The sequence below is a fragment of the Elgaria multicarinata genome, chromosome 3 (genome assembly GCF_023053635.1).
Source record: "Elgaria multicarinata webbii isolate HBS135686 ecotype San Diego chromosome 3, rElgMul1.1.pri, whole genome shotgun sequence".
Classification (NCBI taxonomy): domain Eukaryota; kingdom Metazoa; phylum Chordata; class Lepidosauria; order Squamata; family Anguidae; genus Elgaria; species Elgaria multicarinata.
The window spans coordinates 35479347-35550611 of NC_086173.1; the positions used below are offsets into that span (position 1 = coordinate 35479347).

At 42.8% G+C, this 71265-nt stretch overlaps 3 protein-coding genes across 3 annotated transcripts; 1 reads left to right on the forward strand and 2 right to left on the reverse strand.

Moving 5' to 3' along the window:
- Positions 1–576: 576 nt before the first annotated feature.
- On the reverse strand, positions 577–18875 carry TRIM25 (tripartite motif containing 25). The gene is made up of 9 exons (XM_063119890.1): positions 18122–18875; positions 15066–15161; positions 12603–12836; positions 11560–11716; positions 10080–10148; positions 8976–9065; positions 8224–8250; positions 6188–6283; positions 577–5119 (listed from the first exon to the last, which is right to left on the reverse strand). The coding sequence occupies exons 1-9, from the start codon at positions 18758–18760 to the stop codon at positions 4590–4592; spliced, it is 1938 nt and encodes a 645-aa protein (XP_062975960.1). The 5' UTR covers positions 18761–18875; the 3' UTR covers positions 577–4589.
- A 6238-nt stretch (positions 18876–25113) lies between these two features.
- On the reverse strand, positions 25114–34956 carry COIL (coilin). The gene is made up of 7 exons (XM_063119898.1): positions 34686–34956; positions 32430–33600; positions 31317–31403; positions 29757–29804; positions 27118–27187; positions 26040–26128; positions 25114–25314 (listed from the first exon to the last, which is right to left on the reverse strand). The coding sequence occupies exons 1-7, from the start codon at positions 34943–34945 to the stop codon at positions 25186–25188; spliced, it is 1854 nt and encodes a 617-aa protein (XP_062975968.1). The 5' UTR covers positions 34946–34956; the 3' UTR covers positions 25114–25185.
- Positions 34957–40659: 5703 nt separating this feature from the next.
- On the forward strand, positions 40660–66157 carry SCPEP1 (serine carboxypeptidase 1). Its single transcript, XM_063119902.1, has 13 exons — positions 40660–40779; positions 46684–46820; positions 47628–47717; positions 48890–49045; positions 50150–50224; positions 51242–51314; positions 52239–52276; positions 52866–52994; positions 54506–54599; positions 57443–57556; positions 60435–60572; positions 63524–63687; positions 65695–66157. Exons 1-13 carry the CDS (start codon positions 40725–40727, stop codon positions 65758–65760), a joined length of 1329 nt encoding a protein of 442 aa, XP_062975972.1. The 5' UTR covers positions 40660–40724; the 3' UTR covers positions 65761–66157.
- Positions 66158–71265: the final 5108 nt, after the last annotated feature.

The following is a 71265-nucleotide window of genomic DNA, read 5'->3' on the forward strand; positions in this document are numbered from 1 at the left end:
AATAATCCGGTCAAGTTTCACTGAAGTACCTGCTGCTTCCAACTGTGGCACTTGTAACATCTCTGGTTCAAAACTGAGGTGTTCAGATGAAGGTTGTTACAAAAAATCACCTCTGAAGAAAAACTAACTAACCATGGCTAGGGTTCAAATCAGTTAGACAAAAAGCTATGCACTACTGTCAGCTCCAAAAAACAAAAATGGTGGCAAAATGATGCAGAAAGGGAAGCAGCGCACAAGTCCAAACCAAGTTCCCTATGGGTAATGTCCACACCAGGCCCTAGTGAGCTCATGGCATTGAAAACATCTGAACCAAAGACTTCCTGTCTCACAGTAGAGTTGTATACTGCAATCCTATACATGTTTTATCCAAATCTCGTTGAGTTCAATGGAATGTTTCCAAGTAAACATTCTCAGAATTGCATCCTTAACCTTGACTTTACCTGAACATATTTACTTTGATGTAAGCCCCACTGGATCCAATTAAGCTTCCTTCCTAGTAAATGTATTTAAGAATTAACATGTCACTCATTTAATTCTGCTCTCCACCCCGCAGAGGCAACAACAACACTCCATGGCAACGATCATAATCAAACTTTATTGAATTGTCACATAACAAGTCTTGATCCACTGCAAGACCAGGCTAGGTAGTCTTGGTTACATCACAACATTACATCCGACATAGTCTTGAGATGGCAACAGGCCAATTACACACTGAATCAAAGCGAGGACAAGAGCTTAGCAAAAGTGGCAAAACCTGCATTTGTTTTTAATCTCTACTTCGTAAAGCAGCCCATGGATCAGTGTTATTCACAACAGGAAGTAGAAACGCTCACTGCATGTTCTGCATATGTAATTTTCAAGATGCCACAGTGAAGCAGCTAGGTGTCGCCATTTGAACTTTTAAACATTTTTCTGCTTAGTGGTTCAACACGAACCTCGATGTGAACTGAAACCATTTTCCAGAAGCTTTGCTTATACGAAGATTGCTTTCAGATCATTTCAGACACTGAAAAAGCTTGGCAGAGACTGTTAATCTACATGCTAGATCACTGTAATAGAGCTTAATATGTATCCATGCAAACACAGCCATGAGGAAAACATTGTTGTTGTTTTTAGTAATGGGTACTTACTGAACCGAAGAACAACTGATTTCAAAGGCAACGCATGAGGGTTGACCCCCTTCCCACCAAAACCAATAGGATACAATATCCTTGACTTTGGCTCAACCATACCCAATAATATTCCACCTCCCATCTTGCCATGAGATTTCATCAATGCTATTCTTGGCTGAGTAGCAAGGCTTGTTTGCAATGTAAAAAGAAATAGGTTATCTTTTAATTATTTCTCTAAAAACATCAATGTTTAGACAATGGACAATATTGTGCCAGGCTAAAGACTAAAGCACTTAAGATAAATCTAGCTTATCTATATAAGGACAGCAAGATTCCCAAGGGATCATGAAGATATTTCAAAATCTTTAAGAGAACCATTCCACTGTAATCATTAAGACTTCAGTTCTGATCAGGAACATACACCGTAATCACAGCACAAAGGCACGTGGATGCCAGCTAAGTCACCATAGTGAACATATCCCAGATCACACAAAATTTGAGTAAGGGAGACTGGATCCACTGTGCTTTGTATCTTGTGGGATTTCTTTTAAGCATATGGCAAAATGCATCTAAATCCCAATTATCATTTGTAATAAGAATGCCTAGAATAGGAAATGAAACTCCATTTGGGGGGAACATAGTCCAAAGAGCATTACTACTAAACTGTAGTAGGCCTTATCAGGAAACAAGACACACACAAAACTTTCTTCATAAAGGGAGAAGTATCCAGATCTTACTACAAATATGCAAGGCTCATTATGGGATAAATCTTACCCTCGAGTTTTTGAATATTAAAGAGGTTTGCTGCATTGGAAAAGAATCTATTAGACCTTCATACGAACAATTCTCACAGATGAAACCAACAAGACCTCAATCATGGCTTACTGTTGTTTGCTTCATGTCAACAGTGCAGCTTACTGTTTTTAACTGTGCTGTTTCAACGTGGCCCTTATTTTTATGTCGCTTTCCTGAATTACCCGTGGAATAATCTTGTGGCTTTTTTTGCAATGACTATTGCATTTTGATAAGCCAAGCACAGCATTTCCCCAAGGTCTTAGTAACGTACGTCTTCAGATTTCAGCAATGTTAAAGTCATTTGGTGCAAAAGCACAGGTAGCTCAAGACACATCAAGAAGGCAAAACTTACATTTTTGTACAGTACTTCTTTCCCAATAGTGTCCTAAGACTGGGCCCTTTGTTCAACCATAGGAAGAAACCTATGGCTTGTTTCTCACTTTAAATACATGAACCAGCTTGTGGTAGTCATGCTTTGCTTTCATCTCAAACTTGCTCCAGAGATCTCTGCTCAAGTTGAAATCACTGACATTCCTCAGTTCATTTCACCTCAACCAGAATATAGGCGCTACCCTACACTTTATAGCATGTGAGATTCCTAAACTGGAGAACTTCTTAAGCCACCACGTTTGGGCCAAGCATCTCTCCAGTTCTGTATGTTCTGGTCCAAGAACAAGAAGACAGCTCTTGTTGTCTACTAGTGTGCAGCATACAAGGTACTCATAAGACCTTAGCAGTGCCTGTCTGCCACTCTTTACCGATTAAGGAAGAACAACTAAGTTCCTTCAGCAACCAGGATGCAGAACTATTAGAACCATGCTGTACCAGGTTCCAGAGAAAAATTAAACCCACAGAAAGGCTAAAAATGTTGTCCAATAAGACTTTAGACTTCCAACTTTCTCAAGTCCTTCCCAGATTGCTACCATTTTTTTTTTAAAAAAAAGGCAATTCACACATTAAGTTTGAAATAGCAGCTGGGAAGTATAGCTTGATTAAACTGGGCACACTGATTGGTTCTTCACACTTCTTGGAAGTCACACAAGTAATCTTTTAAGCATTTGGTTCCACAGCCAAATACTCTCAAAGAACACACTTGGAGAACTGCAGGCAACAAGCGAGAGGGATGGATCCACCTCCCAACTGTGGCTAGTAGAAGGTTCAAGCTACAAGACTGGCCTGAAACTTTCTCAATTCCCACCCGCAGTCTCCTCCGGACACCTAAACAGCTGCAAGTATCACAGTGAAGACTGAAACATCAGGAGGAGAAAGTGAACATCTTCCTCCCAAGCTATCAACCACGTGAAGGAGTTTAAAATAGAGTGGTTAGGATAATAGTGGGTCCTCCCACCCCAGTGACTCCCTTTCAGCAAAGGTCGGTCTGAGAAGCACATCCACACAATGATCTCTTTCCCCTCCTTTGCAGGCTGAAGATTGTTCAAAGCCCTCTATAGCTCCAACTTCTTAAGTCTGCATACAGTCGTGTGAAAAAGAAAGTACACCCTCTTGGAATTGTATGATTTTACATATCAGGACATAATAACAATCATCTGTTCCTTAGCAGGTCTAAAAATTAGGTAAATACAACCTCAGATGAACAACAACACATGACATATTACACCGTGCCATGATTTATTTAACAGAAATAAAACCAAAACGGAGAAGCCATGTGAGAAAAAGTAAGTACTTTTCACTGTCTGTGAAAACTTCCTTTTTCACACGACTGTAGCTTTGATTAACTGAATTGAGCTAAGAAGGGTTTATCATGTGGCACAAGAGGGACTTTTCAACATCTTCAGATACTAAGAAGAACTGCCTTCAAAGCATTTGAAGAAGAAAAAAGGCGGGGTCCTTTGTAACACTGTAAGTTAGAAGAGATTCCAGAATCCAATGTTTTACCTTTTCAGAAGTGTTCTTCTTCCCTCCAGCAGCACTTTCCAAGTGTTACCTGCCCTGCTTTTCAATAGTAAGATCAGCAGTATTTGATACAAGAGCAGAAATTTCCCGCCACCTCCTGTGCGCCTGCAGCTTATGTACTCATTTATCAAAACCAAAAGTCCCTTGCAGTTCACTGCACAAGCATCAAAACAAGTTCTAAAAAACCTGTTTCGAAAACTGATCTGTACAAGTGAGACAGTGCGAGTGTGACTGTGAGACTCCAGATCTGTCCCACACAGATCCCTTGCCTGTGTCCACACCCCAGATGCAAAGAATTGTGAACTGCGCAGCCCACGTGGGAGAGGCAGCAACAAGAGCATAGAAAGCATCATGCATTATGTGCTCTGCTCTTCTGGTTGCGTGCTGAGGCATCCATTGGAGTAGAAGCAAAGGAAGCTTCTACTTGGACATGACCTCACTTGTCCCATCTGCAAGGGGGCTTAGAGTGCACAGTGAGCCAGGTGCACAGTATGCCCGATGGCTGCAGTCCACCATGAATTCCACGGGCAACTCACCCAAAGGACATTTCAATGAGCCTTGTGCAAGAGATTCTTGGTGGACTGTGGTCCTTTAGCCCTGGAAATTATCAAAAAGCAAGCAGGAAGATTCCAAACACGCAACTTGGTTTTGAAATCAACAAGAAAACTATGCACAGAACTAGATTCTAATACTGGCAAGGGAGGGGGGGGGAGGTTGTAAGCATGGGGATGCTTTGCGTGTGAGCAAATGGTCACGTGGCCCATTCCTTCAATTCAATTGGCAGAGGGAGATGGTGGTTCCACTAGAGAACACCCAGAATGCAGGATAAAGGGCTTCCGTGAACTGCGATCGGAATTTGTAGAGCAGGGTGACTTTTTCACTGATGCCAAAGAAAATCAGGAAGCCACCCTCGTAATTCAGCAGGACCCCGATCTTCTTCACCTTGGTGTTGGGCAGGCACTTTTCGATGTCGTTGTGCCAGGCCGAGACTTTGGCGTTGAACCACTCAATGCACCATGAGCAGTCATTGCGCCCCAGGCGGCTTTCCGCTCCCTGCCTGGCCATGCTCCCATAGCAGATGCCAATCCCACAGAAATTGTTGTGCTCCAGTTCCACTTCCCAGTAATGGATGCCCCTCTTGAAACACTGGAAGGCCACCACTTGGGAACAGTAGGTGAAGCGTTGAGGGTGGTGGTGGTAGTTCTGGGGGGTTTCTGACACAGATATTTTGGTGTTTCTCTCTGATAAGATCACTTTCTTATGGGCAGTGTTGAAATCCAGACTGAATCTTGTAGTAACTACGGAGAAATGAATTCATGGGAGAAGTCAGAAGAAGCACACTTTACTTTTAGAGAGAAAGGGCAAGGGAAGGGAGCAGGGAAGAAAGCAACCACCTTGCTCTGGGTCACCTGAGAGCAACAGCCTCCTCAGAACCCTTTTTCATGGATCACATGCCTCCCTAAGCCAATAGGTGGTGAATAACAGCAGTGTACATTAGACTCTAAGCAACAAGTCCTAGCACACTGCAGAAGACATGCCCTAAAGAAAAGATGTTGAAGACCACCACAAAGTGCAGCTCAGCCTAGGAACTGTACATTCCTAGGGATGAAACTACAATCTTTCTCGAATTATAGCCAAAAAAGAAAGCATCTTTCTCCAACCATTGAGCATCAATCATGCTCCCATCTGCATGGCCGCATCCTGTAGGCTTTCTGGATTCATCCAAAGGCCAACCTAGTCCAGTTTTCCACAGTGCCCAGATGCCTATGGAAGCCCACAGCAGAATATGACACAGAATATGACAGAATATGGCACCCTCCCACTCATTATTCCCCAGTAAACTCTGTTTTCAGAGGTGTACCGCCTCCGATCCTAGAGGGAATGTGCATATATACACATAGCCATCATGACTAGTAGCCATTGATAACTTTCTCCCCGATGAAGTTCCCTAGTTCCCTTTGAAAGAAAACCTCAGTTGGTGGTGATTATTACGTCTTGTGATAACTAAGCACTGTGTGAAGAAGCACTTCCTTTTATCTTTCCCAAATCTCTCACCATTCAGCTTCATTGGATGAGCCTAGGTTCTTGTATTATCTAGGAAAACTTCACTCTATCTGTTTTCTCCATGTACGCATAAGAACATAAGAAGAGTCATTCTGGATGAGACCAAGGGTCCATCTAGTCCAGCACTCTGTTCGCACCATGGCCAACCAGCCATCGAGCCAGGGATGAACATATGCCGCTATCATGGCCCCCAACTTTACTCACCGTTTTTCTAAACTAAAAATCCCAAAACGTTTTGTACTCTTTCATCGCAAGGGAGCTGCTTCAGCTCAACTAAAGGTTACAGTCTGCCAGTCACTTACATTGCAAAAGCTCCTCTCTTGATTTAGTTAAAAAGCTTTCAAGAGTCACTGATTGAGTCCTGCTGGAACTTCTTGCTCTCTGGCTGGGACTTTGTGCTGTAGTTAGGGGGAGAAAGGAGGAAAATGCAGTTACGTGGTGTGTGTTTTAACTGCTTAAAAATATTACACTAAACAGGATAACTCAAGTTTCCGCAGAACTTTATACAACTCTACTGCAAAAGTTGCCCAAATAGTATCTTGTAGCCCAACCCTAGCCGTGTTCGTTCAGAGGTAAGTCCCACTGATTTCAACAGGGTTTACCTCCCAAGATTGTGCATCATTTGGCTATTGGGCGTTATAAAAATGTAATAAATAAATAAATCATTCCAGCCAGGAATGGTTGTCAAACTGGAGATCAAGAGACTTTAATCTGGCCTATCCTCGTTATAAATTTCCAAGTCAGTCAACTCCCATCCATTTTTTAATTTTATTTTTTACAGTGGCAACCAGTTTGAAAACTTTGTTGGAAGGCAATATATGAAGTAAATTAAATTAATCCTGCCCCCAAGGGACCTGTCCTAATTTGGTCAATGCCCATGCTAGTTGACATGCATTTCTAATAAGAAATCACAAGGAATTTCTCCAAATGCTCAAGTCTGCCTCATTTGACCACTATCAGGCTCCAATGCTCCCTCTGGTGGCTTGTCCATATGAAATTTCCATTTAGTTTGCAGCAGCCAAATGGAAATAAAACTACTCAATTTCAGCATTTATTGTCACTCCATCCCTTGCCATGAGATGTTCACAGTTTTGAATGTGAGAGTGGGATAAATAGAGAAAGACTAGAATTATATAGGGTTCTACCCTAACCTAAAGCTCCTGCACACTTAACATCTATCACTTAACATGTGTACTGCCTTTTTACGTTACAAAAGGCTTAATGTTCTTCTCTGTGTTTATTCTTGCAAGGAGCTTTCTGAGTAGGTCACTGTTATTCCGATTTTATGGATGAGAAGCAGAGGCCAAGAGACCTTGGCAAAAGGTAGACGGATGATATCCTGGGGATCGTCCCGGGATCATCCCTGTGCATCCACATGACACACAGGGGATCCCGGGAGCAGGGAGGGATGATCCCTCCCTTTCCCCAGGATATCACCCTACCCTTTTTCTTTGGCGGTTTTTCTGCGGTCTCGGGATGATCCCGAGACCATGGAAACTGTGTCCAGGCGTCGCAGTTTGTCCCGGCTCCTCGCGAGTAACCGTGGGGAGCCGGGCACGGAGCTCCTCAGGAGCTCTGTGCCCATCAGGGGTGGGGTGGGGGGAGCGAGGAAATTATTTTTTTAAAAAAACACACACAAAACTTCACCTTCTGCGCATGAGCGCTCGTGCGCTTTCTCTCCGATAAAAATGAAAACAAAATGGCGGACGCAGTGTCACACGCCGTGTGGAAACGAGGGCAACTATCTCGTGATCATGAAATCATGAGATCGTCACCCTTTTACCCACCTCGTCTAGCTGAGGCCCTTGACTAAAGACTCCATTACAGATTTAGGTTTCACAGAAGCCCTGTGCAGGCATTTACTTCTTGAAACAATTAAAATGGCAGGAAGCGAGTGTGCAGAGATATGCGACCTAGTTCCATCCCCTCTGTTGTGTCACCCATTGCCCTCCACATGCTGGAAGGAAACGGTCTCCAGTGGAGAGGAGACCGACGCCTTGCCTGATTTAGAATCCTGCCCGATCAGAACTCTAGAAGGTTGCCCTCCAATGCAGGTAGTTTGAGCATCTTCCTATCAACCTCGCACAATTCTAAATTGTGTGAAGGAATAAAATCATGGGGCTAAAATCACAGATCCAACTGTTTCTGTACCAGACTACAGTGCTATCATTTCTACTATCTTAGCCCCCTACTGTACACACGTTACAGACCAAGAAGTACATTCTGATGAATTTCCTTCTTTCTAATGCGTTCAGAAACTAAAGATAGGGCAGCTGATCCTCAAAATTTTAAGTGATATAATATATTGGTGGCAGATGGGGAGGGGATTGCAACTTACAGCGTTTAGCAGGTCGCCTTCTTTGCTCTGAAAAAAGAAGTAAACAAGATCTGATTTAGTTATTGGGGAACAAGGTGAAACATTTTTTAAAAAAAACGCTACCTCAGCATACTCAGAGGGCTAATTGGGAATAGGATTCACTGAAACCTCTTTATTATGGCTGAAAAGGCACATGACTGCTCTAACTAGCAAAGGGCTTTTGTGCAATTGTATGCAGTGGGGTTGACAGCTAAAAAGCAATATACCAAGACGTATCATTATCAAGATGCTCTGAGACAAATCCTAGATTTATAGGGATGGGATGCACAAACTCTGTGGGAAAGGAAATGCACCTTGCACATGCTCAGAGGTACCCATCTTCATTATTACATTGCATGAAGGGTTGTCAGCTATAATCTCAGGGGATGGAGCCTTCACTAGTAGCAAAAACCTTTCGGAGGTATTTTCTTTCCTCAGACATTAGGATGGACCTTGAAATACCTATGCTTGACCATTAGGAACACAGCAAGATGCCTCATATTAAGTCAGAACATTGGTCCACTGAACTCAATACTGAATACAATGACCAGTAGCAGCTCTCAGGAGGACTTTCAAGCACTACCTGGAGATGAGAAGGACTGAACCTGGTCCATTTTGCATGCAAAGCACGCACTGGGAATCCTCTTGCCTTCTCGTATCTCAAGAGCTCAGCCTACTTTCCCGAGAGAGAACAAAATTGGCATTTATTGCATTAGTCTGCTCTCCGCACTCACTGTGTTCTGCAGCAGCAGCAACAGGCTCCACCTCATCCACAACCTTGTCCTGTGTTGAATTCGATGGCTGATCATCACCCTTTGAAGCATCTTTTGGAAAAAGGGTGACAGAAGAGACACAAACACACACACATAAAGCACATGAAGTTGGATTCTGAAAAAGAATGTGCAATGCAAAGCCCTTGCTTCTTCTGAAACAGCCTCCCCCAACCTGGAACTCTCCTGAGGTTTTGGGCTTCAACTCCCATCAGGTCCAACCAGCATGTCCAATGGTTAGGAATGATGGGAGTTGTAGTCCAGAATATCAGGAAGGCACAAGGTTGGGGGAAGCATGGCTGGATCTTCATCCCTGCCACCTGGCACAGCCTGTGAATGTGGAAGGCGCCGCTTAGCTATCATGGTCACTAGCCACTGATTGAATTTTCATCCTGTAAAGAACTATTCCCCACAACCGGCACCACTAATTATTTGATGTCATGAAACAACATATAATAACTGATAGCCAAAAATACAAATGCATAGCAGTGCCCAGTGTCAGAGAAGAACATCTCCCCCACATCTTTTCTGCAAAAACAATTTTGGCTGCTTCCTAACTTGCTCTAGTTCACAACCAAAGTGGTTTTCTAGGACAACTTGCAATCACCGCAGGCTCATGTCCTCATCTTCTTTTTAAGCTTGCATCTAATTATGGAGAGCGGTTTTCTCCAAGCAGACACCATTCCCCCCCCCTCCGCCCCAATAGTCAGTTCTTACAAGTCGTGGTGAAGATCAAAATGCCAAACATCTACAGTTGGAGAAGGATTCCATCTTTAATGCACTCCGAATAATCTATGAAGAAGGTATTCTTTATTTCCTGTGGTGTGCACAGACCTTATTTCTGGTCAAACAGGATTTGCAAGGTTCCGTAACACTTCCAAAACCCATTAAAAGTTATTTGTCCGGAGACTGCAGGACGAAAAAAAAGTGTGCATCTATACCACAAAACCCACTATACTTCTATCGTGCCATGTTTGGCTTCAGTTTAAGGGAATTAGAAACAGAGATATTTGCCACCATAAAAGGAATCTGGCAAGCAGAGGTCATATGCTTTCCTTTTTTACTTACTTGAGGCAGCATTCTTTTTTCCTGGCTGTGAGGACTGGGTCTGTGGCTTGGATTTCAATTGTATGCTTCCTGAAAAGAAAGTATATGGCATGTAAGGGGTCCAAGGCAAAGCAAGTGATAACCCCATGGGTACATTTGGCCGTGTCATATATGGATCTGCATTTAGCGTACATAACCTTAATTCAACATAGATTACGTCAGTGGTAGCCAGCAAGGAATGCTGAATTTAGGAGTTTAGAGTCATCAACCCATTCCACTGCAAGCTTGTCCTCATGAACAGGTAAGGTCATACATTTTATGGCCTATGGATCAAAAGGCAGCAGTGCTACAGTTTATGTCACATGAAACAAAACAAATCACAGCATGACTTGAAAAAAATAACTGTGTGATGATGTGGAATGAAGGTATCATAAATATAACAGTTTAGACCCAGACTATCTCCTTATCGGTGAACAGAAGGGTTCCTTCTGTTTATGGAGGGAACTAGGATCTAGTGAAGACTCCCCACTGGAGGAAGGAGGTAAGGTTGCAATTGTCCCAAAATTCTTTCTTTGCCCTGCAGCGCCTAGCAGTGGCACCTCCAATACTGTTCCAGAGCAGGAGCTTTCCTAGCGATCAGCTCTGCACAACTCTGGAACCAACCCAATCAATCAATGTATCTCCATCTGGAATAACTGTTGGATCTTTACTTCATTCTATTCTCCAAATTAAGTCCTCTGAATAAAGCTTTATTTATATCATCTAAAGCAGAGGTAGGCAACCTTGTGATGTACTGGAGTGCAACTCCCATAAACAGACCATTGGCCCATCTGACTGGGAGTTGTATCCCAAAACATCTGGGGGAGGGCAGCAGGCTGATTATCCCTGATCTATAGTTCTGGCTTGCACGTTTGCGCTCTCATAAGAAGAGAGTCTGGTGCTGTATTGAACAATCCTGTACCCAAGACCATAAGAAAAGGAGGCTTTTCCCAATGGGTGAATCTAACAATTGCACCTGATGTTTCAAGTTATTTTATTGTACCAGTTCCACATTCATATATTACTGACAAGCTGGTATTCTGGGAGAAGATGTTCTTCAGGATCATGCTGCATCAGTGTGCATGCCATTCATATGCCCATTTTACAGATGGGAGACTGAGATTTGGAGGTCATGACTTTCCCGAAGGGTTTGTGCCAAGATCTCCCAAGCCAACTACTATCTAGAATTCATAGGTTCCAAATCAATGCCTCCTCTGACCTTAGTCATAATACCTTATGACATCCACATGACCCGCCATGCAAAGCTTAGTCAGATATTGGCAAGAAAAACACAGTTCCTTTTACAAGCAATAGCTCAGCAGACCCTGAATCTGTGAATACCCATTCCCTATTTATATATTTTTAACCAAACCTAGTCTTCAAAACTTTAAGACATACAGGAAGTGAAATAAGCAACAAGCACATGCCAAGGGGGTAGGAGTGGGGAGAGAAGAAGAAGCACCTTCTGTTTTCTTCTCTTGACGCTGAGACAAAAAATGTTTCACACTTTCTTTGAGGCCAAAGGCTTTTTGATAAACGGTATGTATCAAGTTTTGGTCCAAATCAATTTTGGGAATGAATATGTCTTTGTAGGGCAATTGCCGCAGTTTCGCTGCATTCTGAAATACAAAAAAAAAAAAAAAAAAAAAAAATCTCATGAAGATTCAAACTCTACCCAGGAAGGAATCCCAATACCTCCCATCCAGCAAGCAAAGGTGCTTCATATATTATGTTGCATGCTAGTAGAGGGCCATGGCTCCCTCTCTCTCTCTAGTTTGTCAGTCACGGAATGTCAAAGCTGTCCTGCCACACTTGCAGCATGGAAGTTGAGAAGTCAATGAGCCCTAGGCTGGCCCTTTCTAAACTAAGAAGACTCCCACTCTAGGACAATGGGAGCACAGTTTGCATAATAAGAAAGCCAAGTCAAGGCTGAGGTCCTAGGCAGTGGTACTAGGAATTAAGCCCAAATGGACCAAATTCTGAAAAACTGGATTAGGATTGGCCATCATGGGCCATTTTACATATGACATTTTCTATAAATGCATCTTCACCTGTGTAGGAAAAAGGATCTCGGATACCAGCATACACCATCATGTTCGAAGATCACATCCTTCCTATTTCAGCAGATGCACTCTTAAAATGGTTGTTGTGAACCCACTCCCAACTGCAGTTTTCCAGTGTACGCAGCAAGGAACAGTGAATAATATTCAGACTTGACTATTTGGGGAGGGGGTTTTGCTCGTGGTGGTGGTGGGAGAACTTCACTACAAAGTGGGCCCACATATGCAGAAACTATTGTGTGTATTCACACTCCTAGTCAATTCAGGCAGAATTACGATCTTCCTTTCCACAAAAGAGTCAACAGTGGACCCCCAGAGCTATTTCCAGCCCATTTTTACTGGTTTGGGATGACTTAATTTGAATAAGACAGAACAATTTCCTGTACAGTGGAGAGAGTCGTGAGGCCGTTTAATTGCTCTGCTCAGAAGTTCAACAGAGTGTTACCTTTAAAAACGTGATGTCATCATCTTCTGTCAACGCCATTTCAATTCGGTCTCTTTCCCCTTGAATTTCATTTTTCTTCTTACCCAGAACTTTATAGACAAAATCATATTTATCTTGGACCCTTTTTTCTTCTGTCAAGACTTTATTTACAGCTTCTTTTTCTTCTTCTTCAATTAAAGCTAACATTTCCAGGAATTCTGACTTCAGCAAGTCCAACTTTCGACTGACTGTTTCCTGAAGAGACAGAAAACTATTTGGAAACCACAGTTTTCTATGGACAACAGAAAATATCTATTGCCACATATTATCTATTGCCACAGCAGTCAACCCATAGTATTATAGATTAATATTATGCCCCGCTTTGGCAACTGGTGAAGAAGGTGAAGTTTAGCCTATTATTTTTCCAGAGCAATTGCTCGCATCTACTTTTGGCTCAAGCATCATTTTAAAGTGGCTTTAAAAAGACACACAGCACAAGGCAAACATCTTCTGTCGGAATGGCCCACGCTTTATTTCAGCCATTTAAAGGTGTCTCCAAAGTGAAATATATTTCATCAAGCAACCTAAATGAACAAAGTGGATTAAGGAATGCTCTCCCCAGTGAGTTCTGCCTGGCACCAACATTGTCATCTTTTCAGTAGCAGGTTAAGACTTTCCTCTCTGCCCAAGCATTTCATGGTATACGAGGGACTCCTTAATTTATTTATTTATTTATTTATTACATTTTTATACTGCCCAATAGCCGAAACTCTCTGGGCGGTTCACAAAAATTAAAACCATCATAAAACAACCAACAAGTTAAAAATACAAATACAAAATACAATATAAAAAGCACAACCAGGATAAAACCACGCAGCACAATTGATATAAGGTTAAAATACAGAGTTAAAACAGTACAATTTAAATTTGAGTTAAAATTAAATGTTAAAATACTGAGTGAATAAAAAGGTCTTCAGCTGGCGACGAAAGGAGTACAGTGTAGGAGCCAGGCGGACCTCTCTGGGGAGCTCATTCCACAACCGGGGTGCCACAGCGGAGAAAGCTAAGATTTAGTTGTCTTACCAGGTTTTGCTATTATTAATTGGTTTTAGCCGTTTTAAATTGTTTAACATTTTTGTATGTTTTTAATCCCTTTTGTAAGGCACCCTTTGAGAAAAAATAATTAACAACAACAACAAACATTACACTGTTGGCAGAAGAAGAATCTATTCTGTAAACACATTTACCAATGGCACCATTACTACCAATTTCCACAGGATGAGCAGAACCCAGTCTTAGGAATTATATTTTGAAAAAACTGCAAGTTGGCCAATTTTGCTACGGTTATGTCCCATTCACTATGCAGCAACATAGTACATTATCAATGGGTTTATGGTAACTAAATGTAATTGTGGGCATTTAGAAACATCTTTTCATTTTAATTAAGCAATATGGAGCTGGGGAACAGGGAGGAACACCAAGCTCTGTCCACAGTAAATGTTCTACTATATGGAATCTGGTCCACACAAGCTTGTGCCAGAATAAATATGTTCGCAAGAGTTTTTTACATAACGTCCAGGACAGCTCACAACCAAGGAGCAAAACGCAAACAAATGAAAATTAACATATACTCCAAACAACAAAAAATAGTTAAAACAGAAGAAAGGATAAAAAAACCAAACACCTATAGCTAAAAAAGCCCAGGCCAAATTAAAAGGTCTTTGCCTCCCTGGAAAAGTTGTATCACAAACGGTATCAAGAACCAAGAAGGCCCTCTCCCCACCCACCTAACTTCAGCGATGACATAAGGTTTGGACAGCCGTGTGCGATAGAAGACCATCTTTTAGGGGAGGGGCTGCAGCTCAGTGGTAGAGCTTCTGCATTTCATATGGAAGGTCTCAGGTTTGATTCCCATCATCTCCAGGAAGGGCTAGGAAAGAATCCTGCCTGAAACCCTGGAGAGCCCAGTCAGTGTTGAAAATACTGTGTTTGTATTTGCATGGACCAATGGTTTGACTCAGTACAAGGCAGCTTCCTATGGTCCCAAGCCCTTTAGAACTGATCTCACAGAATATAAATCATTCTTATGAATGACAAACGCTCCTCTAACAGTGGGCAGTGTCCAGTGCTGCCCAAATGCCAGTGGGACCCACCACCAGCACAACAGGAAGCTAGAGCTTCCTAAAGCAACTAGAAACAGGCTGAAACACTAGTTTACAGAACAGTTCAACGGAGCTTTCAGAAGGAAGCTCCACTGATCTGTCCCATTCAAGAAACGAGCATTTCAGCTCATTTCTGGGGATGCTCTGGGAAGTGCACAGCACTGGATCCTGCTGGCAAAACATAAACTGCGTGCCAAGGCGCTGAAAATGTCCTATCTTGGTTCTCTTTTCAACTTAAGGCAGGCTGCCTGCACGACACCAATCTACTTGAACCTAACCGAAACCAAGCTGTACTTAAAAAACAAACAAACTTCTTTCTTACACTGATTTGTTTTTGCTGCACCCGTACTTGGTCCAAGGATTGCGAAGCCTTCTCATTCAGAGTGTAGAGCTCCGTCAGCCTTTGCTTCAGTTGCGACTATAGGAGAAGAGAAGAGGAAAAGTGTGTACTCTAGAGAATAGATCAGCCATTCCCATCCAGTAAAAGTAACAGATCATTCTTGCCAACGTACAATCTTCAGCCCTCCTTTCTTTGCAAAAGTGAGATCTACGCTCCATTTACAGAGAGCAATTAATGGGTGGCAAAACTTAATTTTCTTTTTTTTGTAACAGGGATATGCTGCTTCCTAAGCAAACAAGTTCTCAACAGCACTCATAATAAAAACTGCCATAGCATATGAATAAATAATTTCGGTCATAATAAATCTATTGACTGAGACCCATAAAATCAAGCCAGGTCCAAATAAATGAGGCTTCCATCATTTGCCAATAGCATCAATGTCTTCTTAAAATAGGAAGGTGTTGATCAACTTCTGGAAAGTCAACTAACTAGCTGGGCTTCCCTGGACGATGAGCATTTGATATGAAAGGCAACCCAAGAAGGCCTCTGGATCCACCCACTGAACTTCATTTGGTAGTGATACCCAAACATGATCAATTACGAGGGGCAATGTATATTTCCAATGGTATTCCCAGATTGTGATAGTCAGGGATTTATCCCATATCGGTGGGTGGAAATATCTCTACGATTTGGTGGGGAGAGAAAATTGCCTCTTTTTACCACCCCCCACAATCCATGCACTGGAACTCCTTTCCATTCCTCAATAAATATGGAAACATTATGCACCTCTGCCTTCCCCACTGCTATATTCACAAATAATCAGGCAACACCGGATGGTAGTATCCACTCCCTTAGCTTTCTAAGATAAGCATACAGGGAAAGCATGCCACTGTTTTCTCCTAAATTGACTGATATGTCTGTTCTGACTTTCCCAGCAGGCAGATCTTGAACCTAGAATCACAGAAAGGGTGGAACGGACCTCAAAGGTCATCTAGTCCAGCCTTCCTCAACATGGTTTTCCCCAAGTGCTTTGGACTTTGACTCCCATCAGCCCCAGCCAGCATAGCCAATGTCAGGAATGCTTGGAGCTGTAGTTCAAACACCTAAAGGGCACCAGGCTGAGTGAAAGCTGATCTAGTCCAAATCTGTTAATGCTGGGAACGTGCTGCTAATCGAGTGGGACTTAGTTTCGATTCATGCCCAATTCTCACAAACAGCAGAGGTAGTAAATTCTTTGTCTGGACTGTACCACTTCAGATTGCAGGTGGAGGTTCACATGATTTGAGCACCCCCCATTACCCTAAAATAAAAATGAAGTCCTTACACGTAAAGACCGAGAGCCCTTTTCAGATAAGCTTCACATGTTCAAGGAAGACTGGAGGAGGAGGAGGAGGCAGCACCAGACTCTGCCTCCAAACAATACAAATTGATTGTCAGATCTGAAAATTGTACGCTCAAGGGGATTTTCTCTGCGCAGTCAAAAGCTTTTGAGTAGCTGAATCCCCGATTGTGCCAGGAATTCAAGTACAGCTGTACCCATGGAGTTCTTTTCAGACCTAACAAACCCACGTGTACGTCAGAGACTGAGTTTGACACTGCAGTCCCCCAACACATGCTCAGTGAATGTGCGGAGATTGTCTGAAAAGGCCTTAAGCGTGTGTGTTGTGGTGGTGGGGAAGAGTTTTAGCCTTGCTTCCTTCTTAATATTTTTTTGTAAACCTCCCAGAGAGCTTCGGCTATGGGGTGATATATAAATGTAATTAATTAATTAATTAATATGCTTGCTAGCTATGTGTGGGGATTTTGTTTAGGGGCAGAGTTAGATCCAGATTCCACAAAGACTCCTGTATTCAGGGCCAAGCAAGGCAGGGCTCCCTCCCGTACCTTTGGTAGCAGTGTAGAAGTTTCCATCAGAGCACCCCTCCTTATAACTTTAAGATTTACGTAAGAGATTCTACTAAGGTGCAAGTTCTTCCTTCATTGCACTAGAGATGGGCGAAACCATACAAAGCAATATTTTTCCTTCTTGCATCTGCTGACATGGATTCTAGGCCATGAAAACATATACCATTTATTTACGAAACGTATCCTACATTTATGTTGGCCCTTAAAAGCGTCACAAGAATCTCCAGTTGCATTTGCTGCAGCAGACTTAACACGGCTGAAATTTTCAGAACAGCACAAGCACTATCTCGCTGGCTTGGAATCAGCAGCCCCACCCACACCAAGGTTCCAGTGTCAAGGGCTAAATCAGTTTTGTAAGTTACTAGCCCTCAAGCATTGGGAGAAGAAGGGGCTTTGCTCCTCTAACAGGCCACTTGGGGTGCAATCTACCCCTCTTCTTACAGTCGCCTCATTCACCTACATATTTTCTCAGTTTAGCTGCTATGCAGGGAGGGGGAATATTTTGGCAGGGTGTTGCCGCATGTGGAGGAAAGCAGGGTTAACCCCTTTCCTTCCTCAGCTGCAATCCCCTTTGAAAATTGTCCCTTGTATGACAAAGCTGGGGAGGAAAGGAATCGTAAATAGGTGACTAAGCGGGCCACAGGAGGATGGATAGATTTTATTTATTTATTGCATATATATCCCACCTTTTTCCTCCAAGGAACTCAAGGTGGCATACATAATCCTCCTCCTCCTCTCAATTTTTATTGTCACAACAACCCTGTGATATAGATTGGGCTGAGAGTCCGCGACTGGCCCGAAGATACCCAGTGAGATTTCATGGCAGAGTGGGGACTAGAACTCGGATCGCCCAACTTCCAGTCCCACACTCTAGCCGCTACACCACACTGGCCATAGGGTGCACCAGGCATAGAACCCAAGAGGGCCGTCAGGGGAAAGAAGCTCTTCTGTTGGCACCAATGGATACCATGGATCCTAGGGAATAGAACCAGACTCTTGGGAAATAGTTTCGAGAGCAGGGTCTCATGGGTCCAGTCCTAGGAATGCCCCTGTAAATGCTCAAATACAAACCTGCTCTTTATACACATTTATGAGATGTGCGCGCACATGTGGACAGGCTAGCGCCCTCTCACCTCCTTCTCTTCCTTGGCTTCCTGCATGGGGATGGTGGCACACATCTTGTGTGTGACCAGGCAGAAGCAGCAGATGCAGCTGGCGTGCTCCTTGCAGTAGAACTCGAGCAGCTTGTTGTGAGCGTGGCACTTCCTCTGCTGCAGGTCCTTCACGGGCAAGACCAGCTCGTGGCTCCTGAAGGCCGGGCTCTCCAGGTGAGGCCTCAGGTGTTCCAGGCAGAACGAGGCCATGCAGGTGAGGCAGGTCTTGGCCGCCGCCGCCTCCAGGCAACTATCACAGGCCACTGCTGGGGTGCTGTTGCCGCTGCTGCTCTTGCAGCTAGTACTGGTCCACTCCTTCGCTTGCTGAGCCTCCTTGGAAGGACCGCCGCCGTGGCTGCTCTTGAACTCCTCCACCACCCGGCACAGCACCGTGTTCTTCTTCAGCACCGGCCGGCTGTCGAAGTTGCTCCTGCACTGGGGGCAGCTGAAATTCCGCAGGAGCGCGCCCCACGTCATCTCTAGGCAAGACAAGCAGAAGTTGTGCCCGCACGGGGTGGTCACCGGGCTCTCGAAGACACACAAGCAGATGGAGCAAGTCAGCTCCTCTTCCAAGCCGACTAGGGAAGGGACGGAAGACGCTCTCAGCAATTGAGACATGGCTGGCTGGCGGGCGGGAGCGCTGGCAGGCCAAGAGAACTGAGCCTGGGCGAAGTCAGCTGCTATAAACAAGCCGGAGCAGAAAGCGAAACTCACAGCGAGCTAGCGGCTTGCACAGTTCCTAGAAATCACGTGGACGCGCGGGGAGGGGGCGGCAGTGAGTCACAAGGCGGTTGGAGCCTCTTCCGCTTTAGTACCACCCTGCAGAGTGTCCCTAAAGATAGTGGCGAGATCTAGTCTCCCCGCCCCTTCAATGCGTCCATAGAAATTCTACCACGTCCCGCAACGGGAAAGGAAAGATAACGCTGATGAAACGCTTCCTAATTTGGGCAGAAGGTTAAACTGATTTCAGTGGCACCTCGTGTAAACCGGCTTAGGACATCCTGGTTCTATATGCTAGGTGTGAGGACGTCCCATCACTTAGCCAGTGGTGAGGGATGATGGGAATTGTAGTACCGCAGCATTTCTTAGGGCCACACGTTCCTCATCATCCCTGCTATATATGGATGTTTACTCAGAAGAAAATCGCAGTGACTTCCATGGGGCTTGCTCCCAGGGAAGGTTGCGTAGAACTGCAGTGTTAAAAGTTCCAGGAGCGGGCCCAGGGCCTAGCTAGTAGTCCTACATGCAGATTGTTCATCTGCTTGGGACATCCCAAAACAAGTCATGGAGAATTAGTCACTGAAATAGATAAATTAACTCTTTCTTTCCAAACAGCCACTGGGATCTCCCATTTAGCCTTGTGGAAGCTCAAAATGCGCATCTATACACATACATATTGGTCACTTGATGACTACATCATCAGGGGAGGACCTGCATGTGTGAATGGGCCACCCATCACATCGCAGAGTCCAGCAATGATTTTAAAAAGGGACAGTTTGAACACATTCACCATCTTTTTACCATCATGTTCAAGAACCATCATGACTAGTATATCAGAAATTAATTGAAATACTACTCATGGTGGTGATATATATCTCCAGTATCACAGACAGTGTTCTTCTGACTACCCACTGCTGGGGAATAAGACCAGGAGAATGTCTTGTTCCCAGTGGAGAATAAGACACACGCTCATGCCCCAGTGGAGGCTGATGGCTCCAATCTCGGTGGGGTTGTGAATCCTTTCTGGGATTTAGTCAGAACCAGCCAGAATTTATTTATTTATTTATTTATTTATTACATTTATATACCACCCCACAGCCAAAGCTTTCTGGGTGGTTCACAAAGGTTAAAACAGTAAACATTAAAAAGTATACAAAATTTAAAAACCATCAGAAACATAAAAACAACAGTATAAAAACATCAGTATTCATTTAAAAAACAACCGTTCTGGGGGCCGTTAGAATACAAACTTACCGTTGTTAAATGCTGTTAAATGCCTGGGAGAAGAGAAAAGCCTTGACCTGGCGCCTGAAAGATATCACTCTTGGCGCCAGGCGAGTCTCATCAGGGAGATTGTTCCACAGTCGGGGGGCCATCACCGAAAAGGCCCTCTCCCTTGTTACCATCCTCCAAGCTTCCCTCGGAGTAGGCACTCGGAGGATGACCTTAGATGTTGAGCGCAGCGTACGGGTAGGTTCATCAGGTATTGCGGTCCCAAGCCATGTAGGGCTTTATAGGTTAAAACCAGCACCTTGAATTGGGCTCGGAAATGTATAGGCAGCCAATGCAAGCGGGCCAGAATCGGTGTTATATGCTCAAACTTCCCTGTTCCAGCTATCAATCTGGCTGCCGCATTCTGAGCAAGCTGCAGCTTCCGAACTGTCTTCAAAGGCTGCCCCATGTAGAGGGCATTGCAGTAATCTAATTTGGAGGTTACCAGAGTATGGACAACTGAAGCTAGGTTATCCCTGTCCAGATAGGGACGTAGCTGGGCCACCAATCAAAGTTGGTAGAAGGAGGCCACCTGAGCCTCAAGTGACAGAGATGGTTCTAGGAGAACCCCCAAGCTACGAACCTGCTCCTTCAGGGGGAATTCTAATGGAGATATCCAAGGTGCTGAACCCTATCCCCCAAATGGGTCAAGCACCTTGGATAGCTCCTTTAGAGTTCTGGGTGGTTCTGACTAAAACTCAGGATGGATTTGCAGCCCCACCAAAATCGGAGCCACTACCCTCCACTGATGTCCTGGTTGTGGCCTTTCCAGAAGCATTTGGTTGTTCATTATGGGAACAGGATAGGCCTTTGGTCTAATCTACCAGGGCTCTATTTGTTTTTATGAACCAACTCCTAGCTTAGGAGGGAAAGGTGTACACCATTGCATGATAATTCATGTTTATTTTGCAAGATATACCGTTGTTGAGTTAGTGAGTCAATCCCTCATCATAAGCAAGCTCAGATGGTGATTTGAGCCAAAGCAGAAACACTGAGAAGCAAGGCAGGCACAAGCATGCTGGGGGGAGGGGGAACCCTGAGGTTTGCAGACGTATAAAGCCTTTTTAAAAGTGGGGACGATCCCCTAACAGCCTAACGAGGAATGAGCATGCTCAGTAGCCTCCAGGAGCCTGGGACTGTCATCAAGTTGGAAAAGAAAAACAGAAAAGCATGGGAGGGGGGTGGAGAGTGAATGACCCTGCTTCAAATCCTTATAGATTCCCACTTGAGGTATTAGCTTTCGTATGTATGGGCACCTATCCAAATACGCACATCAGGTATATATAGATGCACATGAGGATTTTTCTTTCTTTACAAAAACATACACCTGTGTAGAGAAAAACATACTGCTCAAGTCATCTCTTAATGTGAGCCGGTGGTGAGAAAAATGCAGGCTTCCCGCAGGCTTGGAGGCACTTTATTCTGGCCTCTCATGGCATTCCAACCTGCTCTTGGACTGAACAGTGGTGAGCCCCAGCTCAAACCTAGGGTTTCCACATGCAAGCCGTTCTCATGACTCAGCATACAGTATCAAGACGCATAATCCTGCAACCGGATTGTACTGGGTTTGATTTCTTTGAAATTGCAAATAGGGAGTAATATGAATGTAAGAAGCTGAATCCATTTAGGTGAGAACTACGATACTCTCCTTTATAAGGAAGTGAAACTAAATTTAGTCAGGTATTCAGCACTCCCGCAATGCCCCCGCCCCAACTCGAGCCCCATTTGTGCTCCAGGGTACTTCTATACAGGGCGTAAGTTTTACATCTCTGAATTTTGTTCACAGCATGGGGCAGTTCAGTTCAGGTATAGCTTTGGTTGCGAAGGGCTATCCCCTTCGTCAGTGAACAAGAAAACCTGTGCAGAACATGTGTATGTTGTTGCTCCTAGCCTCCTACAACTGCAAAGAACAGCTGTGTTGGTGCCGGCACGTTTTCCATTAAGGAATGTTGGTGAAAAAAGAAGAAAAAGTAATTTCACAAGGTATTTTGAAGCAGATCTAACCTAAACATATCAAATGTCACAGCAAATTCATGTCTGCGGTTAATAAGATACCATCCCTGGATGATCCAGCATTTGGCCAAATTCTAGAGCAACAGTGTGGAAGCTGTGGCTCTCCAGGTGTTGTCGTTGATCATTAGCCATGCTGGCTGGGGCTGATGGGAGTTGGTGTCCAACATCTGGTGGGTCACAGGTTCCAGACCCCTGCTTCAGTCACCCAAAAGCAGGGCATCAAAGATTTAAGTAAAGGTTTGAATAGTCATAACAGTGGTGATGGCACCCAGAACCTGGTTGCTTTCCTGTGCATGCAAGCACTCTTTCACATTTATTGTGTTGTCATTCATGAACCAACAAACACTGACTTGAGTTCTAAATCAGGAGCCAACACTGCTGACTACCTTACATTGGTACACAAAGATGTATGTGCAGCTGTTGTGAAGGCTACTAGAGTCATTATTGATTTGCCTTTTATCAATAGAGCTTAGCATTCCAGAACGGCAGCCATATTAAAACTATTCTATCAAAAACAAGGAGTCCAGTGGCATATATTTTGTGGTATAAAAAATGCTTTATTCCACAACAGATTTATTAGTCTTTAAGGTGTCATTACTCTTTAAGGTGTTCATGCAGAGAAAGTTCTTTTAAGAAACACCATTTGAATTGCAATAAAGCACAGTTCTGGGAACTATCGTTATTGGGCCTTTTAAGGTTGTGGATCTTAGAAGCTCGACGCACCAGTGGAGCAAAATAATTAGGATGAATCTTTATGAAGTATGTCAAAAGATCAGGATAATACATGACCTAGGTCCACTTAACTGGGACCTGAGTAAACATGTGTATGAATGTGTTTCTAGTTTGTCACATCTTTTAAAGAGGAAAGTTTATCCATGGGAAACTCCAAGGGAATGTATTATTATTTTTGCTCCAGTTTACTTTGTTATTCAGTCTAACAGGGAAGCCAGTTCAGGCACATAAAGTAAAGCAGTCAAAGAGTTGGTCTCTCTGCTGAAATGAACCAAGCAGCCCTTTGAAAGAACAGGAGCGTCACGTGTATATCGAAGTTCAAGTTCTTAAAAGAAACTGCTGAATTGTGGTACAAATCACTTTTCCAAATCAAAGAACAGTATACTAGATTCCTTGCAACATAGCATTCTGGACTGTACTCTGCAGGATTATCAGTTATATGTTAATATAAAAAGGGAACACTATGCGTTATATGGTTGAAAAAAGTGAAGTGGAAAGATTGACATTTTGACTAAAGGTTGATACAGCAATGCAAAATTGCACAAACTTCCAAACCTTTTCATTAAGACAAGAGTCTCATCTCAATTACCATCTATACAAATATAAAGCAAAGCATATGTTCTGCTTCAAAAAGCCCGGGCAGTCCACATGCCAGCCTAAGAGACGGATGTAAGATATCTGCAGCTATGAAGCAGTTCTTAGAAGGAAATAGAAGAACATTCTCTGTTCAAAATGATGTCTATCAAAACAGATTAGGAATATATACCAATCCATGCAGCTGTTTTCTTTTGGAACTATTTATTTCTTACAGATATTTTTATCTCTTTGTTGTGAATGTTAGTCCCCTACACTTTATTAAAGAAGATGCAATCCTATACACACTTATCTAGAAGTAGATGTAAGATTCCATTTTTAGTCTACCAACAAATCCCATTTGAATTATTTATTTATTTATTACATTTCTATACTGTCCAATAGCCGGAGCTCTATGAACATACTGCATTATCTCTGCAACATGGCTGCTGCTACAAACAGATCTCACATGGTCAGTTATCACATATAGCACTGGTGATGTCAGCAAGTGCTAGATCAGTTAGGTTGCCTGGTGACTTCACTTGCCAGTGGCCACAACAGTGCAGTGGTACTGTTGTAGAAATTAACCCTATGACTGCAATGACTAAAATGATGCACTGTTTGAATGCATTACCACAATATGGCCCACGTGTGCAGGAGCAGTTTGGAACTGGCAGCGATTCTGCAGAGGTTAACATATTAAATGGAGCAACGTTCCACCACTAGGAGAAAATATTGCCATTTCACTAAAGCCATAACATCTATAAAACTAGGGTGACCATATGAAAAGGAGGACAGGGCTCCTGTATCTTTAACTGTAATGTAGAAAAGGGAATTTCAGCAGGTGTCAATTGAAAAGGGTGAAATTCTCTCTTCATCAACACAGTTAAAGCTGCAGAAGCCCTGCCCTCTTTTGTATCTGGCCACTCTACTATAGCTAGTGTAGCTTTAACTGTTGTGATGAAGAGGGAATTTCACCCACTTCAATTGACACCTGTTGCAATTCCCTTTTCTACATTACTGTTAAAGATACAGGAGCCCTGTCCTCCTTTTCATATGGTCACCCTAATAAAACCCAGAGGTTCAAGATGAAAATGTGTAACAAAATGGCCAAAGAGAATTTAGGCCAAGCCAATGATGTAGTCTTGCAACAGCCAAGTAGCTGGGAACGTTAAACAGTTTTACCCTGTTCAAATGACATGCTCAGTCACGGCTAAGCATTTTGAGCTAAACATTATGGCTTAGCGTGTTGTGTGATCCATTCCTAACCATGATAGCTATATAACCAGGGTTTAAACACGCTCATTAACCATTTGCTGCAAAAAAGTTAGCGACCTAACCATGGTTTAGCATGTTGTCTGAACAAGCACTTGATGTCCTCTTGTTGTTTGGAATGTATCCTTAGAATTTGTAACCAATTCTAATGGTATAATCTACCTTCCACTGCATTCCAACTATCTGGATGTGTAATTGTGATTAAGTGGCAAGAAATCTTTTGCAGTGCAATTCTATACATGTCTCTACTCAGAAGTAAGACCCACTGAGTTCAATAGGATTTTCTTCCAGGAAAATATAGGATTGCAGCCATAAGCTCTTACAATGTCAACTAAGAAGATTCTTTTTTGAAAATTAGATATCAGAAAATTGCTTATAGGCCTCAATTCAATTCCAAAATTCTTTTATTAAAAAAAATGATGTGCATATACTCTCTTCAGAAACAGAGGGAAAACACTTTACAAGCTATTTACACATGGAACAAGCAAGTTCACATCAGAGGGGTTTCCATTTTTAGTACTTGATTCATTGTTAGAAGGGTCAACTATTAGTCTTGGCTCAATCAACGCATTCCAGCTTTGAATTATCTAAAAGATAAAACATACGTGTAAGACTTAATATGAACATAGCAAGTACACACAATCCTAACATCATTAAACCATTTTAATACAATTAAATGCTTTTGCATGACAAAGGCATTTCTCAAAACCTACATTTGGACAAGAGAGAACAACTGAACAAATTCAGTGTATACTACAAATGTTTGTAGGGTTGATCAGGTTTTTGTTTTCTCTGTGACTAAGATTAAGAGGAAAGCTAAGCAATTGTAAAGCTATGAATAGACAAAATGTCTGTAGTTTGATACGCTCAGGGAAAAATACTAATTTGTAAACAATATTATGTAACTATACAATATATGAAACTACACTTCTATAACCCTATTAAAAAAGGCAACTAGATGAAGAATTTCTACTGGTACCAATTATTTTCTTAAAAGACAATCTAATGGTACTGTGAATGCAAGCCCTCAGACACAGAGGATTCCCATGTGGCTCAAAACACAACTTGGCACATACACACAGTGTGAAACAGGTTAATACCACTGAAAGGGAATTGATGGTCTGTGCCACCTCTTCCATCACCTTCTAATCAAGGAGTGGTGAACCTCTGAGAAGCAGCCTCCCCTTTACTTCTAGTGCCAGTGGAGGCTTTTTAAAAGCCTAATTGCTGCCTGGGGGCATTTTTGGAAGGTCTGTAGTGGGAAGGGCTGACCCTCCCCCTAAAAAGTAAGTTCAAAAAAGGGCTACCTTACCTTTCTATCTTGAGATACTGCATATTCTATTGTTTCAGCTCCGTCGGCAGACTGGTAAACCAGATCAAACTTTCCTGGCTCTTTCGCTACTAAAAACCCACAACAAAAGAACATTAGTTTTCAGGCATTTCAGGCTACATTGGGAGTGGCACTCATCTATGGGTGGTACCCAATTTGTCTGCCCTACCAACGGAATGGCTTCCATCAGCAGGATTGGAGAAAGACCATTCCCCTTCCCTTGTATCCCTGCACATGCCCTCAAATTCTGCTCTGAAGTGTTGGGGAGACCCTCCTGAATTTGAAGCACACCCAAACATGCAGAAAAAGGGAAAAGTTGGGCTGGGGTGTGAAGGGGAGCATCCTGGGGACTAGAGAAGGCAGGGAATGAAGGGGGTGTTTTGCAAGTGTGTGTGTGTGTCTGTCTAACCAGTTTGCCTTCTGTGAAGTTGATATTTTGTTGTGCTTTGTGGGGGCAAATATGTGATTTGGCATTTTAGTCTCAGACCCCCATCTCTGCCTGGCACTCAGTTTCTTGTACTCAAGTTACTTCTTTCTGAGGCGCATCAGTTTTCCTTCTGTAAAATGGGTGTTAGAGCAGAAAACCGTGGATCCAAAAGAGTGGTTTGGACTTGGGCAAATTACCTTTCTTTCACCTCACCAGTTTGCCTTTGGGACTGGCTGTACTCATTTCCCAAAGGCTACTAATTTGTGTGAGCACCCACGGGACTATCTCAAAATTGCAAATGTGCCCTTCAGCCCAAAAAGGTTGACTACCCTTGCGCTAGCACAATATTGCATTTTACCCTATACCAGCTGCCCCCAACCTGGTGTCCTCCAGAAGTTTTGAGCTACAAATCCCAGCATTTCTGATAATTGGACATGCTGATTGCGGCTCATGGGGAGTTGGGAGTCCAAAACATCTGGAGGGCATCAGGTTGGGGAAGGCTGCCCTATATAACTGACTCACACCTCAAACCAGAATTGTCAAACTTAGTAAAGAAAATCAATACTTAAAAGGGATGATATGTAAGAGAAAAATGTATTTTCATGTTCAACTTTGAAGTGGCATAACACTTGCCTGATGAAAAAGAAAGAATTTCAAGTTCCAGCTGTTTGCTAGCAGGGTTCCAACTGACAATTTTCCCTTCCTTAAAAAAAAAGGGGGGGGAGGAGAAAAGGATTTAGTAGTGGTATTTATTATACACCAAGAGTAGTTTAATAAACGTATCTGTCCAAGTCTTTAAGAAACCCTGGGTTACCATAAACAAGCAAGTGTGTACTAATTCACACAGCTCAATTGGCTTCTACTTCCAGCAGGAAAAGCTAAACAACTTTATGAAATTTAAAATAAAATAAAACGAAAAGCTAAACAACCCAGGGATGCTCTATCCCTGTTTAACATGACATCCGAACCGAGATCCCTGGTTTGTTTCTCACCCAGAAAGACAGAGTGGAACGGTTTATTCTTATAAATCATGGGTGGGGAACCTCAGGCCCAGAGTGCCCATCTCACCCTCCTGGGATCCATGTCCCCTTGCTCTGGCCTCATCCCTTTGTCTGGTTGTTTCATGGCTTTTTGCAGGTTCCCCCACCCCACCCCTAGGAGGTTGGACTACCTCTCCTAAAGCTAATAATAAATTATTATTATTATTAATATAATATTTAATATTAAATTATTATTATAAATTATTAATATTATTAAATATGTAATAATAAATAAATAAAATAAATTAGTTGCTGGCAATAAGAGCTTTAAGCTACAGTATGCATTTATTTTCCCTACATGTTTGGCTCCGCCCCTTTTGCCTTTGGTCCTGCCCCCTTTCCTTCAGCCCCACCCACCACTGGAATGTGGTCCCCAAGAACTTCTCTGAAATTGAACTTGGCACTGCAGTGAGTTCGTTAGTGAGTAGAAATATGGACTTCACAGGAGTTCCAAATTGCTGCTAAGAGACCCGTGTAGATTTCAGCAGGCTTTAAGTGACAAGAGCAGAACTCCCTGGACAGGCATCACATAATTAGCTCATCCTTTTTTCGTAGAGTCTCATCTCTAGATGAGCTGGGAGGGTTTTTTTTTTTTACTCCTCATGAGGCACTAGAAAAGGCAATTAATTTTCTAAGCTGAGATACTTTAGGAACCCGCAAGAGATTGCACCCATGCTCCTTCTGTGATGGAGGAGGGATGCAGTCTATAAGTTCCTAAGGGGGAGGTCAGCATCTAGCAGAAGAGCCTATAAGCTCCAACGCACAGGCCCCGGGCTTTGGCCTCACTTCAGGAGGAACTGCACGCACCGCCGGCCTGGAGAACCTGCTTTAGCACAAAGGGACGACTTCCATCTTTCATGCCCTCCCCCACCCCCATAAACAAGTGCTTGATTAGTTGGAAGGAGGTGCTAACTTTCTTTGCATGTATATATTCTGTATCCATTTTCTATCAATGAACAAGCCACTTTTTGCACAAGTGGCTTGTTTCACCTTGGTAACCAAAAGAACCTGATGAATGACTTGGACCTGGCAGAACCAGAACCCAACTCAACACAAGCACTCAGGCTGAAAGAGGTTCTCCACTGTGATGTTCTACTGCATGATACTATGTTGTTAAGGTTGCTATTAATGTTTATTAAGATAATTATTGAAAAGTTTATAGAGTGTACTCACTGTGTTTGTATTTTATAGCAGATTGGTAAGTATAAAGCCATAGAAGGGGAGTGAGTGCCGGATGGAAGGAGAGTGCTGACTGGATGTTTGGCTGTGAGAGAAGGGGAGGAGTCAGAGGACTGTGTGGTATCTATGGTTCTGTTGACAGGTGATAGATTGAAAAAGATTGAGACTGGGAGAGTGATCTGAGAGGCTAGAGATAGGAAGGGTCCGTGTGCTTTGTTGGATTAGAGTGTGGGAAAGAGAATAGTGAAGCCAAGAAGGGGTAGAGTAGGCAGGAGAGCCTGAATGTTATATTGTGAAACGTTTAAGAGAATTACTGACTGAAACCAATTCGCTTTGTGCTTTGTAACCAATACGCTTGTGAACTGAGGGAACCATTAAGCTTTTCTACCTGCACTTACTACTTATTAATAAATTGCATTTCATTCAAACTGGTGTGGTCCTTGGAGTACCTGGGAAGGGTACAGGTTAATGATGGCAGTGGAAGGGAGAATTTGGGGCTAGGATGCTGAGCTGTATAGCTGTGGGGCCTAAGAAGAGGAAGGCGTGTCACAGGGACGGTTGCAGCATTCCAAACCCCATGACACCTGCACCTGAGCTGGGTCCTTTGATTCAGGAAAGGAATAAAAGAGCAGTATACGGTGGGGGTCGTCACACCCACCCCTGCAGTAAAGAGTTTCCCAGGTATTGAAATGACTTCACCTAACCAGGCTGCCTATTGGCTCTGGAAGGCACCCCCTGAGGCCTACAAAATTGAATTCAGACTCCAGGCTGAAAGAGGTTCCTCATTCCTGATATAAATATTTAGTTCTGATAGCATACTTTAAAACTTTTTAAAACGTAGTGTCTATATAATACTGACATTCATAGGCTGCTTTTCTGCCAGGTGCCCTAAAAGCAGCTTACTAGGGGAGGGGGACCAGATAAAATCCCAAAACAATAACAATATGTAGTATTTATATAGGACTATCCTGCTCTAGCTACTCAAAAGACCTTTGTATAATTGTCTCAAGAATCTTTTCAACAACCATGTAAAGTAGACCACCATTATCATACCTTATAATCAGACACTTCAGGAGTATAGTTTTCAGTTAGTTCCAAAAGCTGTTAAAAGAGGGAGCATCAGGCATTGGGTTGGTATCAAAAGATTACATCATCCAAAGAAGATTCTACCCTCCATTCTCACACAAAAATGAACAGTGAGTAACCAAAAGACCTTGGCAGTCATCTCCTAAATCCTAGCATGCTCCATCTGTCTTCAATAGTGTTCAATGATTTTTAAAAATTATTATTATTAAAACCCCAAAGGGCTCAGGGCTGGTAAAAGCACAGATGGATCCATGTCCCTAAAGTATGTCCAACTGAAGTAGGAGAGAGATGTGGCCCCTGAAAATATAAGTGGGAGAATAAGGAATTCCAAAATACAAATATGGAGGATGGGGGAAATCACACACATATGGACCAATTCATTTTTCTTGAAGGGAGAGTCTCAGCTGATCCAGAAGTTAGTAGAAGAGGCACTCCAGTTCAGCTTTGAATGCAATGTCCCAGGCTCAATTCCCAGCACATCATGCTAAATAATAATGTCAGGAGACAAGGCGAAGGGAACTCTCTGCCTGAGACCCAGAAGAACAACAGACAATAATCAGGGTAGGCAGTATTGGGTTGAATGGACCAATCACCTGACGCTGCTTCTGACAGCTCCTAATCCTCAAATTCTATTGGGCTTTCACTTAGGATATGTCTGTTTGCACGTGAGGATGGTGCCTCCATCCACCTCTCCCTTTCCAGTAACCTCTCTCACTGGGCAGCTACCATTACCTACTCCAACAGGAGCCATCTATTTATGAATTTTTAATCTGAGTTTGGATCTGCAGTGGAAACAATGTTGAAGGTATCAACTTCCTCAACTCTGGCTTCTGTTTTCCATTTGCTCTTGATTTTAGAAATGCATTTCAGTTTCTTTTTAGCCAGTCAACATCTTGTAATGTTGCTTTTCCCATTTAATATGCATCTTATCTGCCTGAATATTTGTAGAGCCTTCTGTGGCATTTTCCCTCCACAATCTTTTTCGAACTATTATATTTTGCTCTCCATGTCTATGTTTCTTTTCTCCTGCAACAAGCCTAACAGATTGCAAGAACCAATGTAACACACCCAAGTTCACAAGTAAGTAAGCCTTAAAGAAGGTCTTGTTCCAGCCACATTTGGGTCCTATGTTTTAATTATTGTTTTATCTGCTGATGCTAACTTTAATGTCCTATAGTTGTTATTTTTTACTGTTTTAATAATCTGGAATTTTAGTACATTGTTATTTATTACTGATCATATTGTGAGCCACCTCGTGAAGGTAGATACTCTGAATGGCAGGGTAAAAATCCATCAAATAAATAATAGTTACCTTGCTTATAAGCAACACATATACTTGGCAGGTTGGAGACTTCATGCTAGAACTAAGCAGATAATGTAAGTGTTGTTGGTTTTTAATATACTCCACCTGACAAAATATGGTAACAAAACCCCACCCCCTCTTATAGTTTTAACTCCATCCATCAAATTCTTGACAATAAGTCCTATAACTGAAACATGGTACAAGAGTATCTTAAGATTTCATACCTTAAAGGCAATTTTCTCTCCTACTTGTGGAGGGGCAGCCAACAGAGGTAGTATGCTATAGTCCTTCTTTGGCACCTCTAATGGATTCTGTAAAACAAAGATGAAAGACGTTGTCATTACAACAGTAAAAAGTATTGCAATACTGAGCTGCCCTCCCAATGTCTGTTTCTTCTGCAGTGGGGGTAACGTGCATCAGGATGGCTTACCGTGTCATGGAGTGGAGTTCTCCGTAGCTATCTGTGGCCACTCCATCATTAAAACTGAGAAAAATGGCAGTGACCATAGAGATGGCTTCCAGCAACGCTCTAGCCAGCATATGCCATCTCTATGGTCAAGCAGCTCTTTGGATGACTGGAACAGCCACCACAGCCTGATTCATGCTGCAGTGCTTGCTGGGATAAGTGGGCACAGTAATGGGAAGTTTTCCACCGAGCTGGGAGGGGATAAGAACACCATGACATTCCACATGGGTACCGATTATGTGATGGATGAGCATGTCATTTTCCTACCCATCCTCGCTCCATGGAAATTTACCCATCCCTCCCTCCTGTGATCATGTGAATAGGGCCTATCTGAATCTTCACAGGCGATGCCACCCCCATGTTGCTGTATTTAGGATAGGTTAGCAAGCTACTTGATGTCTGCCTTTATTTTTCAAAGGACCTTTCTGGTTTTTTCCCATACCCCTATTTCATCCATTTAATAAAAGGGTCCTTTCTTTCAATTTGGAGCTGAGGTTGAGTGTGAGTTTCTGACAACTCCAAGAAAGACTTCCTTTTCCACCAGCCTAAATCACTTAAGAGTTACTCTACCCACTTCTGGAGGGAATGAGAGAACTTCCCAGTTCAGATGCATTGTACCTCTGAGTTCCAAAAGCTAGAACAAAAAACAGCATATGGAAAGCCACCACCATCATGCCCTGCTTCTCAACTTCTAAGAGCAGCTGTATGACCACTGCTGGAAATAGAATGTTCAACTTATGGGCTATTTATGTAGGTTATTTAGAATGCAGGTACCACAGTTACATGCTTTGTACCAGTTATGCTTGTCTAACAATGTTCAGTCATCAAATACACCCTGCATCACGGAGACAAAAGCAGTCACCGGACTCACCTGGATAATAACTGAACTGTTGGTTGCTGCTTCATTCAGTTGTTGCTGTTTTGGGTGTTCACTGTTGTAAGTATAGAAGTAGTTAGCACTTTCTCCTCTGCCTCTTCCCCGGCCCCTGATCATCCCACGACATCCACGAACCCTAGGTCCTCTCCAAAAGAGATTCTCTCCTCTCCCACGACCCCTATGACTATCACTGAAATTTGTAGTTGATCCACCAGTGGCAGCTGGCAGTTGTTTGCCACCAGGCCCTTCTAAGGCCTGACTAACGATGGGATTTGTCTTGGGCTTCTTAATAGTGCAAGTCTCTGATTGTGAACTATCAGATTCTGACGAGGAAGTTTTAGGTTTGGCCTTTGACGTTAGCCCTGTGACAGTGCCTTGGTTATTACATGGCAGTTTATTTTTCAAGTTCCTGCTCTGCTGCTCCTCCTCTTCCCCTGAACTAGAATCAGAATCTGAACTAGACGACGGGCTCTTCGCCGTTTTACTCTTCACTATCTTAGGAGAATTTTTGTCTTTACATTTAGCAGCGAGTTTACTGGCAGAAAGAGATTGTACAGGAGAAGCCAGCTGTGATTTGTTACTGTGCTGTGAAGCCACCTTAGTTGTGTTTGTGAGTTTTTGTTTTGTACCTGCGATACTATCGTCACTGTCAGATGAGGAAGTTGAGGATTCACTTGAGGTCCCACCTTTCTTAGTGCTGGACCTTGCTATTGTGTTTTTGGTTGTGCCTTTTTGTCTGGGAGTTAATGTCTTATTTGCCTTTTGTGAAGTGTTCTTTGTTTCAAGTGCCCTTGTTTTCTTCTTTTTTTGGTCTCTCTCTGCTTTCTGCTCTTTCTCCCTGTCAACCTGTTTCTTAAGCTTTTTGGAATGAAAAGTACTGTCATCATTCTTATCGTCTGCAGTACAGTCTTTCTTAGTCACTGTTTTTTTCCTTTTCCTAAATGTTGTAGAGTCCTGTATATTTGTAGTATTGTCATCCTGACTGGAAAGATGTTCAGAGTTCCATTTCCTCTTCTTTCTTTTTCTATACACTTCATCTTCGCTTTCAGAATCTTTTGCTTCTAACTTTTGCCAGTGTCGCTTTCTTTGCTTTTTTGAAAGGTTACTGAAACCATTGGTGACTTTATTGTAACTCTCTTCTTCAACAACTTCTTCCAATTTGACACTGTCAAGACAAAATGCAGGAGAAAATTAAAATATGACTAGAGCATAGCTTATATGTTACTACTCATCTGATCTTTATTACTACGAAGATAAAAGCAAGGAAATCCTAGTGATCTCATTAAGAACTGCCTGCCTGCATTATCCTATGCATGTTTACCTGAAAGTAAGCTCCATTGTGTTCAAGGCTTATTCTCTAGTGTGTTTAGGAATGCAACCTTGCAATGAAATCCTATCCATGTCTACTCAGAAGTATTTTCAAGTAATCTTACTCCTTGATAAATGTGTAGGATTGCAGCCTTAAAGAATTAAGCATTGCTACACTGTAAGCAATAAACAGGCTGATTTCATGCATGATTATTTCAAAGGCAGCCTTTCTGCATTGAAAGCACCTTTCTTCCAAGCAGGACTGCAATTGTGTATACACTCAAATACACTGGAACTCACTAGCAAGTAACAGCCTGGTCCTATGCAGACTTAAACAGTATTTCCACAGGGTTGCCTTAAACTTATTTAACTCTGCACAGAATCAGGCCATAATTGCAAGCCAGTGACTTCCTGGGTCAGTTCTTATAACAGCTACAAACCAGGACAAAACAGCTATGCCTTTTGTTGCACCTTTGATGCAATGAGTAGATGTCGTTCAGCCTTCCCCCAATGTGTTGCCCTCCAGATGTGTTGGGGCTACAACTCCCAGAATCCCTCAGCCAGTTCTAAAAGTCAGTGTAGTGCTTAGACTGGGGAGCCCTGGTTCCAGTCCCCACTGGGCCACAAAGCCCTCTTTGGGCTAGTCACTGACATTTAACCTAACCTACCTCACAGAGTTGTTGTGAGGATAAAACAGAGAGGAGGATCATGTCCATCACCTTGGGCTCCTTGGGGGAAAGGTGGGATATAAATGGAATAAATAAATAATCTTGAGGCCACCAGGTTGGGGGATGTAGCTTCTGAAGGCAAAGAAGCAAATAAAACCACCTGCCAACGTCTTCAGATCAAGCAGCTGCTTAGGGGAAGCCTAGTTTCAGCCCTGCCCCCGCCCGCCCTATGCCTGAGGGTGTCGCTGCCCACCCAGCGCCGCCGGGGGCCTACCGGAGGGAGTCGTTATCTCGCACGAGCCGCGCGCTCTCGGTGGGCGGCAGGAGCGCCCCGTCGAGGAAGAGGCTGAGCTTGGCGCGGCGGCTGAAGCCGAACTTATCCCGGATGAGGCTGATCAGGTCGGTGACGAGGCGCACTTGGCTGGGCTCGAGCAGCAGCCAGCACAGCCCGCAGGCCGGAGTTCCCGGGGGCGGGTAATCGAAAAGCAGCCGCAGCCGCACGGGAAGCTCGCAACCACCAGCGGCCGCCGCCATTTTGCCGAAGGAGCGAGTGCTACGGCGCGCCGCGCGGGACCAAAAAGGCGAAAGAGCGAGCCAGGAAAGCGGCGGCAACCTCACCTCGCTAGCGCCGCCTCTCGGAAACGGCGCCGCATTACTCTGGTGGTGGAGGAAAGCCGAATCACATCCCACCATCGCATAACTGACACAATGCCGTTCACTGTCATTTTGTACGCTAGGTTTTCCAGAATATTTGCCGGAGGGCAGAAAATTATAGTTGGCATTTTTGAATTTCAGTTCATTCATTTCATTTTCGTGTATTGCATTTATGTACCGCCCAATAGCCGAATTAAAAGCAGGGTGCTGGGGGGGAGGGCTGCCATGGAATTGTTTACTTGACAGTTTCCACGAACGAGGATATGTCATATTGGCAAGGTGGCCAGCTTTTTTCTGTACTTTCAACAGACGGAGGATAGGTAGAAATTCGACAGGTGCAGTTTTGCTCAGCAAAGAAATGGGTGGGAACCTCCATTCATTTCTTTTATTTCAGCTGTTGTCAAAGACACATCATGGCCAACAGATTAAAAAGGTGTCTGGAAGCGGCTAGTGTTCGCATATATTAATTTAACAGAACTGCAGGCCAATTAGCATATTGCCCATTGGCTATCATTGGACAGGAACAAAATTCTACGTAGCCAATGGTGTTAGACAAGGCTATTTGTCTAACAACGGGGAGAAGAACCATCAGTCCGTTTTGCAGCTGTCCAGGAGAACATCCTTCCCACTTCCTAAAGTTCAGTGGTTTACTAAGTTTTTTGTAAAAAACAAACACACACACATGTGACTATATATGGTTCTCAGCAGTAGCCATGGAATAGTTGTACAAAGTGCTCAGTAAGTTTTGCATGACTGCTCTACATATATTTACTATATTTGTCTTGTATTAAAGCTGATGCAATTATTTAAAAATGCAGTGCAACATCTATATTTTTAACTGAATGGAAACCTCTTATAGACTTTTTGCAGGGACTAGAAAAAAATGATTTGTTCGTCTGGATTCCGTGATTAAGAAGATACTTTTTAAGATAAAAGAGGGGAATTTTGATTTTTGTAATTATAGAGTAAAAGAAGATATGGTTACATATTTTTGCTGTGGAGAAAATCAGAAGTCCATCTTAACTTTGTATGTTAATGTGTTTTGTGTTTTTTATCTCTTACATGTTTTTCTGTTGTATTGTGTCTGTAAGTTGGTGTTGTTTTACAATTAAAAAAAAAATCATACCCGTAAAAAAAATGCAGTGCAAGCTTTTAATTAAAACACAAAGATCTTGTGGGGCAGGGTCACATGGGTATTTCTAGTGTAGGATAAAAAATATATGTTTCACTAAGGCCGGATAGAGGGCAGGGAGTGGGTTTGATAAGCCAGGGGCTGCCAGAAAGCCCACGCTCCCTCCTGCCATGGCGATTAACTGTTCCCTCTCTGCAGCTGCAATGGCACAGGGTTTTAAGGGAATGCGAGCCAAAGTGACACCATAAAAAACCAACCACGAATAGAATGGCAAAAGGACAAGTAAACCAAAGGCCTCACTGTGTTCAGCCCAAACAAATCCCTGGTGATAATGATGATTTGACTCCAAGAAGGAACCAAAGTGTTCCACAAGTGGTTGGAACCTGAGCAATGCCAAGCGAGAAACAGAAGGAACCCCAGAGCACCAAGTATTGTTACCAGTAATTGCACAGTTCAAGTAAAGTTCAGCCCTTGTGCACTCTAGTCTCACTGTATAATTTATGTGCTTTGCAGCAAGAAATAATGACATTAGAGATCTTCTATTTCCAGGCTTTGTAGCAGCTGAATTGCATTTTGTGTGTGTTGATTTGTCCAGGATTAAGAAGCAATGTATCCTTGAGTTGTAAAAATAAAACCCACATCTTATTGGAACAAATAGCAGAGCTTTTCTGCAGCTTTCAATAATTTTGATTTCCATCCCAAGTCTTCTTGGAAGAACTTTGCAAAGGAAATGTTGCTGTTTGGTTAGGAGACTGTTGTAGTTGCACTTCAGAAGGTGAAGAAGGAATCTGATGAGCAATCACCTGTGCTTCACCTTTGCTGGTAAGGCTTGGCAAGAGGATTTATGACAATTCCTTGGGTTGTCAGCTGACTAGAAAATAACAACAACAACAACAACAACCCAGCCTGCACTTGTGCCTTTGACAACTTCTTGATGGGCAGAAATCAACTTCTTCATGGGCAGAAACCAACGAGTGACATTTTCCACAGCATGGAGATATGCAACATCGTCTGCTAGCACCTGTACATTAAGCTGCTGTAAAAGCACAGGAGCAGGGGTAGGTAAAATATTGGGAATTACTGGATTTAATTTGAGGGCTGCTCACACTGCCAAGGTCAGCATGCTATCTCCCAACAAGCACACTGACCCATCTTATTGCAATGCCATGCAAATAAAAAGTTAACACTAGAGACAGCATGATACTTGTTTAGACTGTCTGTAGAATGTTTAGAAGATGTGAGATTTTGTGGCTCCATGAAAATGCAAGCAAAGCTCTCTTAGGTGGACAGGCAAGTGCACTTTTCTCATACAGTCCTTGCTTTTTTCTGAATTGATGATCATGTGAATTTTGTAAGATGGTGCTATGCTTACTATTGCCATCTCTCTTTCTGGCCTTACTCCAGTGCCATTACGAGCACCCTGAAACACAGGCATTAATAGCCAGGCCCTATAAAAAGTTAGGCACACTTAGGCCCTTTCTACAGTTGTTTTTTGGAGGTATCATCCGGCTGGGATCATCACTGGGTGTCCAAATGACGCACGGGGGTCCCGAGATCAGGGAGGGATGATCCCTCCAATTCCCTGGGATAATTGAGACCTCAGTTATCCCGGTTTTACATGTGGTCCCGGGATGTCCCGGCTTCTTCCCTCTTCCCCGCGAGTAACAGGGGTCATCAGAGGGAAGGAGCCAGGATGAGGGGGAGTCCAGGGCCCTCAAGGGTGGGGTGGGGAGCAGGGCTTTTTCCCCTTACCTTTAAATTTTTGCTGGAGCGTGGCCATGACGGGCGCAATGCCCGTGATGTCGCGTAGCCTGTGTAGACTGAGGGTGACAATCCCAGAAGAAGGTTAGTCCGGGATTGCCCCCTCTCCCTCTTTACACCTGTAGGTGTAGAAAGGGCCCTAGGATCCAAATGGCCACCCAGAGAGCAGAAGACACAGATGCAAACTTTTATTCCTGAATTCATTGTGGTGCTATTATTTAAGTAAGTTTAAAATGCAAACCTGCACATGTTTAGGGTGTTCAGGGTTGGCAAACATACCAGGAATGTGAAAGCAGTTTTAAACCTTCTGGAATGGCTGTGAGAAGGAGGAAGAGAAAGGCTAGTCATGTGTTTTACAGCTGTTGCACCCATGTCCTGCTTGTGGGTTCCTGGTCGACAGCTGGTTGGCCACTGGACTGATCCAGCATGGCACTTCTTGTGTTCTTATGATGAATGATCAGATCTTAAGGCGTAGCTGAAGCTTTTGGAATGTAATGCCTATCAGAGTTTAGGAGAGGACCAGGCATGTTGCATGTGGGAAGAAAGAAGAACCTAGTTCTCTCTGAAGTAGAAAATCTGTGCCCGGTCTGTAACATGTGAGACTGTAGTTGGCGTATGGAAAACTAGCATGGCAGGGGAAAGGCTAGGCGAAAATCCTTCCTCTTGACAGCTGTCAGATTTCTATGTGCAGGGATTCTTATGGTGACTTGTTTGTTTGGAATAGCAAAGCATTTATTCAAATGAGCCCCTATTTACAGTCTGAAAAAGTACTGCCCATTATTATTATTATTTATATAGCACCATCAATGTACATGGTGCTGTACAGAGTAAAACAGTAAATAGCGAGACCCTGCCGCATAGGCTTACATTCTAATAAAACCATAATAAAACAATAAGGAGGGGAAGAGAAAGCAAACAGGCACAGGGTAGGGTAAACAGGCACTGGGTAGGGTAAAACTAACAGTATAAAGTCAGAACAAAAACAAATTTTAAAAGCTTTAGGAAAAAGAAAAGTTTTTAGCTGAGCTTTAAAAGCTGCGGTTGAACTTGTAGTTCTCAAATGTTCTGGAAGAGCGTTCCAGGCATAAGGGGCAGCAGAAGAAAATGGACGAAGCCGAGCAAGGGAAGTAGAGACCCTTGGGCAGGTGAGAAACATGGCATCAGAGGAGCGAAGAGCACGAGCGGGGCAATAGTGTGAGATGAGAGAGGAGAGATAGGAAGGAGCTAGACAGTGAAAAGCTTTGTAGGTCAACAGGAGAAGTTTATATTGGATTCTGAAGTGAATTGGAAGCCAATGAAGAGATTTCAGAAGTGGAGTTACATGGTCAGAGCGGCGAGCCAAGAAGATGATCTTAGCAGCAGAGTGGTGCACAGAAACCAACGGACTGATGTGAGAAGAAGGAAGGCCAGTGAGAAGAAGAAGCCCAGATACAGGCTTAACACCCCACCCGATCCCTTTTCCTTTTGCATTGTGTCTTTTAGATTATAAGCTTGAGGTCAGGGGCTGTCTCATTATTAATCTCTGTAAGCCACTTTGGGAGCATGTTTTTTATTCAAGAGTGGGGTAAAATATTTATTTATTATATTTCTATACCGCCCAATATAAGAAGCTCTCTGTAAATACTGTACAATAATAATACTCTATATAAATACTGTAGATAAATAATAAACTAGGCCAGGGAGAATGGATGAATGTTGTGAATTGGCTGAAGATGAAGCTCTTTGGGGTGAAGTTGCTCGATGAAGGATTAGCAGTTATGCTACTGCTTCAGGAGGTCTGATTTTTCCCCAAATGCCCTGCTTATATTTGTAACTAGCGAATGGACCCAGCTTTGCACAGGTTTGCATAGTTTAATAGAATCATAGCATTATAGAATAGTAGAATTGGAAGGGGCCTATAAGGCCATCGAGTCTAACCCCCTGCTCAATGCAGGAGCTATACTAGAGTGGCCAGATACAAAAGAGGGCAGGGCTCCTGCAGCTTTAACTGTTGTGATGAAGAGGGAATTTCACCCAGTGCTGCATGCATACAAACGACACCTCCTGAAATTCCATTTTTCTAGACAACTGTGAAAGATACAGGAGCCCTGTCCTCCTTTCCATGGGGTCACCCTATAGCTTGCCACAAGTGGGTGTGCTAGAGACCAGAACACATTCCATGACACAGGGTTATTGTAGCATGCATGAAAGTGGCCCTTTCTTACACTTTGGACTTGTCTCACTCTGGGCCAAAGAAAGTTCCCCACCGATGGCCTAAACCATCTAAAATCTGAATATTTCCCTCTATCTCTGTTGGGTATCAAAGCTGACCATAACTGAGCAGAACAGATTAATGAAATCAGCTCCCACAACACAGGAACCTGGTATTACAACACTGCATGCAAGAAACACATTGAATATTGTTGTGAAATTCTCTCCTATTTGCATACCCAAATCGCTGTCAGTTTCATGAGCACCTGCATTTTCAACACCGTTGTCATCCCTCTGTACAAACCTGTTCATGCTCAGAATTGTCACTTGTCCAGCTCACGGAATGTGCCATGATTGTCGTGGACAAAATGATTACTTGCAAAGTTATCAGGAACTGGCAGTGGAAAATATTGGCTGCAGTTCCCAAGCTGAAGGGGAAAGAGGGCGCCCCTGGGCTCGCTATGACTGCCGGTTTCCTTTATAAACAGAACACACCACTTCCCCTTTTCAGAAACAGCTGACAAGGAACTGGAGTAATTTGATTTCTACCCAGGATATTGCCGGGTTGTAGCAAAGATGTTGCCGATACAGCGTGTTCTTCTTCTGCTCGGTCTGATTACTTTGAGTTTTGGTAAGTCTTAATGGGAATTGGCCTTTCCAATGTGTATTATATGTGTGTGTTTGTGTGTGTGTTTTTCATACTCCAATTAGGTTGAAGTACTTAGGTGTAAATTAATCGGTACCTCGATGCTAAAATACATGTATGTAGACTAATCGTCCAAGTCAGCTTGCTTAGCCTGCTTTTCGACAGAAACCTTTTAGAATTTCCAGAGGGGTGGCCGTGTTAGCCTGTTTCAGTAAGAAAACAATCGGGAGACGGGAGTCTTATGACATCTTAAACACTAACAAATGTATTCTGGTAGAAGCTTTTCGTGGACACTGTCCGCTTCATTCGTTATATGAAGTGTTAACTTCAAATTGGCAGATTTATATGCACTTGCGTGAGGGTGAGGGTGGGGGTGGGGAGACGTAAATTGTCTTGTCAGAGGGAACTGAAATGCAAAGCAGTACAGACAGTAATGATTACCTTAAGAGTTGCCATTCACAAAAAGTTGTGGGGTGATAACTTGTTAGGTGAAAATGCAGACATCATTGCAATGGTGAGCCAATTAACATATGTAGCTTTTTAGAGTGTCTGGTGCCCTTGATTATCTGCAAGGTGGTGCAACTCTTCTTGACCCTACAGGCTGCAGCAGCATTACTACGATGTGACAAGTCTGGACCTGCTAAAATTCCATTTCCCCCCCCAACCCAGCTAGTACAGGTATAGGAGCCCCGTCCCTCCTTTGTCTTCATGCAGGGATTTCAGCCAGTGGTTATTCACTCGGATGATGCCCTGCCATCCAAGGACTTGTGGGGATCAACATTGGAGTTGTCACAAACCTCATGTGACAAGTTGGATACTGTCCTATGAGTCCAAAGCTACAACCCTATGCACACTTACATGAGAGTAAATCACATTAAACATGGTGAAACTGACTTCTGAGTAAACATGCATAGGCTTATGCATACATTTTGCCACCTCTTTTCTCTTCCTGATGGGCTTTAACAATTACCTGCGTTATAAGCAGAACTTCAACAAGGAGAAACTATTCCCACTATAAAGATACAGTAATGTGCAACACCTGTGGAAGTTCTGTCCAAGGGAGCTGTTCAGCCAAGGGGTGGAAAGGTAGCAATATTTTTCTGGGAGTAGTTCATTCACAACCATGGTTTTACTCCTACAGATGGGTGGAGAAACTGCTCTCTCCCGGAGGCGTTGCATCTGCCTCTGCAGGGCTGCTGTGACATAGGTTGTTTCCATCCTATTGGTGGAAGGTGATGAAAGATGTAGGAGAGTTTATTGGGAGCCTACAGAAGAGACCAAGTCGCTTGCAAAGGAAATGGTTTCTACGCCCATGTTTATCTAGCTTATGGACCATGGCATGTTTTGCCAGTAGTGGAGGATGGTGATTCCGATCTCTGTGGGGCCGTGAATCCATTCCGGGTTTCAGTCAGATCCAGCCAGAACTCGAAAGGAGAGGGTTCAGCACTTTTGATAGCTCTTTTAGAGTACTGGCTGGTTCTGACTGCAACCCAGAATGGATTCAGAACCCTATGGAAATCGGAGTCACCAGCCTCCACTGATTGCAGCTCCCTTGCAGCCAATAACCATGTAACTGGTGCCTCTCCCACCTTGTCCAGTTGTCCACTCTCCCCAATGGGAAGAGAAGGACAAACAGGGACTGTCTGTATGTGTGTTGTTTTTAAAAAATATGTTGTCTATTTCAAGAAAACATTAGCAACAACCGTCTCTGCTTCTACCTGCTGGAGCAAGCAGGGTGGGCAATGGGATAAGGGGAAGAGTGCGGCAGAAGGTCTTAAAGAAAGGGATGTTGGGGTTGCTGCCAAGAGGTAGGGTGGCCATGTGTCCTCTTTTACAAAGGACAGTCCTTTATTTGAGGCGTTGCCAGAGGACCAGCCTCAATTTGAAACTGTCATCTATCTGGAGGGCTGCCCTGTCCAATTCTGATTTAAAGATGAAGAACCATCAATAGCATGTGCAAATTTAATGCTGTCTTCTTTTTTCTTTTCTTTTCTTTCTTTTGTGTGTGTAAGTGGCCACCCTAGGAGGTCTTAGTCCTGAGTTGCCAACCAGCAGTTGCCATCCATTTTGCATATGACTCATAAGAGGCCTACAGACAGCCAAGGCTAGAATGACTAGGTGCAAAGAGAGGGCCTCACCCCTTTGCACATGTGTGGAAGGGGGAATTCTGGCTTATCATGTGTGTTTGCTGAAGTTTTCTTTTCTACACAGCTACCGAAGATGTAGGTGGCCTGTTCTGGCTTGTTACCAGGCCTATGCGTGGTTACTCAGAATCAAGGCCCAGTATGTATTCAGTGAAGCTTAGTTCCATATAAGGATTCATAGTCTGACACTGGAGACAGATCTACTCCAAGCAGGATAAAACAGGTTGAAAAGTGTATATGGAGTGTGTCCTGGGCCCCAACAGTTGTCACTACTGTTATAAACCACTTTAAAGCAGACGTGTAGAGCCTGCCTGTGTCTACACATGCAGCAGAATGAGATGGTAGAATGGACCATCAGTGGAAAACTTCAGACCATCAGTGGAGAACTTCACTATTGAACGCTCTTTTGTGTGTATGTGTTTTAATCCTTGCAGGTAGAAAATCAGCACAGCAGGAAATGAACTAAACTAGAAGTTTTCTCCATGATGTGTTAGATTTCTTCTCATAGGGAGTTCTTATGAGCAGGAAGAGAATTAAAAAATGCACTCTGAAATGGTAGAGTCCATCTGACCGCCTTGTTCTGCGGGCATGTGTAGACCAGGCCACAGTCTTCTCTTATTCATGCCCTGCATGGTCTCAAAAGACAGGAACTAAGTTAATGCACAGATATGTGTGGCTAGGTCCTGTTGAAATTGGTGGAGCTTATCTCAGAGTACCAGTGCTTAGGACTGGGATGCCAGAATTTCCTGGGTGTAGACAAAACACCCTCTGAGTGATACTGTGAGACTTTCTGACATAAGATAAGAACCATAGGAACATACATAGCTGTGCGGTGGAGGTCACATAATAGTATTCCTTTCCTGAAGATTTATGGATAGAGTATTGCCTTTCACAAGTCTCTACAAAAGAGCTACATGTTGCCTTTGCCATCCCGTTCCTTTGCTAGCAATGTTGAGGGAATGTTTGACGTGGGCTGAGATAACTTGTCCACCAAATACTGTCTCATTCAGGGTTGTTAGTACTGATGCCCACTGCTAAAAACTGTATCCCAGAATCCTCTAGGGCAAAAACACACACCTATATCTTGAGTATTCTTTGAAATTAAAGCTAGTGCGAACCAGTGTCTAAAGTAAGGGGTGAGGGCACACAGGCAGCCTAAATGGTCTCTCTGCCTTTAAGAGCTGAAACAGTGATGGAGAGAGATGTCTCTGTAGAATTCCTGCCTGCCATGAAGCTATTAAAATATAAGCCATTTGATGCTTATGAGCAGGAGTGTGGCATTCATATCCTTGCATTGTCATGAAACTTGCTGGGCAATGTTGGATCCTAATGTTGTCCTCATAGACCACTTAAAGAACAGATTTAAATAACGTCATATTTGTGTGGGAGGAGGTCATTCCCCCCCCCCGTCTCATCCCATGCAATTATTACTCAAAAGCACTTATATCTTCAGCTAATTTAGTAGTTCCACACCCTGAGTGTCTGTTGTTGTTATCAATTTAATGGTATGCATGCTAAAAAACACAAGTCGTTCAATATTTTTTTTTTAAAAAAAGGGTTATGTGTCTTGAACAGACAACAATAGTTTTTACAAAATACTAAAATAACAACTGCAAATACCCTTTCCACAGTTTAACCTTGTGACTGAGCAGGAATCAAGTTTAGTTTTATCTAAATTTCCCATAGCCTTTGCAAGATTCTACCCATTGTTCCAGTAATAATCCAGCATGCAAATATTTTTGTGTATTTGAGTGGAACTGCATGATGTTGGCAAGACCAATTGTCCAAGTAGGTTTATCTAAATCAGTTGCATGAATGAAGCATTGGTGCTGAAGAAACAGATAAGAACATAAGAAGAGCCCTGCTGGATCAGACCAAGGGTCCATCTAGTCCAGCACTTTGTTCACACAGTGGCCGACCAGCTGTCGACCAAGGACCAACAAAGTTGGGCATGGTGCAACAGCATCCTCCCACCCATATTCCCCAGCAACTGGTGTATATAGCCCAGTGAACAACATCACTGGCAGGGCTTATAGCACAACTTTTGTTTTTGTTGTTGCACTACCACTGCAAGTTCTAACAGCATCAACTCTCTTGGCAGCCCACACCCAATTTTGTACCCCCCACAATGCAGTTGTGAGGGTGCAGTGTTGTGCCTAAGGAACAGGTTGAACTAGTGATGTGTCAAAATCTGCCCTCCCATTTCCTGAAAATGTTCTTCCCCCAAGAAAGAGGCCTCCATTTTTCTGCCTCATTCTCAGGATGTAATATAACTTATGTTGAATTAATTTTGGTGGTGTTTTTGAGCATACTTAATATCTGCAAGGTGGCCAATGGTGCTGAGTGTGTGTTTTATCATAAGAACATAAGAAGTGCCCTGAGGCTGGATCAGACCAAGGGCCCATCTAGTCCAGTACTCTGTTCACATGGTAGACAACCAGCTGGCGACCAGGGACCCAACAAAGCAGGACATGGTGCAACAGCACCTTCCCACCCATGTTCCCCATCAATTGGTGCACACAGGCTTACTGCCGCAAATACTGGAGGTAGCACACAACCATCAGGGCTAGTAGCCATTGATAGCCTTCTCCTCCAGGAATTTATCCAACCCCCTTTTAAGCCATCCAAATTGGTGGGCGTCACTACATCTTTCTTTTTTTTAATTATTTGCTTTTTTTAACACATACAATAATCACACTACATCAACTCAATATACCACAATAATAAAATCAAAAAAACATATTAAAATAATACAGTAATATCTTGTGCACCTCACCCCCTGGGACCCTTATTCTCCTTTCCAAAATTGTAATGTATCCTGTGATGGTTTACTCCCTTTCCCTTTTTCTAATACGAATTTAACAAATGGTCTCCAAATCTCATCAAAGTCATTTCGCTTCAGCACTCCTCCCTTAACTTTAATACTACTCGTGAGTATATCATTAATAGCTGTATCCCAGACTTCTTTATACCATTCTTCTATTTGATAATCCCTTTGTTCCTTCCAATTCCTGGCAATTATTAATCTAGCTGCAGTTAATAAATTATTTATTAATTCTTTACTATTTTGCATACATTTAACCCCTTCATGTATTGATAACAGTGCTGTCCTTGGCCCTATCTTTAGCTTCCATCCCATTATATCATTTATCTCTTTAAATACTGTTTGCCAGTCCACCACACCTTTTTCCTGACATCCTCTCCAACATTTTACAGAATACTTTTTATCCATTTGATGTAGTCTTACTGGTGTTAAATACCACCTCCATATCAATTTATAATAGTTTTCCTTTATTCTTACCGACATAGTCTTTAATAAATGTTGGTTCCGTATCTTTTCCCACTCTTGACTACTCAACTGTCTTTCCATATCTTGATCCCATGTCATTTTATAATGTTAATGATGCTTTCTCATTCCCAACAATATCTTATAGAAAGCACTCATTATACCCTTACTAACTATCTTTCCACCTTCCTCTTCCCTTTGTGTAATCAGCTTTTCAATCTCCATGCACTCCCTGCACTCTAAATTCTCCTTTTTCCATTTTTTTGCCCATTGTTCTAGCTACAGCCATCACTACATCTTGTGGTAGTGAATTCCATAATTCAACTATGCGCTATGTGAAGAAGTACTTCCTTTTATTTGCCCTGTTATGTATCTTAAAAATGTGATAAACATGGCTCTTTTGTAGCCAGATGTTCTGTCCATGTTTACATAAAGTGTGTCTCATGCGTTCCCTTTTAGGTTTTCTTATAAAGGAACCAAAACAGGCATGGGGGTACGTTCCTGTCAGAAGCAATGCAAGCATGTTCTGGTGGCTGTACTATGCAGACAGCCCTACCCAGAACTTCACAAAGCTGCCTCTTATCATGTGGCTTCAAGTAAGTTGGGGCAGGCTGTGGGTAAGTGGTGGCAGGCTGCATAGGCTTCCTTCCTAGGCAAAAACCTAGGAAGTCTATACATAGTGGACCAGGAGCACTACAGGTGGAGGATGAGCAGCAAGTCAAGGCTTGGGGATAATGAAGCAAAATCTAAAGGAGGGAGATAAGTCATGGCAAAAATATCCTACTGGCTTTATTTGGCTTTTCATATGGTGGGTAAGGTGGCTGCTCCTGGGGTGGGCTCTTGTGCCTTTAACGCCTAGAAATTCAGTTGGTGAAACTTTTCCCATCCCTGTTTGCTCAGCCTGTGGAAAATTTGTTATGCAGCTGTTAAAGGCATAGGATGGGTTCACACAACACGCTAATCCACACTCAGTAGTTAAGTGCGGGTTGTTTGTTGAACTGTGGGCTTAGCATGTCGTCTGAACCCAGGACATTTTCTGCAGGGTAGCTTGTAAACTATGCAGTGTGGCTTGTTAATCACCCTGAACGACCCAACAACAAACCATGGGCTCTCAAGGTGGTCTTTTTGAGAAAAATCAGGGTGGGGTGGGAGACTGGCAGCCCCGATGTTAGGGTAAAGATGGATGTCGAATAACATAGCATGTCGTTGTGATTTCTAAGGAAAGCAAGCCCCTCTTCAGCTATAGACTTGCTGTGTGGTCTTAGGGGAGACCCTAAAGTTACACAGGAACAATGTCTACCTACTTTGCAGAGTTTGGGGGGAGATAAATAAGTAACAAATTAAACCAAGTGTTTCTGATTTGTTTTTCCTCCCTTTCTTTTCCCAACTACGTGGTTTCCTAGGGAGGCCCAGGGGCTTCCGGCTGTGGATACGGGAACTTTGAAGAAATTGGCCCTTTAGATACTGATCTAAAACCAAGAAGGACAACTTGGGTACGTGTCATAGCTTACAAATAGAAGATGCAGCCTTTCTCTGTTGGCAAGCAGCTAACCATCCTTACTCTCATAACAGTGTGCTTAACTAGGGGAAAAAGTGTTTCCTGCTATTTAACCTGAAGGAATTTTCCAGATTATAATCCTGAAGTTGCAGTCAGTTGTGCTATATTGTAACATTTCTACTGTTTTTTCTGTTCTGTTTTGTTCATGCGATATGTGGATTTTATGACTCTTCCTGTATATTTTCCTCTAGCAGCTGATATATGTCACCAAAGTTGCTATTTCTTAAACTGGCCCTGCTCTTGCGTCTTTTACAGGAGCCTGACAAACAAGGTGAAGCTTTTCCCACTCCTTCCCTCCATATTGGGAAAAGCTTCTCTGGCTATACCTCTTTGACCCTGTTCAGACGACATGCTAAGCCACATTTTGAACTAAACATTATGGCTTAGCATGTCGTGTGAATCATTCCTAACCCTGGTGGCTACATAACCACAGTTGAAACACACTCACTTACCATTTGCTGCAAAAGGGTTAGTGGCCTAACCGTGGCGTAGCGTGTTGCCTGAACAGGGTCAATGTTTTAAACTTGTGTTAGTCATAGGTGCCACTTAAGATTTTTCTGTGTCTATTTTGCAATTGGCAAGTCCCAATGGCTTGTTTTTGGATACACTGAAAGTCAAACTACAACTCTATCTATCTATCTATCTATCTATCTATCTATCTATCTATCTATCTGTATCTCACAACTGCCAGATGTCCTTGTGATAGTTTACAATCAAGCAAATAAAAGCAAGTGTGTATAAAGAGCATTTAGTTTCATTTTCTTTTTATATTGATATTTATCCGAAATAACACATCACCTCTAAACCATAAAACGTTGCAGATGGGAAAGAACTGCTCAGAACAGTCCACCCATGAACCAGCGAAATGACTTTCTCATAAGAACTATGGAGGGTTTGAATCTGTCTGTTGCAAGGATTTAAAGCTGAAATAAAAGGGAAATGGTAAAAACCTCTGGAAGGCTTTTGGTTTTTTTTACTGAATGCTTAGCCATGCTTTGTTCTGCTGCCAAGGCATTTCTTAATCATGCTGCTGTCCTTTGCGCATGCGTGTTTCTGTGTGTTACTGGTGTGGATAAAGGTTTACTCTCTTTTCTTTTGGTGGCACAGCTGCAGGCAGCAAGTGTACTGTTTGTCGATAACCCTGTTGGCACTGGATACAGCTATGTCAATGACACCCTCGCATACGCCACAGATCTCTCTACTGTCACTTCAGATATGATGGTACTTCTCAGAAAGTTCTTCAGCTGTAAGACAGAATTCCAGGCAAGTATGGCTGGTGACTCAGTTCTCATGATCCGATAAAGACAGAACACCTTTACATATTTGGTAGCAGAGTTCTATTGCTACTAGGGCTGTGCTCCACTTCTCCTCAGATCGGAGAAGCAGAAGCGGATCGGGGTGCTTTGCCTCCCCTTAAGGCAGAGGCGAAGAGGATTGGGGGAGCAGCGGAGAGTCGTGGAGCGGATCGAGATGAAGGCGGATCCTTCGCCTCGATCCGGAACTCCACAAAAAAAGGTAAGGGGGGTTTACTTGGCCCTGCCGCTGCCGCCCATGCAGTGACAGTGGCAGAGCCAGGTAAGGGGGGAGGGGGGGGTCTTACCTAGTCCATCACGGCCCGTCGCCAGCTTCACTAGAGCCCGCAGCTCAACCTGGAACTGTAGGCTGCAAGCCGCGGGCTCTAGTGAAGCTGGCGAAGGGCCGGGACAGACGCAGGTAAGGAGGGAGGGGGGTTTACCTGGCGGCGGCAGTGGCAGAGCCAGGTAAGCCTGGTCTTCCTGTTTGAGTCCTCGGGCTCAGTTGAAGCAGCTGCCGGACGGTGGACGGACGCAGGTAAGGGGAGAAGAGGGAGGGTTTTTTTCCTGGCCCTGCCGCCGCCTCCAAACTGCCTTGGGAGGTGGTGAGTTCTTCTTCGCTGGAGGTATTTCAGTGGGGGCTGGATGGTCATTTGTCAGGGATGCTGTAGCTGGACTCTGCAGGACAAAGCCTGCACTGAGGAGGGGGTTGAACTAGATGCTCTCTGAGGTCCCTTCCAACTCGGTGATTCTATGATAATGTAAATTAATCTAACTTGTATAATACCTTATGTTTCTTGAGATTTTTTTCATGTTGTAACTTGCCCCACATCTTTGGAATAGGGCCGTTCAGAGATAGAGCTGACAAGTCCTTTATCTGCTCTTATGGCTGCAAACGGAAGCACAGGCTCTATATTTTTGTCTTGTTCCTCATAATAGTTAAAGGATTCTGGTGGTGTGTTTATGGGCACCAGGTGGGAGGAGGAAACATTTGTGAAGGTTTGGTTTGTGTGTGTTGATTGGAAGATGTGCGTTGCTTCAAGTCTTGACTGTTTTTATGTGACTTCTCTTGCAGAAAATTCCTTTCTACATCTTTTCAGAATCTTATGGAGGAAAAATGGCAGCTGCCATTGCTTTGGAGCTTCACAAGGTAAAGTAAACCCTTTCCTGCTCAAGCAAATGAAATCTTCCTTGGCAACCTGCCTGTCTTTTATGTAACTTCAATATGAGATTGAGATTGATTGAACGTGTGTAATATATAGGTGGTCACAGTGGATTCTTCACTGTAGTATAGATGTCCACACCGGCAATTTGAATGCTGGATCAGCAAGTGAGCCAGGCCTTGATCTTACCTTGACCCTGTCTGGCTGCTAGGTTGGCCAGGTGTCCAACTTTACAGAGAACAGTCCTCTCTGTTGGAGAGCCGACAAAGGACAGCCCTCTATTTGAAGAGGTGTCCAGTCCAAGTCTGTTTTAAAGTCAAAGAACCACAAGTGGGGAGAGGAAGAATCCTGAAGCTGCTCATCAGCTGTAACCTCCTTGGCATCCAGCTGAGCAGGAACACAGGTTACCTAGTCAGTCTTCTCCACTGTGGAGAGATGTACTTATAGTTATTATATGTAATTATCTATTGCATTTATAGCTAATAAGAATCTACGATAGCCCCAATACAGTCAGTTCTAGAAATGTAGTTCACCTTGAAAGTTGAACTCAAGAATCTACAGAACCTGGGTTATTTCCCAGAGGTTGCCTCAGATCTAAAAAAAATGTACTTGTGTTCATGAAGACAGTGACCTGGTTCACATGACATTAGTAAGCCACCTTGGGTGACTTCACTTATGGGGGCTCTGTGCAAGCCAGGGTGGGAGGCAGGCACCATGGCAGGAGCACAATGCTGCTTGTTGTGTCATGTGGACCCAGCCTGGATGTTGGTATATTTAACAAACCATGGCCTGTTTTAGGTTGTGTGCTGTTTGTTAAACGCACTAACAACCCCTGGCTGGGTTCACCCGACACAACTAACAGCGTCGTGCTCCTGCCACGGCTTGCATATGCAAAATAGTGGTTGGCGCGTGGCTTGTCACGACATGCAAATAGGTTCAAACATGCTATCAAATTGTCTTGGGCACATGTAATGTACACAAACTCTTTGACTTTTTTTTTAAAGGCTATTCAAGCTGGGACAATAAAATGCAATTTCCATGGAGTAGCTCTTGGTGATTCGTGGATTTCTCCCCTAGGTATGTTAGAGGAAGTATCTTGAGAACTTCTCTCCTGGCAGAGCACTTATGATGTGTGTGTGTGTGTGTGTGTGTGTGTGTGTGTGCCAAATAGCTCTTGCCCTCATTCCACAAGGATTCAAGGACATCACTTTCCTTTGCAAAAAGGGTTTTGTGTTTCAGGTGCAAATGTTTGGATGCTCTAAAATGGCAGAGCAGATAAATGTAAATAGCAGGAGGCCACTTATTTTTTTTTGATACAAAGCCTTTTTTCATTAAGGCGTAGCTATGGAATGGTTGTAACTTTCCTTCCTTCCTTTTGTATTCAACAGAACAAGTGAATCCCTGTAATAAAGTCTTGTAGTGTATCCCTGGTGTGGTTTTCCTGAGGCTTGATAGGGGGCTGAAAAAAACAAAAGTCCACATCCAGGTCAAGAGTCCCTATTCTAACTTACCTTTTCATGAGCAACATTTATTTTGGTTATGCTTTAGTTTTTGAACAATTGGAAGAACAGTCTGCATGCAAGTCAATTGGGTATGAGGCTTCTTCATGCAACTGAATACTGGATTTGCCCTGTGAGGAGATTGTTAACACCTTAGAAGTATGGAGGATTTTTCAGCTGGGAATCTAAATCAGCCTCTGGCCCATCTCTGCCCTGCAAGGGTGGACTACATTGCAGGGCTGTTGTACTGTTCTCGCTCGCTCTTAGCACAGTATCCCACCCCCTTTTTAAGCCGACATTTTCAGGATACTGGGCTTTGTACATCATATTTGGTGGCAAAAGCAGGTCACACCCAGGCTCATGTGCAAATCAGCTGTGGTCTTGCATTGCTCCCATCGGCTTTAAGTGGTACATGTGCAAGACAAATTCTAATGGATGATGCCCACTCTTCAATCCTACCGATCATTGCATCATGAAAACTCTTAATTTTTCTACCTTTTAGATTCTGTCCTTGCCTGGGGACCTTACCTTTACAGCACTGTAAGTATTTACTCAATCCGTGCTATTTGCGCTTTTTAAAATTATTTTTATTATTTCTATGTTTTCACCTTTCATGAGAACTGTCATGCTGGAACAGACCAAAAGTCCACTGAGTCCACAACTCTGTCTCCCAAAGGTAGCCCAGCTAGATGCCTCTGGGAAGCTCAGAAGCTGTCCCTACATCTTTGTCTTCAGCATCTGGTAGGATTATAACCAGAATGTCTGACATTTGGGACAATAAATATTTATTGCTTAAAGCCATAGGTCATTCAAATAAAGAGAATGTCTGAAACACAGACATTGAACATAAGCAATTAAGATTTCCAGTTTTCATTTAGTATATACAGAACAACTAAAACAATCCGTAATAGTAACTTCCAAAAGTTTCTTTTTTTACTTTATTCAGATTAGTGAATCACTTTTACAATTCACTGATGCCTTATTCAAAATACCAGCGCAGATTTTCTTTGCTGTTGCAAATAATGCAAGATGTTAAGTTATGTCCTTGTACTCATCTGACAGTAAATGTGCTACAATCTGCTCTATTGAATCCTACTTTGGTTTTGGTTTCCCCACATTTGCACTGCAGTCTTTCCTTGATGATAAAGGTTTAAAAGAAGTGACTACTGCTGCTAAAAAGATCTTGGATGCTATGAATAAAAGGGAATTTAAGCTGGCTACATTGCTTTGGAGTAAAGCAGAAGATATCATAGAAGAGGTAAGATGGCTCCTCTATAATGAACTTGGGTGAGGACTTTAGCAGTTTGGGGTTGAGGGGAGCTGAGTTTTGCTTTATCGTAGCATGATGGCATTTATTTTATTTTATTTTGGTCATTTTATATAAATGGGGTCAAGAAGAAATTATTTCCACCATTAGGAAATAGCTCCAACACAGGCAGTGTGATGATTTAGATGCAAAGGGGGATGAGTCTCTTGTGTCTTTTAATACTTGTGTGGAAGATTAACATTTGGCTTGTCATGCAGGATTAAGGGAAGTGACATCTTCCCAAATGGCATCTTCTACCCAACTAGTATAAAGGAAGAAGCATCCTGCTCTTCTTCCTGTCTTGCAATCCTAGCATTGGATAGAAGTCAGGAGCTGGGTATGGAAGGGAGGTCGTCATGCTTCCCTTTTTACTGTGTGGCTTGGATCATTTGCTTGAATTTGCTGTTTTACTACAACTCCCATCATCCCTGACAATTTGCTAAGATGATTAGGAGAATTGGGAATCCAACTGTACCTGGAGGATGTTGGTGAACATCCTCCAGATACAGTTGGATTTCCAATTCTCCTAGTCAGCTTGGCAAATTGTCAGGGCTGATGGGAGTTGTAGTAAAAAAAATCTAGATTGCCACAGGTTCCTCACTCTGGTACACTAAAAACTAAAGGCCAAACTACAGAAGAGCTTTATCCTTGGTCTTATGCAGCATGGTTTTCCTTAGGCTCTTATGTAGTTTGGTCTTGAGTTTTTAGTGTAAAGGAGAGCCCTGCTGGATCAGACCAAGGGTCCATCTTGTCCAGCATTCTGTTCACTCAGTGGCCAACCAGCTGTCAACCAGGGACCCACAAGCAGGACATGAGTGCAACAGCACCCTGCCACCTATGTTCCCCAGCAACTGGTAGACATAGGCTTACTGCCTCTGTTAGTACAGGAAGCACATAGCCATCAGGACTAGTAGCCATGGATAGCCTTCTCTTCCTGGAATTTATCCAACTCCCTATCTAAGGTATAGGGTTCATAAATGCAAATCTTAAATCCAAAAGGTTTGCTCTGTTAGCCTTTGGCAGCAAAAACAGCAAGAGTCCCTTGGCAAATTACAGACTTGAAAATATATTGTGGCATTTGCACTTTAATAGACAAGAGCCTACTTTATTCATGTCCCTGTGCCTGTTCGCATTCTCCTTCCCTCTTTATTGTTTACTACAACTTATTAGATTGTAAGCCTACGCGGCAGGGTCCTGCTATTTACTGTGTTATCTGTACAGCACCATGTACATTGATGGTGCTATATAAATTAATAATAATAATAATAATAATAATAATGAATATTGAAGAGAGAGAAAAGGAGAGAGCGAGAGAGAGAGATCAAGTTGAGTTTTAAGCTAGTTTACTTTTCATATCTTCTTCCAAGTAACCCAGAGAACTATAGTTCTGTGAGAATGTTGTCTCCTCTCTTTTAGAGGTCATAAATGCTCTTGTCTTCATTATATTCTCTCTTCTTTTCTAGAACACGAATGGTGTAAATTTCTATAACATACTGACTCACGACACTACTTCAAATACAGCTCTTACATCTATTGCAAGTGAAACAGCTCCCTTCTGTAAGTTGTGTGTGTGAGAGACCTGCTGCCAGAAATCTCTTTGTAGTGGAAACTTGTGGTTTTAGAAGATCAAGGGCTTAGCTACCCTACTGATGTTAAACTGGTTTAGCCGTTATCTCTTCTCCACAGAGCATCTTGGGAACTATAGTTGATGAGTCAGGATAGGGGATCTGTGGAAGAATTCTCTACACACCTGCCAAAGAACTTCCTCCAAAGAATCCTGGGAAATGTAAAGTTGATGTGCCAGAAGTAACCTATCACAGGATTTGGTGGTGATACTGTCTGTGTTGGGAATGGTGCTTTCTTTTAGCATTTTTGTCTTCTAGTCGGAAATGAGAAATAAATGGTGTCGAGGGACTAAAATGTGTTAGTTCGTAGATTAGTAAAGCTAGAAATTCTCTGTGATACAGTAAATGGGTCTGGGGGTCAGTCTTAGGCCATAGCTAGATGGGGCTTTATCCCGGGGTGATCCCCGAGATCGTGGCTGTGCATTCACATGATACACAGGGGATCCTGGGATCAGGGAGGGATGATCCCTCCCTTGCCCTGGGATCTCGCCCTCCAGTTTGGCCCCGGTTTTTCCACGGTCTTGGGCAGTGCGGGTTGACCTAGTTCTGTGCGATTCCTTGCAAGGAGCTGGGAGCTGCACACAGGGCGCAGGGTGGGGGGAGCGGGGAAAGTAATTTAAATTTAAAAAATTACTTACCATGCTCATGAGTGTTTGTGTGCTGCTGCCCCTTTAAGTTTTTTAAAAATGGCGGGTGCGATGCCTCTCCTTCTGAGGATGTCCCATGTCAAATCTAAACAGAGGAGGGATCTCACGATAAACACATTGCGAGATCTTCCCTCCTCCGTTGTGGGCTAACCGGTAGGTCTAGCTAAGGCCTTAAACACATCTGCCCCCATCCTATTTCTCCAATGCAAACCATATCTGCCCCTCACTACCCTGCAGCTGTTCACCAAGCAATCTTCCTTGGACCTAATTTTAGAAAAATAGCTAGGTACAGACAATGTCAAGAGGAATAGTATTGGGTACTGTTTCTGATATTTGTACCTATTTCTATTAGAGCTTGTAAAATGGGTCATGGCTTGTCGCAAGCAGTGTTCATTTCATGATTGTCTTATGTAATACGTCATGTAAATTGCTGGAGGATGGAACTGGTGGAGCATAATAATTTATGCTCCACTGTGGACTGACTCTACTGTATTCTGCTCCTGATCTTTCTTGAAATATGTTTTTTCGACCTGAGCAAAGCAGACCCTGATAGGTTTTGTATGTTTCTTTATTGATTGGATGTTTATGGTTTTAATTTGCTGCAAACTGCACTGGGATCTTTTTGGTGCAGGGTAGAATGCAAACCTTTCAAATACAATAAATGTATTTATCAAGCCAGATAAGGCTCTGATGGTTGGTAGATGAGACAGTCGATTCTGAAATGTGAGGTAATGGGGGCTTCAAAAGCTAGAGAGTTATTAATTGTGATGGAAACTGGGAGCCACAACCATACTCACAAATGTTTTTCACGCACCTGTCAGCTACTTTCCTCTCCATCTCCCTTTCAAACTCAAAAGAATTCTGATATGCAAGATAGTTATGGAGGAGCACGTGGTCATTGGCTCACTTGCCGAGATGGCCCACTTTACTGAGGCACAGGAAGTTGACACTAGGCCAGCAGAGGAAGACTGGACCAGCCAGTTCTGTGGTCTTCAGAAGTAGCAGATGTGGTGAGGGACAGATACTGAATTGAGGTTGCTTTGTGTGCGCAGGAGCTGCTGTTCCTAGATAAACCTGTTTCACTTTGGTATTGTTTATAAGACATGCTTGATTTATATGAGCAAGGACCCCCTTAACCTGACAAAAAAAAACCCCTTACTTTTTAAAATGATTTAAACACCTTGGGTTGCACCTAGACACTGCATGACACAAATATAGAATTCTCAATCCTAAGATGAAAGTGGAACAGGAAGGAAGGAGGGGAGAAAAGGAGAGCACTTGTGGAGGAGAAGTGGTGGGCGGGGGGGGGGCGGGATTTGTTCCACCTCCCCCACCCCCATGTTGCTGGTTTGCTTTCAGGTCACGGAAGCTAGCTGGGAGAAAAGCAGCTATGGAAGAGAGGTTGCAGGGGGAAACTGGTGGACAAGCGAAATGGTTAAGAACCACTCCCACCTGCTGTCTGTCTCCTGCAAATTTCCTCCCACCTTCATGTTCAGTGACCAACATGGGGTTGGGAATCCCATATTTCCTATTCAGAGACCCTGTTCAGACGACACGCTAAGTCATGGTGGTTAAGCACTTTGAGCTAAACATTGTGGCTTAGGATGTCATGTGAACCATGACTTTGCGGGTCGTGTCAACCATTCCTAACCATGGTGGTTACATAACTACAATTTAAACACGCTAACTAACTGCTTGGTGCAAAAGGTTTAGTGGCCTAACCATGGCTCAGTGTGTCTTCTGAACAGGCCTAGTGTCTCGTTTTTGGCCTTAGAAGCTATCCTGGGTCATATGACCAGATAGGTGGTGACCAGGGAAAAGGAATGTTTTCCCAGGGATCCTCACTTGGCACTAAATCTTGTTTCTTGCTAGTGTCGAACGAAGCCCCCTTTTTTATTGCCTTTTAGTTTCAGTTCTGCTATTGCTCACGTAATGTTTCTTTACTGCCCTGCTGTCTGTTTTATGGGCTTTGTGTTGTAAGCGCCTGGGGAGTTCTTGAAGGATAGGGCATTGGACTTTTTTTTTTTTTTAAAAAAAGTGTCCTCTTTCCAGATAAACTGCCTGATGCAATCTCCAATAAATGCCTCTCTCTCTCTCTCTCTCTCTCTCTCTCTCTCTCTCTCTTAAGTAAAACTCTTCCAGCGTCATGTACAATCTCAAAATAAAGACAAGCTGAGTGACTTGATGAATGGGCCCATCAGAAAGAAGCTGAAAATAATTCCGGACCATATCAAATGGGGAGGTAATGTATTATCTTTTGTAGTGCATCTAATGTTCATATATTAACACAAACAGTATTTTCCATACTCTAGTCTGCTTGAAAATGAGGTGTTAGTCATACTTCTTGGACTCACTGCCTAGCTCTTCCATGGCTTTTTTTTTTAAGTCTACCATTGTTAGAAAAATTGTGGATTACAACCCAATTAAATCAAATAAAAGGCATCCGGATGCAGTTTGGAAAGGAAAGTTTATTTTCCACCTCAGGTACCAAAAATCTCTTTGTACAAAGGCCCCTTTCCCTTGCCAATGTAAAGGGAAAAGGCCTGGAACAGAAGTTTACGTTTCATTTTATACAGGGGGGAAACATTGTACCCAAATAATTGGTTGCTAGCTCAAATTGTCACAGCTGATCCTCCTCCCTGTTTTCTTGACATGTCCAGATGGGGAGAGACCCTGTTGACCTTACAAACTCCATTATCACATGATTCCTTTAGTAATGAATCCTGGGACCTTCCTGTCACGTATTCCATTGTCTTTAACTAATCCCACCACTCCCTCCCTGGTTCCCCCCCCCTTCGCAATGTCCCCTGGGACGTTCCTGTCCCACCTTGCCTGGCAGAAACCTTCCTGCTTCACCGTTCCTTCACAAATTCCCGCAGGAGCAGGTGGAAAGGAAGGTGAAGAAGAAGCCCCCAGCCCTCAAGATGGCACCTGACATTCCTTTCGATGGGCGAGCTTCCCACCTCTTATTTCTCTCCCTGGTTTCCCGCTGAGCTGTGGGGAAAGGAAATAAGAGGGGGGGGTGTATGCCAGCTGCGCAAGCAAGCGCCTGGCGATTTAACCAGCAGCTAGGGCTCATCCTTTACACCTGAGTAAGCGACCTTACCCAAATAGGTAAATGGGACTTTTCTCTCCTACCTGGGAGTAGAGGGTCTATTCTACTCGTCTAAATCACTTAGAAATCACCCAAGGATGGCATTTTGGGAAAGGGAAATGTGGGATCTTGGAAGAAGGATGGGAGAGAATAGATGGGCAAAGGGAGTAGTGGGAAATCAGTTATTTTTTCATAACACCATGACATTCTCACATGACACCGGCTGTGGACCATAGTGGTAAATCTGCCTGCTTTGTCAGGCTGGTAGTATCCTTAATCTAAATGGAATTTTTGTCCCTGGATACAAGCTTTGAAAACTATTCTACAGCTCTTCTGAGTGTTTTAATTAGAACTGGAGAAAAGCTGGCTGTAGACAGTGCTGATTGGCTGAAACCTCTGATATCACCCTACACACATACTCACACACACTTATTTTTAGAGTAGTGTTGTAACTGTTTTTTAAGTGTTAATCATATACTTTTATGAAAAGATTAAAAAGTTCATGTACAAAAGATAAAATGTACATGTGCCAATTTAAAACAAATACATAAACTGAGAAGTTACCTTGTGGACTTGAAGTCAGGGGTGGGGTGTGAAGACTCAACCCTGAAGGCAAGTTGCCAGCTCCAGCTGAAATAATGCTAGCACCACAGATGAAGTGCTGGGTGTGGCCATTGTTAAAACGTTAATGTCTGTCTTCATCCTAACCTCTGCCTTCATCCAGAGTTTGCGCTAACTAATCTTTTAAAAAGTCCAGGGGTGGGCGTGAGTGGGAGGAGGAAGCACATTTTTATTTCCGTAGCAAGGAAGTGAACCTTAATTAGGGACCCAAATATTCCTCCTCCCACTTTTCACAAGAATTAAGCAATTTGCAAAGGAGAATAGCCTAACAAAACTCCAACAAAGTCTGCTCTTTCGCCTTTGGTAGCTGAATTCTACCTCCCTTTCCGTGCAAATCAGCTTTTCTCAGGACAGACTCTTTCAAGATAGGTATCGAGAAACTCCAAGGAAGGCATTTGATAATAAAAGTTATGAATATGGCAAATTGATATTAATCGGAATCCTCATACCAGAGTCCTGTGCCAGGTGAGGAGCTAGCCTTGTTGAGCATGAAAAATCTTTTTTCCCATTCAAACTTCCCTGTTTCCAAAGCAAGAGATCTGTTGGTGGGAATGTATATTTATTTTTAGGATTATTCAGGAAGGAAAAAAAAGAAGTATATGTTTACTCAGAAGTGAGCCCATCTGATTTCATTAGGTCTTAATCCCATGTAAATTTGTTTAGGATGGCAGCCCCAAAGAACAAAATATTGGGAATACGATCGGCTTGATTGCTTTACAAAGTGTAAGAGATCAGGTCCCTGCCCCACAGAGCATACAGTCTAAAACACACACACATGAAAAAGCATGTTCCAGTCTTTTAAAATCCCCCAAACCATGTGGCATGGCAGGTTTTCATTGTATCACATCATTAATGACATCAGAGACACTGTCTAAGCAGGTTCCTACAACAGTCACTCAAACATCAGTGTAGGTGGGTAGGATGGCATTGGCTGGAGAAAGAATTGGATTTAAACAATCCCACTGTGAGTGCTGGGAAAACAGTCATGGAGGCAGGAATTCTGCATACATTCTGTAAACAATTCTGGGGCATAAATTGAAGCCTATAGGCCTGTTTCAGAACATTTGTGCATGAGGGCTAGAAACTTGCATTTTTATAAAATCAAGATTCTTCCTCATCCAAATTCAGTATCAGAGTTGACATACAATTCTGTTGGCACAAAAAAACGGAGGCAATCTGGCTTATTACCTGGATTCTGTTAAGGTTCTTAGAAGACATGCCATTGGCTGTCTTGATTACTTTCCCCAATAAAAAAAAAGTTGACCATCTTTTTGGTTGCAAATCATACTGAGGGATAACTCTTGGTCTGGTGCAATGATCTGGAAAGTTTTACTGCCTATGCTTCTGGTGGATATAAATGATCGTGTATTTTTCCTTCCCTTACATTTTTGCCATTGCTTTTCAGGCCAGTCAAAAAACGTGTTCATGAATATGGCTGAAGACTTCATGAAGCCTGCAATAGCTATTGTAGAAGATTTGCTGGAAGCCAACGTCAATGTTACTGTTTATAACGGGCAGTTGGATCTCATCGTTTCTACCATAGGTAAGGATATTTCCTCATGAGAGTTGGTCACTGGAGAAATGGAACTTGCCAATATTGCTAGATGTTACTGTTTTGAAATCAGATCCATATGCCATAAAGTGGTGATTCCCTAAAGTGTACATGTGATAGGGGATAGTTAAGGTGGACGAAATATTTTTTTTTACAGCGGTTCCATGACTGTGCTGTATCTGATGTAGATTGCGCATTCATGAGAAACCAAGATTTAACTTCTCTGCATCAAGATAATTTAATGCATTATTTGTGCTAAGTTGTTTACTGTCTTGTATTTCACAAATCCTCATGTATAATTAAGTTGGCAACCCACATATTCTTGCTTACTTTAAAGGACTAAAATGAATTTAGTTGTGCAAGTTGACTTGTGCTTGTGGCAGCAAAGCCTCTAATACCAGTTGGCAGAGCAGGTACAATGGCACAGAAAGTTCATGAACATTTTAATGGCTTAGGAAGCAATGCTGTCGCAACGGAATATTCACAGTGTGGCTTTTGTTAGGGTTGGAAACATTGATAGTTTGGTCTGAATTACAGTGTTGCACAAGCCTTAGGGACAGGCTAAGGAGAGGAAACCCAGAACCCTGTGAGGAGCCGACAGCAGAACGATAGAAAGAAATGAACAAAGTAGGCAGTGGATTGAGGAAAAGGTACCTAGAAGAAAAGAGGAAACAGTTGTAGGAAAATATCTCAAGGGCTTAAGAATCGGAGAAGCTATACTATGTGTGTAGGAGTAGACAGGTGTGCTGGAGAGATTGGCTCGGAGTCAAGATGGGGAGATGTAAGAGCTATATTAATAACTATATTAAGAGGTACCTGCTTGCCTAGCTGTTATCATTTCCCCATTCCTTTTACATGTGTGTTGCTATTAGAGGAGGATGTTTTTGCTCTTAAGAAGGGCCTCTTCCTTAGCCAAACTATGAGTGTTAGACTTGCCCGCTAAATACTCCAGTGCCTGTTCTGAGGTTTTATTAGTCATTATGCATGTTTTCAGACTTATGTTCGTAAGAGCTAGGAACTTGCACCCTGCTTCCCTCTATTTCCAACCACATCAGCTCAGGTTATGGTGAACCACAATGTAGCCCACCACACTCAGTTTTAGGAAGCCATCCAGACTGGGTTGTTGCAAATCGTGATACACTGTCCATAATGGGCACAGCTGACTTAGCTCTTGGGGGCCTGTTTGATCAGAAGGCAATATAATCAAAGGCGTTGTGGCCATAGATTGTCTCACTGCCATAAAAATCTCAGGCTGCTGGAGCCATGTAGAAATGGCCTCTTTTAATACAGTGAGGTCCTGAGCTAAAACAAATACTTCAATAATACAGATAAAACATATATTCAAATACCTGAAAGCCTGTCTTGGGACAAGATTGTTGGGTCAGGGAGTCTTTAAGGTGCAAACAGATTGCAACTGAAGAGGTGAATCCTTAACTGCCAATTAAAAAATAATTTCAAAGGTGGCTCCTTAGGCAATACTAACAATTATCAGAAAAGACAGGGTGGAGATGAGAGTCTGTGACCATAAATTCAAATACTTTATTCTGCTTAATCACATGCTTATATCATTTAAATGACTCACTAATTGTATAATGGGAGTCACTGGAGAAATTGTAACCCAGCTTTTTAGTATCTCTGGAATATTCCATTTTTGTTGCCAATGGAGTCCTTCATTTCCATTTGCCTTCTCCGTTCTACATGTTTTTCTCAACAATCTGGTTTGTTAACCATTTATTTATTTATTTATTACATTTCTATACCGCCCAATAGCCGGAGCTCTCTGGGCGGTTCACAAAAATTAAAAACATTCAAAGTATAAAATAACAGTATAAAACCATAATATAAAATACAATATAAAAGCTCAACCAGATAAAAACAGCAGCAATGCAAAATTACAAATTTAAAACCATGTTATTTAAAATTTATAGATTGTTAAAATGTTGGGAGAATAAAAAGGTCTTCACCTGGCGTCTAAAAGCATATAATGTAGGTGCCAAGCGAACCATGGGTTGTTTGTGACTGTGCAGAGGTGAGTGTGCATTTGACCACTCAGCCTACTTTGTTAAATGACCCAGGATCACCCTGACTCGTTCCTGGATTGTTCTCTGTGATGTCCGAATCAAGAACTCTGGGTTGTTGAGGGGAAAACAACTTGTAGTTTTAACCCATGGTTTGTTCTTGCTTCTCTCTCAACAATCCACAGTTCTGGGTTCAAGACATCACAGAGAACAACCAGGAATGGGGCGTCCTGGGTTATTTAGCAAAGCAGAAGGGATCTGGTAGGAGTCACCATGCCCATTCACTTCCACATGTGCCAGAACCAGCCATGGTGAACAAAGAACTGTAAACAGTATTTAACTTTGCATAGTAACAAGGCCAATAACGTCATATTCTGTTATAGACAGACTCTTCTCTTGGATCCTCTGGTCCCTTTTGATACTTTCAACAACATCGAGCCAACATTGTTTTAGTCCCTCAATGGGTTCATTTTTTCACATCCACCTGTCTGTAAATGCACTGCCTAGAACTAAGCTACCCTTGTGTGGAAGTTTAAATGTCTCCAGTAACATAACATGAACTCATGAATGCAGAGCTTGTTTTTAAGTCTTAACCATGTCCAAAATCATTAGCAAACCAATGACACAGACGCCATCTATGCTGTGGTGACAAACATGAGTTTGGGTCATGATGTGATTTGGATTAGGTGGATTAATTTGTCCTTTTGGGGTGGGAGCACAAGTTGGAGGGGATTTTGTGTGACGAACTCTGCCTTTGGGACAGAACTGTAGATCTTAATGTCCCTTCTCTTCCTGATTCAGGTGTTTTCTTTTTCTCCATATATTGTACGTTGGGATGTTTGATGTCTGGCGAATCTGGACAGCAGTCTTTTGCCTGAGCATTTCTTTGATAGGGTTAATGATCTCTCTTGGTTACACGTCCAGGCCAAGAAGCATGGCTCAGGAAGCTGAAATGGCCCAAACTGAAAAAATTCATGGCGCAAAAATGGCAGCCTTTATACGCACAGCCGGGATCCACAGAGACAGCAGCTTTCCATAAAACCTATGATAACCTAGACTTTTTCTGGATACTAAAGGCTGGGCACATGGTAAGTCACTTCTATATCTTTGGATGGTAAAATCGAATATGAATGGAAGCTTGATTGCTTCCCTTGCTTAAATTGAATGGGCCTGTTGCAGTCTTTTTTATTTATTTATTTAATATTTTTATTTCAATACTTAAACATACTCATACAATAAAGAAAACAACATAATACATAAATGTTAGATAACCTTAATAACATACATTCTAGCTTAATCTGTTAACATAATCGTACTTAAGATAAAAGTGCACCCCCCACCACGGGATCTTATTCCTCTTTCCAAAATCTCATTGTTTCTTCTGGAGGTGGTTTCCCACTCCCCTTAGATAAAACAAATTCTAGGAACTGTTTCCATATTCCCTCAAAATAATTCGTTTTTGTTATTCCTTGTCTCACTTTTATATTACATGTTAATTTATCATTAATAGCAATATCCCAAATCTCTTTATACCAATCTTCTATATGGTAATCCCCTTGAACCTTCCAGTTCCTAGATATCATTAACCTTGCTGCTGTTAGCAAATTCGTTATCAATTCTTTTGTCTCTTCATTACAATTTAATTCTCCATATAATGATAAAGATGACACTATAGGTGTCTCTCCAATCTCCATTCCTAAAATTTCTTTTCTCATTAAACACCATTTTCCACAATTTTTGTACAAATTCACATTCCCACCACATATGTAAACACGTTCCTTTTTTTTGACAACCTCTCCAACAATTTGCTGAGTTCAGCTTATTTATTTTATTTAATCCCACCAGGGTTAGATATCACCTCCATACAATCTTATAATAATTTTCTTTTATCCTCACAGACATGTTTCTCAACATTCTGTGTTTCCATATTCCTTCCCAGATCTGTTGCCCTATTTGTTCCTTCAAGTCAGTTTCCCAGACCACCTTACCCAAGCTTTTTGTCACCCCCTCCCCGACTAATATTCTATATATTTCACTCGTTAAACCTTTTATTGTTTAATTTTCCCCTTTCTCAATTTCTTTTTTTAAGATCAGCTCCTCAAATTTCGTAATCACTCTACACTCTCCGTTGTCTTTTAACCATTTCTTGGTCCATTGTTCTAATTGAAAATAATTTAACCACGTTAAATTTTTCTCTTGTAATCTCTCCAATACTTCTTCTCGAGTTCTCATTTTTCCTAGCCAATCTTTTAACTTCATTACATTCCTCTCTATTAAAATTTTCGCCAACTTATGTTTTAAGTTTCCTGGAAAATTCCGCAACATTATCACTGGTGTTATTGGGGAAATACTTGGAAGTAAATCCTTTATGTATACTCGCCATATTTCCCAATGATTTTTTAACAGGGGGTTCTCTATTTCTTCCCCCCATTTTTTTTGTATATTCTCTGAAAAATATATATTCTAATTTCCATTCTATATCCTCTCCCTTTCTATCCTTCAACCAACTTAAATCTCCTAATCCTATCATGCTTTCTGTTGCAGTCTTAATAAGAAGTTATGCAGGTGTACATTAGCAGTACATAATTTTGCGCAAATCTGTCCAATAATATTCTGAAGAACAAAAACGTAGCATGGCATGGAGAATCTCCCCATATGCTCCAGTGCAACATCTTGCTGGCATAAGGCAAAAAGGGTTCTAATAGCCACTCTGATTTTTTCAGAGGTAGGGAACATTGTTCTGTGTTTAACACTCCACTATTGAAACCGTGGGACCTAAAAGTATTTGGTTCTGCTGGGTTGTTCTTGGAACTAGTAGGTCCCAGATTTCTTTTCTTTTTCTCCCTCCTCCTTTTCTTGACCCAAATACTGAGTGAAAAAGTCTTACACTAGCCTTCCTGGCTCAGTCTTTAAATGATGATAGTCCTGACTGAGATGAATAATATTATAAAAAGAGGGGGGGGGAGTTTCTTGCTTCTGAGAGTCCTCCACCACACCATCCCCAACACTTTCTTTTCTAAATGACAACTAATTTGATTTGGCTAGCTGGGAAATCCTCTATAGTTGCTAATACTGTGTTGCTCTTCTTGTATCAGGTACCAGCTGACCAAGGTGATATGGCGCTGAAAATGGTTAAGATGGTGACACACCAAGACCACTAGCAGAACTGCAGGCAGCTGGGCTGGCTTTCCTATAAAAGCGCAGCCTGCTGTTGGTATTTTTTCCATTGCACTTTGAAACGCAGGAGGAACAGTTGCTGCACAGCACGGTTGCGTCTTTCTGCTATCTGGTACTACGCAGGGCATTTGCTGCCTTTTCACTTATAAAATGGTGACTCTCTGCCCTTGCATTTACCCCACTGACCTTCAGTGTGATAAATAATTCACTGAAGGCTTGCTTTCTGCTCTGCTACCCCTTGTATATAAAATGGGAAGCATTTTTGATCATCTTATATATAAGCATAATTCTTAAGTCCTGAAGCTCAAGACACAAAGAGTGGGTGGATGCTCTTTCTCAAACAGCAATAATGTTCACTATAAATTACTGACAATTTTAAAATGTATTTTTAAGATAGCTATTTTATGTACCCATTCAAACAAGCACTCTTCCGCATACACAGAAAACGGGCCTTCCTGGGCTTTGCCGTAGATCAAACTCAACTCCCAAAGCTACCATGTTTCTTTCTGCAACTCGTTGCAGCTTGATCAGAAATGTGCGCTTGGGCCTGAGCCCCACTGCATACAATGGAGTCTACTCCCACAAAAGTACGCATAGGGTTACGGCCGTAAATCCAAAGCACACACCCAGTGGGAGGGGGGCACAACTAGAAGTGGGAAATGTGCTTTTCCATTGGGTCCACCTAGGAGAAAATGTGGGGATAAAATCAGCACGCAGGGACGAAGGACCCACCCCATCCCTCAGTTATGCTGTGATTCAGATACAAGCCCCATTTGAAGACACAGGTCTGCTGCCAACACAGTAAGCCCGAACTATCCAGATCTTCAGTTGCATCTATTTTTTCTTCAATGGGATGGGATTTTTTTTTGGAGGGGGGCATCGAGCAACTGAAGAAGCTGCAATCTTGAGCAGTCGACCAGCAGGGGTTGGGGAGGGGAAGGTGATGCTTTAGCTTTTTCAGTTGAATGTACCCACCCCACACTGCTTTTACTTGAACTTAGCCACTCCTACTGGGGTGTAGAAGACATTGGGTCACACTCTTCTCCTCATGCAGGAAAAATGTAGCCTGTGTGTGTGAGAGAGAGAGAGAGAGAGAGGGAGAGGGAGAGAGAGAGAGAGAGACAGAATGGTGGAGGGGAAAGGATTAAGCAGTATTTTTCATCAAGAATGAGAGTCCTTCCTTAGACTACATTGGGGGTATGATGTTAATCAAGTGCACTGAAGACATGCAAGGATTTAGCCTCTTCATCCACACACTTGCTTACATGCATGTTTCTAATCCTTAAGAATATATAGGAGGCAGCCTTATATTAGCTCAAACTATTTGTCCATCTAGCCAGGAGTTGGGAACCTCAGACCTGCGGGTCAAATCCTGCCCTTTTGGGGTCCCAATCTAGCCCTCTGGGGTTCCCTATATGGCCACACAACCCTCCCCTGTCCCCTTTCCCCCAGCCATTAGTAATTGGGTGGGGTTCTGCTTTTGTGAATCCCCCTCCAATTCTAAAAGGTTGAAATGCCTCTCCTAAGCCTCAGTTACTGGCAGTAAGAGCTTTCAGCTACAACATGGTGTGTTTTTGCGGTGGTTTTTGGCCCTGCCCCTTTTGCCTCTGGCCCCGCCCACCACTGGAACGCAGCGCCCGAGAGCTTCTCCAAAATGGAATTTGGGCCCTCAGACTTAAAGAGGTTCCCAAGCCTGATCTAGCCCAATCTTGTCTGCTCTGACTGGCAGCAGTTTTCTCCCGGGTCTGAGGCAGAGAAAAGCTTTTCACATCACCTGCGACGTGATCCTTTTAACTGGGGCTGCCAGAGGTTGACTGATGCTGAAGATGCTAGGAACTTCTTTTGCCAAGCATATGTGCAGTCGCTGTGCTCTGGATCATCAAAAGACCAGTCTGGGGAGAATACTGCAGTTGACATAGTTAGTAGTAACTAATGTGTTGTTTGGAAACCCAGCACTTTGTATTCCTTTTTTTTTATGGTCATGTATTATTTCCTGTGCTTCACATTCTGTATTAAATTGAGCAACCACCCATGAAGGAAGGTGGCCACCTTAATGAGGCCTCCCTGTCTAGTTCTATTTTCACTATTTACAATCCCATCGTGTATGAAACAAGACCCTACGTTTGGAAGCTCCAAAACATGTACGTGGATCTCTCTTAATAAGGAGCAGAGAACCCCCTGCGTCCACCAAATGCAACAAAAAGATGAAGGAAATTGTCTTGCTGGATAACACTAAGGAAAAATAATCAGAAAAATCTTGCTCAGCGTTATCCGCTCTCGGCTGTCCCATTTTTCCTTATTCTCTAGTCAACACGTTGGCATAGAAGTTCTCCAGAAGCTCAAATGACATACCTTGAGCAATTAAACTTTCCAGGGAAAGCACTGCAGTCTTATTTAAATAAACCGTTATGTGTTGGCAATGAAAACTTGAGTTGCTTCTTTCAGCATGTATTTAATGCATGCCTTTCTAATGTCTCTGAATAATAATAAAACCCTGGCAATGAAATCGCATTTGCATGGCGTTTATGAAATCTGCAGGCACCACTTTTTAAAGCACTGGGTTTTAAGGAATATTGGTTTTAGAAGTACCTAATCAACTCTTCTGCGTATGCATCCAACACGTATATTAGCACTTAGGGTTGTAACTGACCCTTGCACAAGCAGAAGTCTGCTTGTGCAATGGGTCTTCCCTGTCCTCTCCTCCTTCCTGCAACCCTTACATATGCCCCAAATTTACTCCATGGGCACACAGGGGGCTGCAAGAGGGAGGGGGAAATCCTAGGGGGCTGCAAGGGGAATTGATACCATTTAGAATGACTCCCTTAAATTTCAGTTTGTTCTCAGAACAGCACCAGCCTTGTTCAACCTGCCCTTCGTGGCCTTGTGTAAGCCTTGACCCCACTGTTTCTCTGTGCTTGGGATGGAATCTACCATCCTGGATACATTAAGAGAGCGGCTGCTGAAATTTCAAATAATTAGGGCAGAATAGTATATCCAGTGGCTGGGGCAGAGCTCCAGTACTCTGTATTGCTGATTGCCCTTCCCTAATAACTATCAAAAGCAAAATAAATGATGCAAAAAGAAGGGAAATTATGCAAATATGCCCAGTTTTCACAGAATCGGTTTTTATTTTTATTTTTAGTGGCTCAGAATATATCACCTGCATGAAGAACTTTTTAAAAAGTGGGGGTGCAGAGTATGCATAGCCTTAACTATTAATTTCCTGAACCCTTTCCCCATAGTATGACCCTTCACTTCCCTTGGATCAGCAACAGCAAAGTTGCTCAAAATGTGGTATGTGATGAAGTTTTTCATTTTGACCCCATGTTAGGTAAAGCCGTCAAACCACATGGTCATGGAACCAAAAGAAAGTAAAATGACTTTATTCTCTGCCTGATCCTCACAAGGCAATTGAGATAGTACAGAACATAGGAAGAGCCCTGCTGGATCTGGCCAAGGGTCCATCTAGTCCAGCACTCTGTTCACAAAGTGGCCAACCAGCTGTGGACCAGGAACCCACAAGCAGGACACAAGTGCAACAGCATCCTCCCACCCATGTTCCACAACAACTTATGTCTATAGGCTTACTGCCTTTGATACTGAAGGTAGCACATAGCCATCAGGACTAGTAGCCATTGATAGCCTTCTCCAGTGGATTGACTGTTGCATGAGGGTGCAAACATGTACCAGAGCAGCTCCCTCTAACATCTGTCAGTTTCATATATTTCTTTCTGCTATGCCCACGTTAATATTTATTTGGGGAGAGGGCAGAGCTGGAGTAGGTACAGAAAAAGAGCTTCACAGCACAATCTTATGCCTTTTAGGGATATCTTATGGGTCAATGGCTAGCTGGGGAATACTGGGACTAGTCGAACTTTCTTCTGTTGCACCATTATTGCACTAGACCTCCAATTAAAGGGGCATGGCAAAAGATGGGGACTTAATACAATTATTTCATTTAGAACTTCCCTGCATCTTCTCATGGAAGACAACTTTGAGCAAGCACTGACACAGGATCTGGTGCAGCGTTCCTTCCCATTTTCCCAGGCATATAATTTATATCAAGTGTGGCCAGAAGGTATATTGGGAACCACCGCTAGATTTCTGAGTGGTTTGAAGTAGGTCAGTAAGGATTTCTAACTTTCAGTTGTTTAACAATGGCAACAACAAATGATGCCTCTCCCTTCCAAATTATATTGCTAAAACGCAGAAAGCGTAGGGTAACCAGGGGGTAGACTTCAGTATGGACAGAGTATGAGTTCCGCTCGGTTCCACTACTAAAAACAAATTCCTGGGTTCAGATTGTTTTTGTTTTAAGTGTATGTATTTTGCACCAGGCTCTGGTTGGTGGATCTAGGAGTTTTAGTAAAAAAAAAAAACCCATCAACAAAGGAGATCTTGCAAGCTTGAATTTTGCCTTTCCCTGATTTATGTGAACCTCTGTTTAAAAATGAAAGAAAATTTCCTCTTGATCTACAGAAAATAGTACCTGGATAGGTTTGGCTATGTTGGTTGCTACTTTGCTATGGATGCTTTGCCGTGCTGTAGTTACTCATAAAGTTGCAGTGAGCTGTTGGGCCACTCGGTGGAGTAAGGGGACTTTAAATATCATGGGAATGTGCTACCAATAAACGCAGAGCAGCCTTGATTCAGTGAAGAATGCAGGCTGCAGGCTGCTTCAATATGTCTCTTCTTTTTGTCTTCTTTTATTTTGTGTACAGCAGAATGTGTGAGAACACTCATACATATGTGGCGTGTCCTAGCAGATTATCTCCATGCAGGAAAAAATGTCATGTTTCAAGCAGCCCAGAGATTTTGATCCTATGTTGTGTTTATTTTATTTTTTATTATTGCATTTATATCCCACCTTTTCTCCCTACAATGAACCCAAGTCGGCATACATCCTCCTCCTCCTCCTCTCCATTTTATCCTCACAACAACAACCCTATGAGGTAGGTTGGGCTAGGAGTTTGTGACTGGCCCAAAGTCACCCAGTGGGTTTCCATGGCTGAGTGGGAACTAGAACCCGGATCTCTCGACTCCCAGTCCAACACCTTTGCCACTTCACCACCCTTGTTGGTGCATGACCAGATGCATGGCAACCAAGGGTCCCTGAACATCAGGTCTTGCTGCTGTGTCACCCCCATGTTCTCCAAGTTCTTCGGGTTTCATCATTTTACAATAGGAGCTTTCCATATTTTTGTCATCCATTTTGGGGGTGATGAAGTAATTTTTCTCTGCCATCAAAATGGTAAAGCAATTGAGGGCAAGAGATGTGTTTATTGCATTTTATTGTGCCCTTCCTCCAGGGAGCTCAGGGTGGGGATTACCACATTTCTATCATCACAAGAACCCCATGAGGTAGGGAAGAAGTATGAATGTCCCAAGGTCACTCAGTAAGTTTCATGGCAAGCGGGGATTTGAACCCTGGTCTCTGTGGCCCAAGTCTAACATTTTATCCACAACATCACACTGGGATGAAGGCAAGG

Excerpts from the sequence above, each read along its gene's own strand:
- TRIM25 (XM_063119890.1), bottom strand. The coding sequence starts at position 18,760 with ATGTCTCAATTGCTGAGAGCGTCTTCCGTCCCTTCCCTAGTCGGCTTG. Across the intron at positions 11,717-12,602 it reads ATGACATCACGTTTTTAAAG|AATGCAGCGAAACTGCGGCA; the intron begins GTAACACTCTGT and ends TTTGTATTTCAG. Across the intron at positions 10,149-11,559 it reads TCAAGAGAAGAAAACAGAAG|GAAGCATACAATTGAAATCC; the intron begins GTGCTTCTTCTT and ends CTTTCTTTTCAG.
- COIL (XM_063119898.1), bottom strand. The coding sequence starts at position 34,945 with ATGGCGGCGGCCGCTGGTGGTTGCGAGCTTCCCGTGCGGCTGCGGCTG. Across the intron at positions 26,129-27,117 it reads AATTCTTTCTTTTTCATCAG|TAGCGAAAGAGCCAGGAAAG; the intron begins GCAAGTGTTATG and ends GTGGGTTTTTAG. Across the intron at positions 25,315-26,039 it reads CAGTATCTCAAGATAGAAAG|ATAATTCAAAGCTGGAATGC; the intron begins GTAAGGTAGCCC and ends TTTATCTTTTAG.
- SCPEP1 (XM_063119902.1), top strand. The coding sequence starts at position 40,725 with ATGTTGCCGATACAGCGTGTTCTTCTTCTGCTCGGTCTGATTACTTTG. Across the intron at positions 40,780-46,683 it reads TCTGATTACTTTGAGTTTTG|GTTTTCTTATAAAGGAACCA; the intron begins GTAAGTCTTAAT and ends GTTCCCTTTTAG. Across the intron at positions 52,995-54,505 it reads CAGAAGATATCATAGAAGAG|AACACGAATGGTGTAAATTT; the intron begins GTAAGATGGCTC and ends CTTCTTTTCTAG.